Genomic DNA, 71,730 nt, shown 5'->3' with positions numbered 1-71,730 from the left:
TGCACACACACACATTTATATTTACACACGTGTATGTATATAACATACATATACGTGTATATGTAAAATGTGATCAGTCTGTACCTTTAAGATTTGTCTATGTTATTGTTCATAAATTATAACTGAATAAAGAAAATTCAGTAGAGAAAAAGAGTTAATGTTAAGAAAATAAAAATAACTGCCCTTCCTGAGGGCTGTTAATCCCAGAGGTGCGCTTCACTTGACCTAGCAGTGAAATCATTCCCTAAAGAGGAAGGGGAACAAGCACTGAGAACCAGGATGAAATTTGTTTCTGAGAAGAAATTTGGATCAAGCTCAAGTGTCAAGGTCTCAAGGTCTTCTCTAGAGAGAAGACCCTTCTCTATATCATGCAATTGACTTGGCTGTGAAATAGTAAGCTTCCTTCAGAAACTTATTCCTTCACTTTCTTGGAGGCTTACAATACAGGCCTGGAATGGGCTGCTGAGTGTGAACGATGAAAAAACAAACTCCTACAGGAAGCTGAGAGTACTGAAGTGCTTCAAAAGAGCTAGGTTCCCTTTAATTTTGGAACAACCTAATCCAGATTTCTTGGTTGTATAGGATATGCCTATTGCCTGCTTGTGTTCATAGCTCCTTCTGGAGATTCTGTTTTACCCACAACCTCTGGAAAGGTCGGTCCTACATATCCTTGGCTATGGCTGATTGGCCTGCTGATAGACACTCAGCTCATTCATTGGCTGACCAGTACCAATCAGATTCTCATTTGAGAATTTCAACAAAGAGACTCAGTTGGTAGAAGATGTTAGTAGAAAGTGCAGGGCAGGGACTGGAGTATTAGGTTTTGGCTAGTTGAATGCTGAGTAAGTAGAGAAGCCAGTCTTTCCAAAGAAGCTATAACATGGGAAGGCCCGAAAAAGAGAGACAAGAGACTATGTGGTAACAGAGTGGTGATGAGAGAAACATTGGTTCTTGACTTTCCAGGGCTGATCCCTCTGAAGCCTGGATGTGCTCAAGGTTCATGGAGATATCCTTTTAGTAATCATTCTACCTCCAGCTCTACTCTACTCTTTTCTTAAGTTAGTTGAATGGGTGTCTACTCTGAATGAAATACTGACCCTTTCTTCCATACCCACCCAGGCTACTGAGTATTGAAATCCTATGATTAAAACTAGATTAAGACGTTTCAAACCACAGAAGATGATTAAATCCCACATCACTCATTCTTTACTCCTACACAGATCAGTTCTGAACCTTTGTAACATGAAAACTTTCTGTAAGATGAGAATCCAGTCCTTAGCGGAGAAGCTAGCTTTATTCTTAAGCTCCATCTTGACATTTTTGTTATCAGATCAGACTTAGCTAGGCCTGAGCTCTGCTACTCAGGCTGTATTCCAGATGTTAAAAACAAACCAACTACCCACCCCTTGTGCTCATCTCATTTCTTAAACCTGAGGCTACTCACCAAATCCTCCTACTGACTACGGGGTGTTAGAACCTGCTAGGCAGCTTTTCTCTAATTCTGGGATGTCCTGCAGTGTTCAGCGCTCTCTTCTGGGAATTTCCAAGGTCTCCAGATCAAGATACAAGCTTGTCCCAGTAACCAACCCAAGAATGTGGGCAGGACCACATAAAACTACATTCTTCCGGTGAACTAGACACATGATGACTATTTCAGGTCACTGATTGGCCAGCACAAGTGTTGTAAAATGTGGGAACCACAGGGATTGATTTGGGAAACTGTCACAGGGTAAGGCCACACATTTGGGTAAGGAGGTTGATGCCATTCATGGTCTCCAACTCTGGCTGAGTTGACACTGCTCATCCATTCTTTGTTTCTCCTTGTTCTCCAGTCCCGCTGTCTTCTAAACCTTTGACATTCTCCTCAAAGCCTCTTCAAAATTCTCATTCTTCTTCATTCATTTGAAGAATTCTCTTCAGAAGTCTCTCTACCTTTCTAAGTAGACTACCTAGCTTCATATTTCAGAAAGAAAACTTCAGTGATCTGCTAATGAACTTCCTTGGTTCCTATGTCTCTCCAGAGAGAAGTCTACACAGTTCCAGCTCGATTCTCACGCCTCCCCCCCACATTTAATCTACTGGAATCTGACTGTGCTTTCTCTACTCCACAAAAACTACTTTGGCAAAGTCATCAATGGTCCTGAGCTTTTACCAAGTTGGTTCCAGAAGCCTAAGGACCATTTCCTGTCTTTTTTGCCTGGCTAACTCCTACACAGATTTCATGCCTCATTTCCTCAGGGAGCCTTTCCTACCCTGAGGCTGGCTTAAGGCCCTTGGCAGTATATTTCCATACCACCCTGGGGGTCCACTTTTGGAATACTCATCAGTCATGTCATTACTATTCGTGGTTATATTCCTCCTCCACTGAAACATCCACATGACCATCCTGTAGACCGCTGTCTCCTCATCTCTAGGGCCTGCAGCGGAATTGAACTGATTGAGAGAAATCTCTGTTTCTGTAATTGCAAAAGTTACCATCTTTCCACCTCTCAGGGATAATCTGATCATTATAAATAAATGTTTTTCAGTATGTAGCATACTGACATGCCACCAAAGGCACGGAAGGCCAAAGATGAGAACACTTCTGCGACCTTGATCAGACCAAAGTAGGTCAAATATTTCCACGCAGATTGAAAACACTTTGAGCGGCAGAAGAGCATAGTGTTTAAAAGCATGGACTCTAGAACTGGGTTCCCTGAGCTCTGCCGTTTAGTAACTGTGACCATTGACAGGTTCCTCAACTTTTCTGAGTTTCCTTATCCTTATTTATAAAATGAAGAAAATAATACTACCTATCTCATTGGCTTTTTGTGTTATCTGAAATAAGATATGTAAAGTGCTCAGAACATGTCTGACTCACGGTATGCATTTAGTAGGTGTTTCCTAGTGTTATTATTCATCTTGAATGTTATGGAAAGATTCTATCAATACAAGCCCCATTTTCTTGGGCCCATCTTGTTACACTTTATATATAAAATCTGTACACTACTGATAGGACTAAAGCCTACAGATGTTATTAGAACAGGACCTGCATGAGAGCAGAGACTGTTGATCCTGTTGGTCACGGCTCTGTCCCTAGCACCCACAGCGGTCCCTGGCTTAGAGTGGTGCTCAGGACATAGTCAAGAAATTGAATGAATGGGCAGGCAGATGTTGAGGGTTCCTCTCTGTAGATTTTTGTGAAGCTCAGTGAGTACTTAATTCCAGTCCCAGAAAATTTTCAATAATAACTTACATTTAAACTTAGAGTGTAATAAAAAATCAAGCCAAAATATTGCTTGAAGTTTGGAAATCAATTTTAAGTGGGTTTATTATAGTCTAGACATGAAATGCATAGCATACCAATAGCTAATACTTTTTTTTTTTTAAGTAAGGATGAGAAGTTCCTTTTCTTTAAAAAAAAACACAATTACCTGTAGTCTGTGGTTATTTGGGCAGACAATAAATGGTTTATAATGAACAGTACTGATTTTTAAGAGAAGTAATCTTTATACATGATGTTCGAGTATGCAGTTCTTCCTTTATATGGCTCATGGAATCATAGAAAAATTCTAATGGGCTTTCAGAGTTGAACCAGAAAGGAATATAGGTCCTATGATGAATTTACTCACAATAACTGTAACTGAGTTCATTTTGTAGACTCACAGAATGATTGGCTATTTTGGTCAAATCTCTAATTCTACAGAGAAAGAATCTGGAGCCCAGAAAGTGTCACCAAGTCCTATTTCAATTCCGTGCTCACATCTCATTTCTCCAGCGCGCAGGCTACTGTGCTAGGTGCTATGGCAAATGCAGAGATGGTAAGACCCAGGGCGGCACTCGAGAGGCGCGCAGACGCGCGGATACACGGGTCTGTGATACAGAGCAGAATGCGGTACGGGTCACGGGTGATGTACAAACGGCTGTAAGAATTCCCAGATGTCACAGAGAGAGGGAGAGAGATTGCAAGTTTTCATTTATGTGTCTTAAGAAAGTCTTTGCGAGGGCAACACCATGGTGACGTTTAAACGCCAGCACACGAAGCCGAATTGCAATGAACAGGTGAGAGCGGCAAGAGGGAGCGGCCACAGCCGCCGTGGAGGAGGGAGAGGACGACAGGGCGAGTCTGGACACCCGCACACGGCCCGACGGGGCGGCGCCGCAGCCCGGGTAAGCGAGCGGCGAACTGGCACCGAGGCTGCTTGGGTAGAGCGAAGCTACATTTGAAGGATTCCCATGCCAGTCTGCCGGACGGTGGGGAAGCATGAGCCAAATCCAGAAGTCAAATCTCACCTTTTAATTGGTGCTTTTTAGATGTGAACAAACCTATAATCCCATTAGAACTTGTTCAGCTGTATATTTACAAAGGTTCCTGAAGAGTGCTTCACTTTCTGGAAAGATGTCAGGTGGCTAGTGCTATTTTACGAAGCCTCTTTTAGATGTCACATTCCGCAGGTGGTGCTTGGGGGTCTGGTCTTGGGAGCAGGGCGGTGTGATCGCCCTCTGATCGCCAGAGTTCGGGCAGAGGTTGGGCAAGGTGATCTCTGGTGGTCTCACCCCCAGCCTTGGGGGAGGAGAGCAAAGAACGTGTTGGGGGATGAGCAGGGTGTGGCTGAGCCCCTGCAGAGCCCTCAGGGACTTGGGTTGATCCTGGGTCTCGCCTCCCTGAACAGTATCTAGTTCTGGAACTAAGGTGAGCTGTGAAACAACATTAGACCCAGGTCCCCCAGCATTTTTCCCCCTCCTTCCTCCTTATCCTCTCCTCCCTAGCCTTTTCTCTCCTTCCCCCAGGGGTTTGCAGACCAATTTTAAAGTTCAGGACACCTGGGAATTTTCGTCATGGGGGAAAGGAAAGAGAATAGGAGCAGTGAAGAGATAGAATCTAATATAATCTTAGAGAAAGAAATCTATGCTCACTTTAGTAGCACCAAGATTCAGCTGACTAGTTGCGATTAATTAAATCACTTAACAAACAGAGACTGAACAGCCACCATATGCAAATTACTGTGCTGCTGGGGATAACACGAAGGATGTTGCTGTAATTCAGGGTGGAAATTGTTACCTCTACAACAGTAATAACTAGTATAGTGTTTTAAGCTTGAAGAGCTTTTCTGGCATGACAGCTCATTTGGTCCTCATAACCCCCATAATGATTATCCTTATCCGTCACTTCACATACAAGGGGACTGATACCAGAAAGGTTTAGTACGTCTAACGCCACATAGTTAGGGCTGAGAGTAGGATCAAGGTCTTCAGATGATAAATTTTAGCTTCTTTCTCCTTTAATCACACAAGCTAATGGAAGCTGACAAAATGATTTCCAATTTATGGATATGGATATAGTCACGGAGCCAAATCTTGTCTTTTCACACAACTTATTAATTAGGGACCCACAGGATCATAAACACAAAACCCTTACCTTCTGCCACAGTTACCACCACCCAGCAGACCAACAGCAAGTAGGAGAAGCAGAGTCTGCGAGCCATGACTTCCACCCTGCACAGTCTCTGCCCCGGACCCAAGGTTGCTTTAAAGGGGGGTCGGTGAGTCACCCGCAGCCTGATTCAGGTAATTTGCATTTGCATAGTGGACCACAGGGATCGGGGCCTGCGGTGTGAGGGTGAGAAATCAGCAAGGAAATTCCAGACAGTATTTATCAACCAGAAGCTTCTTGCAATGACAGCCAAACATCATTCCTCTGTCCTTGGAGTCAGATTGTGGAGAACCGCGCCCTCACTATCCTTTTAATCCCCTCAAATCTTCTCTCCCGTTAGCGTCTTCTCTTTACTTGTTCTATGGGCCTCCCTCTGCAAGAGAAAGAGTCTCTCTAGGAAATACTCAACAATGCTTCCCTCTGTGTAGTTTACTTACTCAAAAAAAGCCGAACAGGATGGGGAGGACATTATCCAAAGGCTTCCGGCCCCGGGTGGCTTGAAGACGCTGTTCTCAGGCTTCGGATCAGAGCTTACGGCTGTTTCTTCTCTTCTCTGCTTTTGTCGAGGAACCAAGGGCAGCGGTGTCAGAAAGCTATCTTGTCGAGTAGCCGCCATGGTCGCTGTCTACACAAACAGGAATCATTTGGGAGATTAACTGAGTTGTCCTTCCAGGGCTCCTTCTGATTCATCATATTGCCCCTATGATGGACGTGATACATCTGTGCCTGGTTTGTTTCTTGAGGGAAGAACTCTTGTCTGTCTGGAGGGAATGGGAGGGGATGGCCACAGGTGAGTAAGAGCATGGATCTTGGAGTTGGAAAAATTGGCTCCAGTCTTTTTTTTTTTTTAAGAAGTCTTTTTTCTTTTTTCTTTTTTTTAAAGATTTTATTTATTTATTTGACAGAGAGAGACACAGCGAGGGAGGGAACACAAGCAGGGGGAGTGGGAGAGGGAGAAGCAGGCCTCCCGCGGAGCAGGGAGCCCGATGTGGGGCTCCATCCCAGGACCCTGGGATCATGACCTGAGCTGAAGGCAGACGCTTAACGACTGAGCCACCTGGGCGCCCCATAACTGGCTCCAATCTGGATGCCTTTTCTTCCTGTGGCGTGACCAAGAGTGAGTCTCTGAGACTTGAAGCCGCAGGTGCCTCATCTGTAAAATGGGTATTTCCCTCAGAGGATTGTTGTGCTGAATAAAAGAAGTGATTGACCTACAGCTCCAACCACAGTGCCTGGCCCATGGAAGGGAGAGGTTATGGCTGTGATTAAATTATAGTGACTCCAATTCTTAATTTGCTCTCTTAGGAGGTTAGACTTGTCCAATCATTCAGTCACTCAAAAGGCCTCACTTTGAGCAGAACATTTTCCTGGGCATTGCAGGAAGCACAAAACAGAAGCCAGTCCCTGGCTCCGAAGGGCTAACAATCTAACGGGGGAGAAATAAAATGCAAACTGAGGACCAAAATGAGTAAGAATGCAAAGAATCACAAACTAGAAAGTGGTAAATCGTACAGGCCTGATGATGATCCTAGGCAAAATTCTAGGACAGATGGACCGTTCGTCAGCAGTTTGGAAAGGAAGCAGGGATCATGGAGAACAAGCTCAGTTCCTTAGCTCAAGGCATTCATCACATCCCAGACACTGGTCTCGGTGCCAGGGCTAAAAGATGGGGTTCTGCTCTCATGGAGCTTATGGTCTGGCAGGGACATCAAATATTAACTAGGGAATAACAATAAGGGGTTTTGAGGATTAAGGGAGAGGAAGTACTGGAGGTTATGAAGCAGAGAAACATCTATAATTTTACGTGAGTGAGTATTACATATATTGATGAGGGACAGAGGCAGAAAAATGTTCATCTTTAGCCCAGAAAGCTGACCTATAGCCTGCATCGTTCTGATAAGGATCAAATATTGCTGGTTGCTACATTCTTAAAGGGTCTCATGACTGTCTGTACATCTCACTGATAGCTAATACGCAGCTGAATGATAAACTCCAGAGAAATCTTGCGAAAGTAGTTTTACAAGTAGAAACTCGAAGAAGACATCTATGATCTAATACTCCCTGCATGTCCCCTCCCCCTTGAGCATGAAGCATATAACCACCAGCTTCACACAGCAAAAGTGCACCTCTTCCTGCCCACGGGTCCTGTCCCCGTGCTATGATAAAACCACCTTTTTGCACCAAAAACGTCTCAAGAAATCTTTTTTGGCGTTTGCTCATAGCCCCATGTCATATGCTACTTTGCCCCCTGCACTGGAAACACATTGCCTTGCCAATCAAATTAGATCCATGTAATCTCTTTACCTACTGCCTAGTGTTCCGTTTTATGGATTTATTGTAAATTATTTAATCAAACTTTTATTTATTTTAAAAAATATTTATTTATTTGAGAGAGAGAGAGAGACAGAGTGAGAGAGAGCATGAACATGGTTTGGGGAGCAGAGGGAGAGGGAGAAGCAGGGAGCCCGATGTGGGGCTTGATCCAGGGCCCTGGGATCATGACCTGAGTTGAAGGCAGACGTTTAACTGACTGAGCCTCCCAGGTGCCACTAACCAAACTTTTAGTTGATGGAGATTTGTGTTATTTCTTCCGATCCTCTTTCTTTTCTGTATTGGATATCTGATGAGCTTTCCATTTAAATGTTCATGAAAATAAATAACAAAAGCAAAATGGTGTAATTTTTCCCCCTGTTTGCATCTATTGTCCTAAAATTTATGAAGTAATGAAGCTTCAAAAGGAACAAATTTTTTTTCAAGTATATAACAAAACCTTTGTTCTGTTGATAATATCAAAAGGAACGAGAGAGAAGTGGAGTGAGAGAAGAGCCAACAGGTAGATTTATCTATCACATAATCACCCAGTGTCTCAGGTAGTGCTCTACACTATAGATTATTCTTCTGTTTGGATGAATTTCCTGCCCACCGGGAACAAGCTATGGAGAGGTGGACCTAGGCTGCTGACTCTGCCCCCTTCTCTTTGAGAAAATATTAATTCCGAATGCATGGCATCTAACCACCAGACCCTAAATTTGTTCTATTATTTTTCTGGGAGACTTAAAAGATACTCGTGCAAATGGGGCTAAGCTCCCCTGCTAGGTCTGCCCTGGAGCTGGCGGATCAGATTCCCTGATGTTCCTTTGAACGCGTAAACCCGTGTGAAGAGGAAACAGGCAAAGAAAGGTGTGGTGTGTGCTAGAGCCGGTGGCAAATAAGACTAAAAACCAAACAAACTCAGGATATATAAAGTGAAAATACCCTGAAAAGGTAACCTGCAAAGGAAGCCACACATGGTGATGTTGATATGGAAACCAAAGAACTACTCAAAGCATACAGAAGAGGTGGGCATGACGCGTCCTGAGAGCCTCCCTGTCAGCTCCATCAGCAGGCGGGGCTGTCACTTCCTTTCCACCTCCGAGGCTGGATTTCACATGGTTACCATGTCAGAGTTTTGTGATAGCCATTGTCGTTTCAATCCTCTCTCATTCTAAGATCAAGAAAATGTTCTTTACACAAAAATCCGATGATACCACTCTCTTTCTAAAAATCCTTTCATGATACTCTGTTGCCTAAAAAACAAAATCCAAATTCCTTAGGTGAATATCCAAAATTGTATTACTGATTTATTTTCATCAATGGCTTTACTCTATCTTCCATCAGTCTCTAACTTAGATCCCAACCACAACCATATCTCTCTGCTTCTAATCCTCAACCTTGTCTTGCTCTTCCAAGGAATGAATGAAAATATCTGTATAGGTCAGTGGTTCTCAGCTGGAGGGGATTTTGCTCCCTCCTCTCGCGGAGGACATCGGGCAATGTTTAGAGATATTTTTTTGTTGTCACAGTGCCCCACGACAAAGTCATCTCTGGCCCCAAGAGCCAAGAGTGTTGCTGTTAAAAAAAATAACGTATAGTGCAACCTCATCTGAAGCGGGTTGATCATTTCTTTGAGCCTTTAGAAAACTGCTACAGAGGAGGACCAAGTTTCAGTTTAAAAAGAACACCACAATGGAAACAGATTTATTAAGAGAAAGACTTTTTGCCCGCCATGGGTGATCAAATCAGTTTCAAAATCTTGCCAACCTGCAAAGCCAATTTTCTCCCTTCGGTCAAAGTGAGTTCGAGAAGTAGGAATGAGTATATTCACAAGGAGCCGGGTCCCACCCTCTGCTCGACACAAGTAAGACCGCTCTCATCCTGAAGCACAGGTAGCTGAAGTAGGGTTGAAAGGCATCTGCTCTGCCTCTCCTCACCAGTTTAATTTTTCAAGCTTCTCGAGCCAGTACTAACATAGAAATGCTTTGATGGAGACCTAGGAGGATGGGCCAAACCTCCAGTCCTGTTGCTTCAAGACCAAAACTACAGGGTCAGGAGACCAAATTAGGGACCTTAAGATCTCCGGTAGCACCCAATAGCTGATAGATCAAAAGGAACAGAATTTAAAAAAAATTTCATAGTATTCTTATTTGACAGGAATTTTTTTAAAGATTTTATTTATTTGAGAGAGAGTGAGCGAGAGAGCACGAGCAGGGGGAGGGTCAGAGGGAGAAGCAGGGAGCCCCATGTGGGGCTCGACCCCAGGACCCTGAGATCATGACCTGAGCCGAAGGCAGACGCTTAACCGACTGAGCCACCCAGGTGTCCCATGACAAAATTCTAACTTACTTCTTTATTGGTGATGTATATAGTTACTAAGTCTTGCCATATTTTATTTGGATGCTATATACTGAGTGGAACCAAGTGTTCAACAACACGTAAAATCAGTGAAGCTGTTGTGAGGTTAGCTTAATTTGCAAAAAGTCTTTATTTACCTTAAAAAAAGGAAATATTTCTGAAAACTTATTTCAAACGCGGTGATTTTGGTAAAAATCTTTGCAGTCATATACTTCAAAAAATCTACAAATCATCACTTTTTCATTTAGTTGAAGGCTAATCAGTGAGATTCTAATGTCCATATTCTCAACATCAGGAAAGCTCTCAGGGCTCTGGGTCACTGCTCTTGATCCATTTGCACCCAGGTATGTTTTTCTCGCTTGAGCCTGTACTAGTTTCTCCCTCCATAGTAAGTTCACATGCTGCACGTTGGCACATTCCTTGGCCACCTTGCAAGAATTATTAATCTCATCCTTTTGTTCTTTTTTTTTTTTTAAAGATTTTATTTATTTATTTGACAGAGAGATAGAGAGAGAGCACAGATAGGCAGAGTGGCAGGCAGAGGGAGAAGCAGGCTCTCCGCTGAGCAGAGAGCCTGATGCGGGGCTCGATCCCAGGGCCCTGGGATCATGACCTGAGCTGAAGGCAGACACTTAACTGACTGAGCCACTCAGGCGCCCCATTTTTGTTCTTTTTTCTGAAGTAAATTACAAGGACCAGGGGAGGGATGCAGGTTGATAACGTCCGTCTTGCAGAACCGATATCAGACATGAGGTTAACAGGTAAGGAACTAGGACCCCTGGATGGTGCCAGGATGTGGAGGGGCATGTAACCTGGAGAAGTTTCAACCACCTCCTCAAGAAGTTTCCAGGCCCATTTGGTTCCTGCCCTAACCACTGCATACTTTGCTAATCATACATAAACTGTTCCTAGGCCCAACAGGGCACGGCAGACTTAGGACTGATTCCCTGCCTTCCCGTTGGGCTGCCCTTCTGGTAATAAAGCTTTCTGTGGATCAGACCTGCTGACTCAGAGATTGGCTCACTGTGTTTTGGGAACATGAGTCTGATTTCAGGGTTCCATAATACACTGACTTAAGGGGAAGGGCCCATGTAGCTGGTTTGTGTTAGTTGTTGTTCCCCCCCCCCAATAATTTTATGAGGAGGTGATGTAGGACTCAAGAGGAGTTACATTTCTTTCTCATAGACTCAAAAATATTAAGTGGTAAGGTAGAGATTCAGAACTGGGACTTTCCCGACTTCAAAATTCATGTTCTTTCTTCTAATTCAGTGTATTTACATTGCTTCAGAAATTCATTCGTTTACTCAGTAACTCATTAGTGCATTTATGTTCTTCTTTTAATGGCATCTTTTGTTTTATATCCTTCTGGTTTAACAGTCTGTGAGGAAAGAGGCTCTTCCCTGATAGCCCCACTTAGAAACAACCCAGGGAAGAACTCTGGGTGGCCCAGCCTGTGGGTCAGGTGGCTGGGGAAGGGCAGGTGGGCACAGTTACTAGAAGAAGAGAGGTGGGGGTCATGGGGCCTGGGCCACTGGAGATGTTACTACCTTCATTTGTGTCTATTACTCCTGTGGTGCCACATGACCTTCCCGCCCCACAGTCAGTCTCCCGTATGTGTCACTTAAACAGAATGTCTGTTAACAGACGGAGGTTTGGGGGTGCCTGGGTCTCAGTCGTTAAGCGTCTGCCTTCGGCTCAGGTCATGGTCCCAGGGTCCTGGGATCGAGCCCCGCATCGGGCTCCCTGCTCCGCGGGAAGCCTGCTTCTCCCTCTCCCACTCCCCCTGCTTGTGTTCCCTCTCTCGCTGTGCCTCTCTCTGTCAAATAAATAAATAAAATCTTAAAAAAAAAAAACAAAAACAAACCAGACGGAAGCTAATCAATGTTCCTGTGAAAAATAAGAGAACAACTTTCTATTACTAAATGCCTGAGACTACGACAAAGATAGTAATATTTATAATGCCTTTTTTTTTTTTTTTGTCAGGAAATAGTTGTTGGTGCCTGAAGGGTCGTATGGTTCAGTTGCATCTTGGCACGTGAACTTGTCCCCACCACATGTCAACCAAGATGGAATTACTTGCATGTCTCATTCTGTCCACTGTCTGGGTTCAGGTTGCCCTGATAAAAAATTTCCAATATACAGTAGTGACATGTGTTGTCACAGAAGGAGCACTAGTCTAAGAAGGCTTTGTGACGTTTTTAGAGGGAAGTTCCTCATGTCTTCCCCCTCCCTGGTTTGGAGCCCAGAGAAGCAGGGCATTTGGGACTGGGGAGTGTTGCTTTGGGAGGTGCACTTTGCCCTCATCATTCACTCGACAACTATGTCTTGGGCGCCCAGTATGTGGCAGATACCATTCCAGGGGCTTGGGGTACATCTGTGAGCAGAACAGACAAAAATACCTGCCCTACTTGAGTTAACATTCTACTAGGATGGAGACAGAGCATAAACAACAAACAAAAAAAAGGAGTAAATTATATAACATGTTAGAATATGTTAGAATGTTAAAAGATTCTGTAATACGTGGTATAGAAAAATAAAAAGATAATCAGGGTAAGAAATGTTGGACGGTGTTGCATTTTTAAGTAGAAGATGATGTTTGACCAAGGGCTTGAGGGAGCTAGGGAAGTTATCCATGTAGCTATCTGGAGAAGAGTGTATCAGGCAGAGGGTACAGCCAGTGCAAAGGCCCTGAGACAGAAGTAGGCATGGTGTGTAACCTACAACAGCAAGGAGGCCATGATTGCCGGAGCAGACTAGGGGATGAGGTCAAGTAGAAATGGAGGCCAGATCATTACCCTGAGGGAAATGGGAAGCCATTGGAAGATTGTACGGAGGGGCATGACACGATCTTACGTACATTTTGAAAGGATGACTCTGACCACTCTGTAGAGAATAGACTGTTGGGGGAAAAGGGGAGAACTTAAAATACCAGTAGTATAGGGAGGAGATGATGGTGACATGGGTTGGGGAGGCAGCAGTGGAGGTGAACAAAATAGGGAGATTCTGGACATATTTTGAAGGTAGACTTGATAGGATTTCCTGGTGAATTGGAAGGAGGTTATGAGTGACGCGGGAGTCCTGGACAACACCACACCTTTGGTCTGAGCGTTTGACTGCTGAGATTGGGGATGATCAGCTGGTGAGATTGTAGTGAGTTTTAAAAAGTTATTATACTATTGCTTCTTCCATAAAGAAAAATTGGGACAGTAAAAATACATTGGTACCAAGTTATTAGTCTGTGGAGTGCTACCTCGAAGCTGCAGGACTGGAGAAGTGAGCTTTTCATATTTAGGTAGTAAGAAGGATCTGCTTGGAGCCCGATTGGTGGTGGTGGCCAGGAGATAATCATGTCCAGAGCAGCTCCGCCCAAAGTGGAGGGGAAGGACAGGATGAGCAGAAGGGAGGGGCAGTTTCTGTACCGATGTGGGTCTGGGTCTCTGGATGCTTTCTCTCACCATGGGTAACGCCTACACTGAAACTGTGCTTTCTGTCTGTCCTCTCTCTCCGGACTTTGAGACCCTTGATGGCAAGGACTCCGTCTTTTTTTTTTTTTTAATTATGATAAAATGGACAACATAAAGATTACCATTTTAATTATTTTTAAGGATACAGAAGACCTGAGCCGTGATTACACTTGGAGCCACAGTGCCTGGCACATAGTGAGCACTCAGTAAACCGTTCCAGAATCAGCCTCAGACAGATGCCTGGGAGGGAGCGGGACAAGGCGGTCTGCTGGTGTACAGGTGCTCGGGCACCTCGTTGGCTGGTGAGTCCTGGTCAGGGAAGGGGGTGCGAGGGCAGGAAGCTGGCTTTGCCCAGGGTCTCAGCTCTCTGCCATGCCCTGCTTTTCGGATCTGAGCTCAGGGGGTATTTAATCTCCTTTTTCTTCCCACTTGCACCCTGTGAGGCTTACTTTTACCTGCCAACCTGGCCGGGACGTGGTGCCTGGATGTTTAGTCAAATAATGATTCTGTGAGGATGTTTTTTGGATGAGATGAACACTTAAATTGGTGGATGTTGAGTAAAGCAGGTTGCCGGGCATACTGGGAGTGGGCCTCTGCCAATCGGCTGGAGGCCTGAAGAGCATAAAAGACTGACTTCCCGTGAGCGGGAGCAAGAGCGGATCCTGCAGCAGATGGCCTGGGGACTTGAGCGGCAATATGGGCTCTTCCCTAGGGGTCCAGCCTGCCCGCCCAGCCTGCAGATTCTGGTCTTGCCTCTGTAATTACCTGAGCCGGTTCCTCAAAATACATCTTCCCCTCTCTACATACACATCCTATTCTGTTTCTTCAGAGGACCCTGATGAATACACACCGTATTCTCTCTCTCTCTCACGTTCACATGTATTCCTGCTGCCCTGAGGGTTGAGGGGACAAGTACAGGTGAAGAGACTGAAGCCAAATGCTTCTAAAGCAGAACCTTAGTGTTGGTGGATAATGAAAGGCACGGCCAAGTGCTCCTTGACCAGACATGTGTGGGATGACTTGAGGAATTTCTGGCTGGTTTGTGAGCATTGCACTGCTTCTAACGCGTATCCTTCAGCAAGATGCCCGTGAGGAGAGCAGCCCCTCCTGGGCTCAGGGCAGCCTGTCTTTTAACTTAGGTCGAACCTCTTTATTTTGGGGAGACTCTCAGAGTGGGGACCTCCCTGCTTTGCCACCCCCCACCCCCCCGACCGCGGTCTCCTTTGCCCTTCTTCTTGGTGGTTTAAAAATGTGTTTAGAATTTCAAGGAGCTCAAACTCTGAAGATACTGGGTTTGGCTACAATGAAAATGGTTTTTGGTTTTAGAGTTCAAACGGAGACAATATCAACCAGCCTTCTATATTAATTGAAATGGAAGTCTGAGAGGGAAAACAAACAAACCACCACCACCATCAGCAGCAGTTTGGACCAGCGATGTTCAGAAGGCCGGACTGTTCTGGTCCACCTGTGGCTTTGTGGGCTGCTCTGCGGAACCCGTTCACACTGCCAAGGACCCAGCAGGATGCCTGCCTGAGGGACGGGCCGGCGGCCCCTGGTCTCCCTCATCTTTGCAGTCCCGTCGGGCTAAAGGCCCTGTCTGTTGCACAGACTGGGAGAAGCAAAGGCAAGCTACAGTTATGCCCAGTGAGGCTGGTCTCCCGCAGCAGGAACTGCCGACGCTGTGTGGGGAGCCATTCCCCTCACACGGCCCGTGAGGGATCCGGGAGGCCGCCATTAGGGGTGCGGTGCCGCGGGCTCATGCGTGTCAGGCAGCCTGAGGGGTGCTGGCGGAGTCAGGCTGAGGGCCTAGCTGTGAGGACTATCTCCCGGAGGCCTGGGGGTGGCTCAGGGTTCTCTGTCAGGAGCGGGGCAGATGCTCCTGTGGGGAATCGAAAGCTTCTGTGCTTGGCACTGATTTGAAGATGCTGCTCCGTGGGGCCTGCCTGGCTGCCCTGCACGCCTGCCTAGGGTGTCTTCTGCTGGGATTTCTCCTAAAAGGAGTTTCAGGCACATCTCCAGTTCCTCCATTTTTGCAGAGTAGGAGACTGAGGCCTGGAGAAGGTTCCTAAAGTCATCCTAGTGATTTGACAACAGAATAGCAGTAACATCCTGATCAAGGGCAGAGAGCGCCTATTCGTCAATAGTTTGAAACAGTGTTAGAGCAGTGGGATAAATCTGTGTTCTAGCCCCTGCCCTGCCACCAATTAGCAGCCACAGCTAGGACCACTCTGCCTCACGGACCCTCAGTTTCCTCATCTATCATTTGCCGTATTCTAAGCATCACTGTTCTAATCATTGCACATACATCAAGCCGTTGAATCTTCAAAACAATTTATCCCCCCATTTTATTTTTTTTAGAGAGAGAGAGGGCATGAGTGGGTGGGAGGGTGGGAAGGAGCAGAGGGAGAGGGAGAGAGAGAATCCTAAGCAGACTCCATGCCCAGCGTGGAGCCTGATGCGGGGCTTGATCTCACGACCCTGAGATCATGACCTGAGCTGAAATCAAGAGTCAGACACTTAACTGACTGAGCCACCCAGGTGCCTCTCACCCCCATTTTAAAGATGAGAAAACTGAGGCACAGAGAGGTGGTCCTGTGGCTAATAAGTGGTAGAGCCAAGATAGAAACCCAGGCAGTTCAGCTCCAGAACTCTTATTCTTAATCACTGGGCTAGGTGTGCCCTGAGACCCTGGTTGTCAACTTATTGATGGGAAAGCTGTGTGACAGTATCCTTAAAATTCATCCAGGTAGTGTAGGACAAAAGACTTATTTGTTAAAACAATTGTTTTTTTTTTTCTTTTTCAAGTTTTTATTTAAATTCCAGTTAGTTAACATCTAGTGTAATATTAGTTTCAGGTGTAGAATTTTGTGATTCATCACTTCCATACAACACCCGGTGCTGATCACAAGTGCCTTCCTTAATCCCCATCACCCATTTAACCCACTTCCCCTCTGGTAACCATCAGTTTGTTCTGTGTAGTTAAGAGTCTGATTTCTGGTTTGCCCCTCTTTAAAACAACTGTTTTTCAAGGCAAAATAAATAAAGAGGAAGAGGAGAATCAACAGGTTAAAAGATTAAAGTCAATTATAATGTTTGGACTTTGAGTCCTATTTCAAATAAACTAAAAAAAAGACAATTAGGAAAATGTGAACTGCATTTTTTTCTAATATTAAGGGATTATTGTAGGTGTAATAATGATACATGGCCTTGTCCAAAAGAAAAAAAAATAGAATGCTTACCTTTTAGAGAGATAGATGCTGATATATTTACAGATTATATGCTGTCTGAGATTTGCTTCAAAATAATCAAGAGGATGGGAAGTGAGTGGGGTTATAAATAGAACAAGATCACCCATGTTTAATAATAGTTGAAGCTGGATGACGACTGCATTTGAGTTCATTATACTCTCCACTTTTGTTTGGAACTTCCCATTATAAAAAGTTAAAACAATCACCCTGTTTGAATGTTTGTTATATTCTCTCAGAAATGTTGAAAGCACCTACTTCACAGGACTAGTGGGAAGAATACCAGTCCATAGGGAGAGAATGGGTGGAACGCTGCTTAGAAGAGTGTCATTTATTTGAAGATGACCCCCAGTGCTGTCCATGTGGCAGATACTTAGTAGATTCTTCCAGACTGCATGAATGCATGAGCATATGAATGAATGAATGGGAATGACTGGTGTACAGTGAGTTAGAGGATGATTCTGTCCTGAGATCAGGAAGAGGATCTAACTTCAGGGCCAAATATAATGATAAAATGATTCTGTATGCTTCCCATTTAATGAAATTGTGTACTTAAGGGCAGCTTTATCTACTACAATCATAATAAGGACTAAAAATACTCCTCCACCGTTCCCCTTTATCCTGGTAGACAAACACACACGAAGAGATTTACTAACACAAAAATCTTCACTCTGGAGTGATGTCCCCATCACCACACCTCTCAGAGCCCATGCTCTGCTCTGAGCTCTAGTGCCATGTTTTGCTTGCCCCATCCCAGAATCATCCCAATTCTTCTGATTATCTAACCTTGAGTTCCCTCTGAGGAACCAACATCATTACTCGCCTGGCTCCGGGATTATTTGTAACCTGTGCCTGCCAGTCCTAACATAGCATTCCTGTGGCCACAGCAATTGTTTCAGGATGGGCATTTGACGCCAAGTCAATCAGGCCCAGTAAAAATGAATCCTGGGACTTTCGTTATGAGTGACTGGAAAAGAGGCACATACCTTGCCTTTGAACTTGAAGTTGGGAAGAGATATGCCTACCTGAAGGGAGGGCCTCCCTGATAAAGCAGAGTGGAGAGATACCAGATTATGAGGACAGCAATTTGAACCCCTGGGTCCAGCTGTACCTGAAGCCATACAGTGGACTGCATGTGGTTTGCTAAAACTCTGAAATATAACCTACACAATCTCATAGTAGCAAAGCACATATGGAATGAAGATTCTATTTTAAGCCTAGTGTTGCTAGGAAAGAACCATTAACTTTTATTCTCTTGTATTTATTTATAAACTATAGGTGTAGACAGAGTAGAAAATTGTCTCCATTCCAGTGGTTAGATAAGGCACTGACAGAGATGAGGATCAATGTATTTATCATCCCATGCGTTCTTCCCAAGCGCTGAGGGCAACCAGGTGACTAGACAGACTCCTGAGCAGGTGAAACCCAAGGATGCTTGAACGTCTTGCCCCTGTGTGTGGGAAGGTGACTTCACCCTGAGTGCTCGGCTGCCTGGTTTATGCTTGGTGGTGGCATCAGACAGATCCACATTGTGGTGATGAGTAACTCTGGGCTTTCCCCAGCTTCAGACACAGGATGAGGTCACATTTTATCCTTCAGCCTCTAAATGCCCCAAGCAGAGCATCTGAATGGAATGCTTGAAGCCTAGCCTGTGGGTCCTGGGAATGTTCAATAGTAATTCACATTTAGTGAATCCAAATCTCTGGGCTTGGTGTTATAGATCACGGTTGACAACGTGTCTCTTTGTATAATGATGAGAATATGTATCATTATACCAGCTGTGAGACCTTGGGCAAGTTACTGAACTTTTCTGTTTAATTCCCTCACCCTTTTATAAAATGAGAATAATAATAGTACCTACCTCATAGGGTTGTTGTGAGGTTAAATAAGTTATTACCTTTAAGGACTTTGAATAGAAAGTGGCACCTTGTAAATGTTAACTATCATTATTACTGAAAAATAATAATTTTCTGCCTCAGACAGATATTTCCTCTAGAACCTGGATATCTGAAACAAGACAAAGAAAAGGCAAAAATATGAGGATTTATGAAAATTGTGAAATACTCTGTGAGAGTGTGCAACACTTCCCAGGTATAAGACTTTGAAGTCATGTGTTTTAGTTTTCTGAGGTATTGAGTCAGTTGGAAAGCTTGACTGGAAGTTTCTTTTTTTTTTAAAGATTTTATTTATTTGAAAAGACAGAGAGCGAGCACAGAGGGAGAATGAGACGGAGAAGCAGACTCCCTGCTAAGCAGAGAGCCTGACGTGGGGCTTGATCCCAGGACCCTGAGATCATGACCTGAGCCGAGGACAGACGCTTAACTGACTGAGCCACCCAGGCGCCCCTTCATTGGAAGTTTCTTAACAGGGGATGAAGACATTTTTTTTGTTTTTTTTGTTTTCCCCTAGGGTTCTGCTAGGTGACCAATCACAGGCAAGCTAACTACGATCTTGTAACCACACCTACCCAGACAGTGGTTTCTGTACATCTCAATAGTTAAGCTGGTAGGGGTTTGAGAGAGTTCTTTGAAATATCCAGGTGGCACAGGAAGTGGTAGTAATTCAAGACTTGGATCCAACATTAGCCAATGTCTCAAGGAGATGATGAGGGCTGATAGCAAGCCTTAGGTTTTCAGAGATGAAACGGTTTTGATTTACATTTGTAGAATGCTGTTAGAATTTTTTCCCCTCCCTTTTTTCCTTCGTCTTCTCCCTTTCTCTCTGTGTGTCACAGAAGTATATGCTCCCCTCTCCAGAAATAACCACTTTTACCAGTTTGACATATATTGATTCCTTTTTCTGTATGTTTGCACACACACTTAGAAACTGTAAAGGGTTTTTAAAAATTTTTTATAAATGGGCTATTTTGAGTTGCCATCTAAATTATTTCTCTTTAAAGATTATTTATTTGAGAGAGAGAGTGAGAGTGAGAGAGAGAGCGCACAAGGAGGAGCAGAGAGGGAGGGAGAGGGACAAGCAGGCTCCCCGCTGAGCGCAGAGCCCAACGTGGGGCTCCATCGCAGGACCATGAGACCATGACCTGAGCTGAAACCAAGAGTTGGACACTCAACCGACTGAGTCATTCAGGTCCCCCTAAATTATTTCTTTCCACTTAAAATGCCTTTTCATTCCATGCCAATACATATAGATTGATCTCTTTCTTTTCAATTATTGCTTATTATTGCATTATCTGGGTGCACCATAGTTTATCATCACTTGATAGAATTTGAGCTGCTTTCCATTTTTTGCTCTTGCAGTCCTTCAGTAGCCCTCTCTGGGCACACGCAGAGCTTTTTTGCCATAGGGCACATTTAAAAATAACTTGCTGAAACTGTTTTTAGATTTATAGAATGCATTTTCATTTCACTCTAAAATTTCCCAGTAGCTATGGGGGCCTTGGTGGGTTTGAGCCTTTGGATAGCCTTATTTTATTGCTGGTTAAAACTGTTCCCCATTTTTTCAACAAAATATGGCCAGATCACGTTGATGGCCACAGAAAGGTGAAATGTACATCTTAGTAAGACATTCTCTACTCTTAAGACCCATCTACCAGTGCGTGATAGTGAGAGTGGCAACCAAAACGTTTGTTGAAATCCTCAGGATTTCAGAGGTAATTTCCTTCAACTGTGTGTAGCCTGGCAACATTTTGGACCATTATAAAATCAACCTCTTTTATAAGCACCAGGACCATCCATTTTAACTTGTCTGCTGAGTACACTTTGCTGGCAGGTCTGTAGCTGAATGCCCGTCTCCACAAGGTGCTCATCTGTGTTTGTGGTCAGCGGCCGGCCCCGCCTGGACACTTCACTAGCGTTGTTTAATAAAACCTTTCTGTTTTAAAAAACCCCAGGTCAGATCCGCTGAGTCAGATGCGATATCTTTCAACTGCACAAGCTCCACCACAGGGATTTGGGAAGTTTATCATCGGACACAAATCTGTCGGGACTCCTCGGCTGCTGACTACCACAAAGGAGCGAAGGTTAGTTCAAAGACTATTTGGGGACTTGATACTCTGACGCAGTGCTCCTCCAAGCTGCTAGCCTTGGAACTCTTTTTTACTGGTCCAGAATGAGATAATGCACTTGGTCCAGAACGTAAAGCATTATACTGTTTCATTCATGGGAAAAGGTCTTGGTATGAAAATGTTAACTGAAGGGGCACCTGGGTGGCTCAGTCGGTTAAGTGTCTGCCTTTGGCTCAGGTCATGGTCTCAGGGTCCTGGGATCGAACCCAGTGTCGGGCTCCCTGCTCAGTGGGGAGTCTGCTTCTCCCTCTGTACTCTCTCTTTCAAATAAATATATGAAAATCTTTAAAACAAATGTTAACTGAACTGAACTGTGCTTCGTGACATAGTTGATTTATATTCTGGTGCGCGCTCCTTACTTTGTACGCTGGTCCGTGAACCACATTTTGAGCAGCACTAAGATGCTATATGAAACTGAAGGAACAAATGAACAAATGAGACATTTAATCTGGATTGAATGGCTTTTTCAGGGCTGAGGTGGGAGGATGGAGAGGAGAATGGTGATGACAGTTTTCTCTTTCAGAGGGACTGCTTTTGAGCTACCCTACAGAGAGAAGCTTATTTAAGGCCGTCGCCTGTACCATCATCAGTTCACTATGAAATGCATTTCCCCTCTTGCTTCTGCCCTTCTCCTTGTTCTAATCTTCTTTTTCCATGCGTTTGGCATGGGATTTAAAGAAAGAAAAACAATATATGAAAGCTCATTGTATGTTTTATATTTTGCACACAATTAAATACAATTCTCACCACAACTGGGTGTATTACTACTTTGTAAATGCTCAGAGAGTTTCAGTAACTTGGTCCTACATGTAATAAAGTGGCAGGCTTGGGCCTTGAACCTAGGTCTGTTTGGTTCTCTCCCAGGTGGTTTGGCCTTCTACTCTCATATCCGAAGAGGTACAAAGAGAATCCAGGTCCAGGACACCTGGGTGGCTCAATCGGTTAAGCGTCTGCCTTCGGCTCAGGTCATGATCCCAGGGTCCTGGGACTGAGCCCCGCATCGGGCTCCCTGCTCGGCGGGGAGCCTGCTTCTCCTCCTGCCTGCCGCTGCCCCTGCTTGTGCTCTCGCTCTCTATTAAAAAAAAAAAAAGAGAGAGAGAATCCAGGTCCTGGGACAGAATTGAAAAACGCCCACATTGACACACTAATGTTCCATTTTGGAACTTGGAGGTTCCATTAGTCTCCCAGTCCTGGCACCTTAATTGCCACAGTCCTGCCACACTGGCCACTTCTCTGCATTTGTTAGATACTTTGTGTCCCTGTAGGTTGTGAATAGCTTCATCTTATCATTTTTGTATCCCTCACGATAGGGTATGGGGCTTTAAAAGCCATACATGTGATGGGTTTTTGCACTGAATGTTATTAGTCTATAAACTTCTCTATGTGCCAAAGACAAATATTAGACGACTGAGAATGAGACTCCTGGACTGATGCTTTAAGAAGTTGTGATGTGAATCCGAGCGTGTGTGTGGTCCTACAAAGTAGTGCACAGCGGTTCGGAGAAAGGCCTCAGACAGCCCATTCTTCTCCTGACACGCCCTCCTTGCTGTCCCCGGATTACGGGGTCTGGAACTTGTTACTAGTCTGTAACCTCCTTGAGGACAGGAACTGGGTCTTTGTTGTTTCTGCAGTGCCCAGCACACTCCCTGACACACAGTTCCTGGCACTTGAGAAATGCGTAGAATTACTGAATGTGCTCAGTTCAGCACTTGCTCTTAAACTGCTGTTGCTAGTGCTACTAATTCCCATGTGGTTCTTTGATTACAAAGTGTATCTTCTTCTGCTCCTGGATCTCCTGGTCTTGATCTGACCTTTTTTTCTTCCTTTTCTGCCTCTGCCAGCTCCTGTCTTGCGTCAGGCCCAATTCCACGACCAGAAGCACAGCGGGGAGGAAGGTGAGAGATGCTGCAACAATGGTTAGAACTGTGCTGAAGGGTGAGGAAGCGATATGAAAGGAAGGCCGTGAGGCCTATGAGAAGGCAGGCAATGGGTGCAGACAGCCCACGCCCCACCCAGGCTTGCCTCCAGGAGCTGGAACCTGGCTCCGCTCAGCTACTGCCTAGCACATTCCCCCCATTGCTCCAATGGAGGAGCCAATTACACCTTTGATCTTCCTACGGATAGAGCAGTTCTTCCTTTGGACGCAGACTCAGGCCCTCAACAAGCACTGAATTGGACAACAGGTATGACATGTTGTCCACCAGGGAAGCTCATTAAAGATTCAGTGTCTAAGGTTTTATTGGTGGCTCGTCATACAGGCAGGGGCCCTGCTTGACACATTCCCGAATTCCAGACTCCCAGAAGGAAAGCAGGTGTTCACTATAAACCATACTGTTTCTACAAACAGTTTAGGCACAGTGAGCTTCTTCTCAGTTTGGAAGGGTGGGAATCATCTCGAAATTGAAGCCACCAGATGCCGGCCAAGAGCCAACCCTGTAGGCAGGCCTTTCTAAGGACAGCAGTCTCGGGTCTGCTATGTCAACTCCTTCTCCTCACCAGCTCAGCTTCAGATTTTTCTGTGGAGTTGGCTAAGGTGCCACCCTGACAGCCCTACATACCGGATGCAGGAGTGGTAGTCTTCATCATAGCTCTATTTATTCCGCAAAATTTAGACAGAGCCTGCAAGGTGACAGCGGACTAAGGCAAATTCAATGGAGGAGGAGCCCCGACTACAGATGCTGCGCCAGATGTGACATCCTGCTAGAGCAGGTTAACATGGCTATGGGTACGTCGTACGTAACTACCTATCTGGCGGGCACATGTTTTTCCATCCCTGTAAAACAGGATCACGAACAGTTCACACTCACATGGAATGAACAACAAGGCCATGTAACTCTCTGGCTTCTATTAATATAATAGAAAGAGACCCAGACCAGGTAGACATTCTACAGAGAGTCACTGAGGTCACCAAACTGATGGATTATATTAATCCAATGGCACGAGCAAGATGTGACTTGTAAATCTGAGGCTTTGATAAAGTACATGTGCTCTAGAGGGTGAGATAAAAACCATGCACTCGGGGCACCTGGGTGGCTCAGTCGGTTAAGTGGCTGCCTGCAGCTCAGGTCATGATCCCGGGGTCCTGGGATCGAGCCCCACGTCCAGCTTCCTGCTCAGCGGAGAGCCTGCTTCTCCCTCTCCCTCTGCCTGCCACTCTGCCTACCTGTGCTCTCTCTCTATCTCTCTGTCAAATAAATAAATAAAATCTTAAAAAAAAAAAAAACCCATGCATTCCAAAGCCTACCGTATCAGTAAAATTTGGGGGGAGGAGTGTCCAGGGAGCAGGGGCATGCTAAAATATCCCCTCCGAAGTAAAAGACAAATTATTATGACCTACATCTCCCACTATAAAGAAGGGAGCACATTTCACACCTAAAAATACTGCTCTCAGCTGTTACACTGGGTGACACGAAAGGCTGCCAGTTTTGAGTGAAACCCAAGCAGGAAAGGGCTCTAATATGGCACATCCATATTGTGGTAAAAGCAGGTCTGCCACTTGGGTCATCTAACGTAGGAGACCCTACGATATTAGAGGTATTGGTGCAGGGAAAAAGTACAGAAGAAATGAAAGCAAAACCACAGTATATATACTCTTTATTTTTCTCTGCTCATTTTATTGGGTAACTGTATAAAACCCACATACATTACGGGAGAAAATATTTTATTTTTCAAATGAATAATGCATTCTTCACTCCTCAATTATTTCTGTAATATTTTACCCTTTTTAAAAACTAAATATGTATTTTAATACACTTCACCTTTTCTCAAAGACTGTGGTATAATTGTGATTATCTTTAGCAACCAAAGTCTATTTCTAGCTATTTAAACTTGATATGGAGAAAAATGCCATGTCAAGTCCTTTGTACCTGATCTGGTGCTGAGGTTTAACTGGTGTATTGGTTTGTTCCAGGATCCAGAGGCTACTCTAAGCTTTAAAGCAAAGTGAAACCCTTAGGCTGGCCTCAGCTGCTCGAGGCATCTCTGGATGGGGTGACTGGTTTGCCCTGCACAGGACCGTTTCTCCCTGGGCTAGGCTGGAATATCTGGAACAGAGGACTGAGGTATTTACTGTGTCTAGGCTAGGCATTTGTTTGGGGTGGCGGGTGAGGAGAACCCTATTTCTTATGTCCGATTTTTATTGGTAATCATTTCTCCATAAGAATAAAGAGCAAATGGGTAGCTCCGGGTCTTTGATGATACCAATATTTTGTTCTCAGTCACCTATCTCTAGTGATACTAAGCCCAATGACAAAGAAGACAAGGGCTGAGTTCACTGTGAACACAAGTGGTAAAAGTGACTGTGGCGACTGTGACCGAGGCTCAAACTGGGCTTTGACTCTTGGAAAGGTCTCTCAGGCTGGAGTCATTCTAAGCAGCCAGTAGAGAGCCAGAATTTGGATGTACTGTGTTTGGATCGATCCTACTTTTCTTCACTGTCCACTGACTTTAATTGTTTATACTCAAAAATAGTCTCCATCTCTATCACAGTATCTCTATAAAACCTAAGATCATACCCAAACTTCCCCTTCGAATGTCCGTTATTAATTCAAAGTTAAATAACTAAAATAAATAATGGGTAGCTAATGAGATTTTTTTTCTAGGTAGTGAAAAGATATGACCTCAGTGTTTCTTCTTAATATAATTCTGACCTCTGAAATGTGGGAAGGTTCCCATTTAGAGGGAAGGTTTGGAATCCTACATAAAAATATAACATGCATTAACACGTAGAAAATTCTTGAATACAAAGAAAATTCAAGTGACCATATCCTTACTGATATTAATATAACACAACATTTCCATGAACATTTTAGCACAAAATGCAATTCATTTCTAGTTGACACAATGAAACAATTGATACTCAAATTCTAACTACTATAGCATAGACATCTGAACGAGGTTTGAATATGTACATGCGTTTCAAAGTAGAATTTGGCTGTGGGCTGGTAATTTTTATTCTAATCCACAGTATTTTTGACTCTTAATTTCAGTTGTTCTTAATAAGAAATTAGAAGAAAAGCTAAATTTCTGACACTTAGATCAAAAATTAGCTAAGGGTTCTTCTTTTGTATATTCAGTTAGAAGCTATTCTAAAGCTGCTGCTTTACCTTCTTTCTTTAAATAAAAGTCTTTGGATAGTATACTCTCCTAACTACAGGAAAATATTCTAACCCTTTCTCCAAATCCCATCGCAATTGGAAGAGCCGTAATCATTATTTTTTAATGATTTCACCTATATTTTGTATTTTAGAAATGTCAGCAATATTACTTTATGTAAAATAAAAAGGAGCATTAAAAATATTCAGCTAGTACTAGCGTGTAGATTTTGAAGACATTCCTTTATAATGAAACAAAATGTTCAGAACAACTGTCCACAACCAACCTTTAAAAATCAGATTTAGTACCCTTTTTCACTTTTTAAACCGATGTGGGCTTATATCAAAGTGTTCCTAGAGGGGAGGAATGATGTACCGTACTGAAAAACTGAGACCTTGTCAGAGGTCTTCTCAACCTGGTTCTGAACAACTTTAAAAGCCAACAGATCTGTACCATATGCTCTTCTCAGGGTCAGGACTATGGGATGCTATGTAAAAAAAATCTTTTGGTATTACAAATAACAAAAGCACCTTGGATTGGATCCAAGATAGACATGTGTTATAAATGAATTCTACTTTATAGTAAAATACATTTAAAGTATAATTCAACATACTTACCATAAAGCATACATAAGTAAAGGTACTCCTTTGAAGCCAAAAATCTGATGCTGCTGAAGCAGAGTCCAGTTCCTACTACCATTGCTGAATGTGACTAATTTGATATCATTTCCTAAGTCCTGTGGAATCTTCTTGATCTTTTAACATCTTACGATAGTGACCTGGCACTAGTTTAGGTCTATAAAAACATAATTGTCACAAATCACACAAAAACATGATAACTAGCACACATTTCTGTACATCTTCAAAAAAAAATCTTTGGGTAACAACTAAATGCATAATGCTATGGGAGATCCAAAGAAGCACTCTAAATGATGGATAATATTTAATGATGGCAAATGAGAATTATTTTCTAAAAAGCTGTACCAATGTTAATTTTAGGTAGAACATAACATGGAATTATTTCATGAAATATAGTCTCTTTCTATGCTCTCCTGACAACACTCCCAACAGAAAGCTTCCAGTCTATTTGCTGTTTCTTGGCTGATGAGACATTCATCTTTTAATTCCCTGATTGTCTTCCTCAATGATTTTTGGAAACGTTTTTCTCGGTCTAAAACATTCCGCAGGCTTTTCTTGGTATCCTCTAGCTCGCTGATCACATGATCTAATTTATGCTTAAGTTTCTTTGGACTGTCCATTACACTGTAGCTATGTTCCTAAAAACATAAACACCAAGTTATTAAACCAGAGAGACAAGTAGTTAACATAAAAGTTTATAGCTAGGCCTCAGCTGTTCTTCCATTCACAATGCTTAGATATCTTTAAGTTGGCGATACTTAGAGGTTTAAAGAACACAGGAAGAAGATGCAGGTAAAAGCAGTATTTTGGGTGCCTAGCGCCTCCCTCCTTTATCTAAGGCTAGGCGTAACATGAGGGGTACAGAATCTACGGAGGGGAGGCACTGCTCCTTGGGGGGTAAGTATCTGCTATGAACATGACACTTGTAATGACTATCCAGCTTTCATTCCCTAGGTGTGGGGCTGCTAAGTTTATGTTTTACCTACCAACAAATCTTCAGTCATTACACTTTCAACTATTTTATTTTATATTGATGAATATTCATGTTAAAGGAGATGACAGAAAAGGAGCACTTGAGCAGGTCCTCAGGCTGAGTGTTATATATTTAGAGAGGACTCTGGTTTGCGGTTTTTAGAGAGAGAATTTAAGCTCTCTTGATATTTATTATGGCTATGCTTAAGTTTGCCGGGTATACTTTTTTTTCATTTGAATATAGGGAAAGTAACAGTGACATATCTTAAAAAGGCACTATAAAATAATCTTGAAAAATTGTTACTTAATATTAAAATTAGCAAAGAGGACTTTTGCTTGTAGCCAACATGAAATAACAGAGACTGGATGGATTCCTATCTAAAAAACCCAACACGTGGCTAAAAGGCATAAAAAAAGGTTACGAAGATAACTGATATCAGGCAAGGAAGGCAGCAATCCTGGAGGGATGGGAAACTAAGAGGTGAGCCCTATGGCCGACTGCCCCAGCTTACTGCCTTGGGAGAGTGCGTATGCTGCAGAGCTCGGGAGACTGAGAAGATTGTGCAGAGCGTCCAGGAAGACCAAAGTGGCTACCATTCACAGGAGAAAATACTAGAGAGGAGAGAGAACTCTGAAGATCCTGACAGGCTCCCCTTCTAGTATTCAGTGCACACAGGTAGGGAACTGCTCAAGGCTGAGGAAAGAATGACCAGAAAGGACCAGCAGTGCTCTGTGTTCAGAGGGCGTGGCCACTATTCCCACTCCTGCCAGATTAGAAAATTCCAGGATTCATGGGGCATTGAGTAGAGTATACAGAACGGTCTCGCCGCAGTGGTGGAGAACAAATAGCCCTAGACAGAACACTCTTCTAGTCCTGCCTAACAAACAAAACCTGAAAGGATCAAACTGTTTCCAAATAATTTTGTGGTATCCCAGAACAAAGCTCAAGAATACAGGGTACAAAAATATCCAGCATCCAGCAAAGTAAAATCCACAATGTGCAGCACACAACATTTATCAGGTATGCAAAGAAATAGGACAACGTGAGCCATAATAAGAAATAAACCAGTCAATGAAAACTAACCCAGAACTGCCACAAATGTTGGAATTAGCACGTAAGGGAATTAAGAAGGTTATTAAAATTGTATTCTATATATTCAAAAAGTTAGGCAGAGACATGAAAGATATAAAAAAGAAACAAATAGAACATCTAGAGATAAAATCTACAGTGTGTGAGGTGAAAAATACATTGGAGGGAATTAATGGCAGATTAGTGAAGGTGAAGGCTCAGCAATATGAACTATCCAGAATAGACTACAGAGAGAAAATGGAATATTGAAAAACAAAACTAGAAAAAACCAAAAAATTAGGAGAGCATCAGTGAGTGGTAGTGTGACTCACATAGCCTAATATACATGCAATCAGAATCCCTGAAGGAATGGAAAGAAATGTTGAGGTAGAATGAAATATCTGAAGAAACCTTGGCCAAAATTTGTCCAAGTTTGATGAAAACTATAAACCCACAGATAAAGAAGCTCAAAAATCCCAAGCATGAGAAATATGAAGAAAACTAAACTAAGGTAAATCATAATCAAATTATTCAAGCCACTGGGAAAGAAAAATTCTTAAAAGCAAGGAAAACAAGAAACATTAGATATATAGAGGATAAAGATGACAGATTTTGCATTAGAAACAATGCCTGTGAGGATACAGTGGAGCAACATCTTTGAAGAACTAAAAACAATCTCCAAAACTATCAACCTAGGATTTGATACCTAATGAAAAAAATCTTTCAAAAACAGAGACTAAGTAATGATTTTTCTCCAGAAATATAAAAGCTGAAAGAATTCATCACCAGCATAGCTGCACTGTAAGAAATTAAAGTCCTTCAGACAGAATGAAACCAGAGGGAAATACAGACTTACCCCAAGGAATGAAAAGCCCTGGCAATGGCCACTACATGGGTAAGGTATAAGACTTTTTTTCTTATTATTTATATCTCTTTAAAAGATAATTTATTGTTAAAACAAAAATTCTAACAATGTAGTGTGGGGTTTATAGCATATGTAAAAGTGAAATGTATGATAGCAGTAACACAAAAATTGGGAGAAGGGAAATGAAAGTAGACTATTTCAAGATTCTTATAATATGTGTTAAGTAGAATAATATCACTTGGGTATAGCCTTTGATAATTTAAAGATGAATGCTATAGACTCAAAAGCAACCACTAAAATGAAACAAAAAGTTACAGCCAATGAGTCAAAAAAAGGATATAAAATGGAACCAAAAAAATTCAATTAATCCAAAAAAAGGCAGAAAAAGAAGAAAATGGGAACAAAGAACAAATGGAACAAGTAGGAGACAAATATGATGACAGATTTAACTAAACCGAACAATATCAATAAACACATTAAGTGTAAATGGTCTGAATAACCCAAGTAAAAGGCTGAAATTATCAGATTAGATTAAAAAAATCAAGACCCAAAAGTATAAGCTACCTAAAAAAAATGCACTTCAAACAAACCAAATAGGTTGAAAGTAAAAAGCGGCAAAAGATACAGACCTTCCTCCACCTATGATGGGTTTCACAAGGCCTATTTTATAATAAAGTGTTTAATATCTCATGTAATTAATTGAAAACTATTATTGGGAGTGAAAAACACAATGGTTGTATGGCCACAGAATGGTTCTAAGTGTACTGATTGTTCACCCTTGTGATCGTGTGGCTGACTGGCTTGCTGCCACTGCCCAGCATCATAAAAGAGTATAGTGACACATATCACTGGCCCAGGAAAAGATGAAAATTAAAAACATGAAATACGGTTTCTATTGAAAGTCCATTGATTTTGCACCATCGTAAAGTTGAAAAATCATGAGTCGAATCACCATAAGTTGGGAACGATTACCAATATATAACACTAATGAAAAAGAAAAAAAGTGGGTATACTGCTATCAGAGAAAATAGATTTCAGAGCAAAAGAACATTACCAGGGATAAAGCAGGCCAGAAAGGACTGGCATGATATATTCAGAGCACTAAACGAGAAAAATATGCAGCCAAGAATACTATAACCAGCTAGGCTGTCATTGAAAATAGAAGGAGAGATAAAAAGCTTCCAGGACAAACAAAAACTAAAAGAATCTGCGAACACCAAACAGCCCTACACGAAATATTTAAAGGAGTCCTCTAAGCAAAGAGAGAGCCTAAAAGTAACATTGACCAGAAAGGTACACAGACAATATACAGAAACAGCCACCTTACAGGAATACAATGGCACTAAATTCATGTCTTTCAATAGTTACCCTGAATGTAAATGGGCTAAATGCCCCAATCAAAAGACACAGGCTATCAGATTGGATAAAAAAACAAGACCCATTGATATGCTGACTACAAGAGACTCATTTTAGACCCAAAGACACCTCCAGATTGAAAGTGAGGGGGTGGAAAACCATTTACCATGCTAATGGACATCAAAAGAAAGGTGGGGTGGCAATCCTTATATCAGACAAATTAGATTTTAAACCAAAGACTATAATAAGAGATGAGGAAGGACACTATATCATACTTAAAGGGTCTATCCAACAAGAAGATCTAATAATTGTAAATGTCTATGCCCCTAACATGGGAGCAGCCAATTATATAAGCCAATTAATAACAAAATCAAAGAAACACATCGACAACAATACAATAATAATAGGGGACTTTAACACCCCCCTTCACTGAAATGGACAGATCATCTAAGCAAAAGATCAATAAGGAAATAAAGGCTTTAAATGACACACTGGACCAAATGGACTTCACAGATATATTCAGAACATTCTATCCCAAAACAACAGAATACACATTCTTCTCTAGTGCCCATGGAACATTCTCCAGAACAGATCACAACCTAGGTCACAAATCAGGTCTCAACTGGTACCAAAAGACTGGGATCATTCCTTGCATATTTTCGGACCACAATGCTTTGAAACTAAAACTCGATCACAAGAGGAAAGTTGGAAAGAACTCAAATACAGGGAGGCTAAAGAGCATCCTACTAAAGAATGAATGGGTCAACCAGAAAATTAAAGAAAAATTCTAAAAATTCATGGAAACAAATGAAAATGAAAACACAACTATTCAAAATCTTTGGGATGCAGCAAAGGTGGTCCTAAGAGGAAAGTATATAGCAATACAAGCCTTTCTCAAGAAACAAGAAAGGTCTCAAATACACAACCTAACCCTACACCTAAAGGAGCTGGAGAAAGAACAGCAAATAAAGCCTAAACCCAACAGAAAAGAAATAGTAAAGATCAGAGCAGAAATCAATGAAATAGAAATCAAAAGAACAGTAGAACAGATCAGCGAAACTAGGAGGTGGTTCTTTGAAAGAATTAACAAGATTGATAAACCCCTGGCCAGACTTATCAAAAAGAAAAGAGAAAGGACCCAAATAAATAAAATCATGAATGAAAGAGGAGAGATCACAACAAGAACATATTATGAGCAACTATATGCCAGCAAATTAGATAATCTGGAAGAAATGGATGCATTCCTAGAGATGTATCAACTACCAAAACTGAACCAGGAAGAAACAGAAAACCTGAAGAGGCCGATAACCACTAAGGAAACTGAAGCAGTAATCAAAAATCTCCCAACAAACAAGAGCCCAGGGCCAGATGGCTTCCCAGGCGAATTCTACAAACATTTAAAGAAGAATTAATACCTTTTCTTCTGAAGCTGTTTCAAAGAACAGAAATGGAAGGAAAACTTCCAAACTCATTTTATGAGGCCAGCATTACCTTGATCCCAAAACCAGACAAAGACCCCATCAAAAAGGAGAACTACAGACTAATATCCCTAATGAACATGGATGCAAAAATTCTCACCAAAATACTAGCCAATAGGATCCAACAGTACATTAAAAGGATTATTCACCACGACCAAGTGGGATTTATTCCTGGGCTGCAAGGTTGGTTCAACATCTGCAAATCAATCAACGTGATACAATGCATTAATAAAAGAAAGAACAAGAACCATATGATCCTCTCAATAGATGCAGAAAAAGCATTTGACAAAGTACAGCATCCTTTCTTGATTAAAACTCTTCAGAGTGTAGGGATAGAGGGTACGTACCTCAATATCATAAAAACCATCTATGAAAAACCCACAGTGAATATCATTCTCAATGGGGAAAAACTGAGAGCTTTTCCCCTAAGGTCAGGAACATGGCAGGGATGTCCACTATCACCACTGCTATTCAACATAGTACTAGAAGTCCTAGCCACAGCAATCAGATAACAAAAAGAAAAGGCATCCGAATCAGCAAAGAAGAAGTCAAACTCACTCTTTGCAGATGGTATGATACTTTATGTGGAAAACCCAAAAGACTCCACCCCAAAACTGCTAGAACTCATACAGGAATTCAGTAAAGTGGCAGGATATAAAATCAATACACAGAAATCAGTGGCATTTCTCTACACCAACAACAAGACAGAAAAAAGAGAAATTAAGGAGTTGATCCCATTTACAATTGCACCCAAAACCGTAAGATACCTAGGAATAAATCTAACTAAAGAGGCAAACAATCTGTACTCAGAAAACTATAAAATACTCATGAAAGAAATTGAGGAAGACACAAAGAAGTGGAAAAACGGTCCATGCTCATGGATTGGAAGAACTAATATTGTGAAGATGTCAATGCTACCTAGAGCAATCTAGACATTTAATGCAATCCCTATCAAAATACCATCCACTTTTTTCAAAGAAATGGAACAAATAATCCTAAAATTTGTATGGAACCAGAAAAGACCCCAAATAGCCAGAGGGATGTTGAAAAAGCAAAGCAAAGCTGGTGGCATCACAATTCCGGACTTCCAGCTCCATTACAAAGCTGTCATCATCAAGACAGTATGGGACTGGCACAAAAACAGACACAAAAATCAATGGAACAGAATGGAGAGCCCAGAAATGGACTCTCAACTCTATGGTCAACTAATCTTCAACAAAGCAGGAAAGAATGTCCAATGGAAAAAAGACAGTCTCTGCAACAAATGGTGTTGGGAAAAGTGGATAGCCACATGCAGAATGAAACTGGACCATTTCCTTACACCACACACAAAAATAGATTCAAAATGGATGAAAGACCTAAATGTGAGACAGGAGTTCATCAAAATCCTGGAGAAGAACACAGGCAGCACCTCTTCGACCTCAGCCGCAGCAACTTCTTCCTAGAAACATCACGAAAGGCAAGGGAAACAAAGGCAAAAATGAACTATTGGGACTTCATCAAGATAAAAAGCTTTTGCACAGCAAAGGTAACAGTCAACGAAACCAAAAGGCAACCAACAGAATAGGAGAAGATATTTGCAAATGACATATCAGATAAAGGGCTAGTACCCAAAATCTATAAAGAACTTATTAAACTCAACACCCAAAGAACAAATGATCCAATCAAGAAATGGGCAGAAGACATGAACAGACATTTTTCCAAAGAAGACATCCAAATGGCCAACAGAATCATGAAAAAGTGCTCAACATCGCTCGGCATCAGGGAAATCCAAATCAAAACCTCAATGAGATACCACCTCACACCAGTCAGAATGGCTAAAATTAACAAGTCAGGAAACGACAGATATTGGTGGGGATGTGGAGAAAAGGGAACCCTCCTACACTGTTGGTGGGAATGCAAGCTGGTGCAGCCACTCTGGAAAACAGTATTGAGCTTCCTCAAAAAGTTGAAAATAGAGCTACCATACGACCCAGCAATTGCACTACTGGGTATTTACCCCAAGGATACAAGTGTAGTGATCCGAAGGGGTACGTGCCGCCAATGTTTATAGCAGCAGTGTCCACAATAGCCAAACTATGGAAAGAGCCAAGATGTCCATCAACAGATGAATGGACAAAGAAGATGTGGTATATATACACACACACACACACACACACACACACAAACATATATACACACAATGGAATATTACGCAGCTATCAAAAAACCCAAAATCTTGCCATTTGCAATGATGTGGATGGAACTAGAGGGTATTATGCTAAGTGAAATAAGTCAATCAGAAAAAGACAAGTATCATACGATCTCACTGATATGTGGCATTCTTAATCTCAGGAAACAAACTGAGGGTTGCTGGAGTGGTGGGGGGTGGGAGGGATGGGGTGGCTGGGTGATAGACACTGGGGAGGGTATGTGCTATGGCGAGTGCTGTGAATTGTGTAAGACTGATTAATCACAGACCTGTACCTCTGAAACAAATACTACATTATATGTTAAAAAAAAAAAAAAAAGAAGATAGTAGGAAGGGAAAAATGAAGGGGGCAGAAATCGGAGGGGGAGACGAACCATGAGAGACTATGGACTCTGAGAAACAAACTGAGGGTTCTAGAGGGGAGGGGGTGGGGGGGTGGGTTAGCCTGATGATGGGTATTAAAGAGGGCACGTATTGAATGGAGCACTGGGTGTTATACGCAAACAATGAATCAGGGAACCCTATATCAGAAACTAATGATGTAATGTATGGTGATTAACATAACATAATAAAATTAAATTAAAAAAAAAAAAGAAGGCCATTTCCTAATAATAATAGGATTAAATTATCAAGGCATAACAATCCTAAATATTTAGTACCCAATAACAGTGCTGTAAAACATAAGTAAAAACTGACAACTTCAAGGAGAATTAGAAGATTACCAGAAGATTAAATTCCTCTCTCAATAATAGAGCAAGCAGACAGAAGTTTAGTAAGGATGAAAAGTTGAACAACACTATAAACAATTTGACTTAATGGATATTTCTAAGACATTCTAGCCAACATCAGCAGAATGTACATTCTTTGCAAATGCACACAGAACATTTGCCAAGATAGACCATATTCTAGACTACAAGTCTCAATAAATTTAAAAATATTTCAAGCCATACAACCTATATTCTCTGACTACAATAGAATTAAATTAGAAATTAATAGAAAGATAACTGGAAAATTCCCCAATATTTGAAAACTATATGGCACACACTTCTAAATAATTCATGGGTCAAAGAACAAATCCAAATGGAATTTGGAAATATCCTGAACTAATGAAAATGAAAACATTTATGGAGGGTTATTAAAGCAATACTTAGGAAGCAATTAATATCACTAAATGCCTATATTAGAAAGGAAGAAGCCTCAAGTCAATGACCTTAGCTTTCATTTTAAGAAACTAGAAAAAGATGAGCAAATTTTACTGAAGTAGAAAAAATAAAATAATAAAGATGAATGGAAATCTAGTCAAGTAGAAAACAAAAACAAAAAAGCAAGAAAATCAATGAGAGCTAGTTCTTTGACAAGATCAGTAAAATTGAGAAATCTCTAGGCAGACTGATCAGCAATAAAAGAGAACAGAAACAAACTGCCAATATCAGAAATGGGAGAGATAATATCCCTACAGATTCTATATATGTTAAAAGGATAATAAGCAAATATTATGAACAATTTTAAACTAATAAACTTGACAACTGAGATAAAATGGACAAATCCCTTGGAAGATACAAGCTACCAAAAAAACTTTTCCCACCACATGCTCAGATAGTTTTACTGGGGTATTCTATCAAATACTTATGGAAGAAATAATAACGAATCTATACAAACTCTTCCAGAAAATCAAAAAAGGAGGCAATATTTTCTAACTTATTCATTGAGGTCAGCATTATTTTGATTCTAAAACCAGACAAAGACATTACAAGGAAAGAAAACTACAGCCCAATATCCTGACTGAACATACAAGGAAAGATTCTAAACAAAATTTTAACAAATCTAATCCAACAATATATAAAAATGATAACACACCATGAAGTAGAGTTTATTATGAGGCTGGTTTAATATTCAAACATCAATTGATATAACTAATCATATTAACAAACTACAAAAGAAAACCACATGATCTCAATAGATACAGAAAAAGCATTTGACAAAACTAACATTCACTTCTGATAAAAACTCTCACCAAACTAGAACAGAAAGGCACTTCCTTAACCTGATAAAAGGCATTTATGGCTCTTTCCACAGATCGGAGGGGGAGAAGAACCATGAGAGACGATGGACTCTGAAAGCAAACTGAGGGTTCTAGAGGGGAGGGGGTTGGGAGGATGGGTTGGCCTGGTGATGGGTATTGAGGAGGGCACGTTCTGCATGGAGCACTGGGTGTTGTGCACAAACAATGAATCATGGAACACTGTATCTAAAACTAATGATGTAATGTATGGGGATTAACATAACAATAAAAAAAATTAAAAAAAAAAAAGGCATTTATGAAAAACCTACAGTTAACATCATATTTGGTGGTGAAAGACTGAATGCCTGCTTTCTAAAATCAGGAACAAAGCCTGATTTTAGGAGAAAGCCTGGAGATCAGCTCTAAATACTTCTATTCAGCATAGCCCTGGAAGTTCAAAGCAGTACAATAAAGCAAGAAAAAAATAAAAGGCCTTGTATTGGAAGGGAAGAATTAAAACTGTCTTTAAAGACAGACAATATGATTATGTAGAAAATCTATTAGCCTCTATAAAAAGCTTTTATAATTAATATGTGAGTTTAGCAAGTTTGCCAAATACAAGATCAGCATACAAAAATCAACTTCCATATACTATCAGTAAAAACAAAACAAAACAACACCATTTATAATAGCATCCAACCACATACAATACTTAGGGATAAATCTGACAAAGTGAAAGACTGGTACGTTGAAAACTACAAAATGTTGCTGAGAGAAGTTCAAAACATAAATAAATGTAGAGATACAATTGAGTTCACATGTTCAAAGACTTAAAACAGTTTCATTAAGATGTCAATTCTTCCCAAATGGAATCTGTAGATTCAACACAATCCCAGTTAAAATTCCAGCAGGAATGTTTGTAGAAATCCTTATAAAGTGATTCTAAAATTCACATGAAAATGCAAAAGATCTAGAATATTCAAAACAACTTTGAAAAGTAACAAAGTTGGAAGACAAACACTGCCTGATTTCAAGAATTATTATAAAGCTATAGTAATCAAGAAAGTAAAACAGATCTGGATTCCAGGTATGGCTCTAACAGGAATACACAATGAGATGAATAATAATGCAAGCTTGAAAACTCTGTATCTGTATGACTGTTCTTTAAGAAAACCTAAAAAGGTAACTATATTTTTTATTAGATATTTTCATGTAGAATATACAGTACCTAAAGGGAGGAATTAATTATTGCATTTTTCTTGGTAAACATATCTGTGTGAAAGCATTCTTTCAACTAAATATGTAACCAAAGGATTAACTACTTCTATATTATTACTGCATATATAAAAATTATAATGGCCCTGGGAAGCAATATTATTTTTGGACATGATATCTATATCTATATCTATATCTCAAACACCTAAACCTCTACTCTAATCCTAATGGAGAAGACATATTATCTTAAAAACATCAGCATTAGGTCATTAAGTAATTTTACTTACAAAAATGAACTGGGATTGGAATTCTTCAGTACATGAGGAAGCACCAACAAGCTGATGATTGTGGTTTGTGACTGGAAGGGTTTTGAGGGTGAAGTTTTTTCTACAATGAAGTTTTTCTCTTTTCCCCTGTTAAGAAGAGTTAATAACAATCATTGTAGATACTTCTGTCCTTTTAAAAATTTTTATTCCTTCTTAAATTTGTGTAGTGGAATACAGTATTTCTTTTCATGGAAACTGCTTGAAAAACTCAGTAAATTTTAAATTCCTTTGAGATTATTTTTTTAATACAAACTAGTATTTATTAAAAAATAATTTGCCATTCATACAATCCTCCAAATAACCTAGATATCCCCTTTCCCCATCCCCAGCCCCAGGTCAAGAGAGGCCCCCATAGAGAGGCAGATTTGGTCTGAAGTGCTTACATCCACTCTCAAATTTTACTTTAAATTGTTTTCTGGTGGTATGCACTCAGCTTGTAAAAGAGACAGCATTTTTAATACGAAATTGGCTGTCATGTTTACTTTAAGGATGTTACTGAGGTCTTGTCCACTACATTAGGCAATGTCTCCTTTAAGAGGCCTCAAGAGAAACATTCTTTTCATAGCTATTGCTGAAAAATGTTTTGCTTCTCCTTAACAGAGAGCATGAGTTTTAAGAAAATGTATTGACCGTGCAATCCAGGTAACCCAATGTATTCTATTCTTTTTATTGGCCACTAGGAGATTAGAGCTGATGTTCTAGCATATGAACTAGTATGTATTATATGGTATTCTGTAGTGTATAGACCAATATTGCCCTTTTTTATATATAAAATCTTTTTACAGGCAATATTGGTCCACATATAACATAGCAACAACAGTACGAGTTTAATCTCTGAGATTAGTTTAAAGGAATTTCCTGAAAATAACTCTAAAGTTCATTTAGAAACACAAATTTTCCTAAAAAAAATAAGAGTGCTATTGAGAAAGAATATGTCCTACCACTTATTAAAGATACATTACTCAATAACAATAGTTAATAGAATGTGCTATCCTCTTAAAGATGAGACAGGAAAATCTAGAAATAGATCAAGTAGATAAAAGGCTTTAGGAAAAAAAATTGCAGTCTAAATAAGTGGAGAAAGGCTGGGGTGCCTGGGTGGCTCAGTTGGTTAAGCATCTGACTTTTGGTTTCAGCTCAGGTCATGATCTCAGGGTTTTGAGATCAAGCCCTGCCTCTGGCTCTGCGCTCAGTGGGGAGCCTGCTTCTGTCTCTCTGCCCCTCCCCCCACCTCAGACGCACATGCGCGTGCGCCCATTCTCTCTCTCTCTCTCTCTCTCTCAAATAAAATCTTTAAAAAAAATAAGTGAAGAAAGGCTATAGGGGCGCCTGGGTAGCTCAGTCGGTTAAGCGTCTGCCTTGGCTCAGGTCATGATCTCGGGGTCCTGGGATTGAGTCCTGCATCAGGCTCTCTGCTTGGCAGGGAGTCCGCTTCTCCCTCTCAGTCTCTCTCTGTGCTCTCCCTCTTGCTCTCTCTCGAATAAATAAATAAAATCTTAAAAAAAATACTTAAAAAAAGAGAAAGGCTATAAATCATGTAAAAATGAATTAAGAAAAAGTTATATCCTTAATATGTAATAAATCATGTTGAAATTCTAGCACTGAAAATTTATGGAAAAATGAAAATCCTTAGGAAGTAGAAAAAATAGGGAATATTTATATTATCTTAAGGTGGGGAAGGCTAAAGGCAGATAATTCAATAGAAAATATAGAACTGACTATTTAAAAGAGACATGTGAATTTCAAACAAAACAGAAAACTGAAACCAACCTGATAATTAGTACTAAAAACAACAAAAAGTAATTGCAACACAGATGTCAGTTAAATAATCCGTAACTTCAATATGTAGTGTTTTTACATGTAGTTTAGAAAAAGATGAAGACAGAAAAGGACCTCAATAACCCACAAAAGAAAAAATATAAATGTCTAATAAATGCATAAAAAATGTAGAGATCAATATTCAAAAATAAATTAAAAATAAATTAAAATGCCATTTTTGCCTATCAATTTTAACAAAGGTTAAAAACACAACTTACTCTGAGGACTAGGGTGGATGGATACTTTCATGCAAAGGTAATAGGGGAGTAGATTGGTATAAGCTTTCTGGTGGGCCTTTGGGGATCTGTATCAAAAGCAAAGGCTTTAAAAATGTGTGTAATCTTTGATGCAACAATTTTATTTCCAGGAATTTAGTTTGAGACAATAAGGATATGTACAAAGATTCGGCTAGAATAATGTTCATCACAGCACTGTTTAAAATAGTAAGTGATGATAACCTATATACAATAGTAATTGGTTACATAAACTGTTGTTCCTACATCAAATCAATTGCTACATGGTCACTAAATATGTTTTGTAAAACTGATACCACCAGGTACTGACAAGGATATGGAACCAGAGGAACATTTATATGTGGATGGTGAGACTACAAATTGGCAAAACCACTTTGGAAAATGATGGCAATATCTGCTCGAGCTGGACATACACAACCCTAGGACCCAGCAGTTCCACTTCAGAAGAAGTTTCATTTCAGCAGAAATGTGAACCTATGTGCACCCAAAGGCACATGGACAAAAACACTCAGAGTTGCATCATTCATAATAGACCTGAAGTGAAAACCCAAATGTTTATCAACAGTAGAAAGGCAAAATTATAGTTTATTTAGATAATAGAATACTATATTGCAAAGAAAGTAAATGGACTATTATCACATACTACAACACTGGGTGCCTGGGTGGCTCAGTTGGTTAAGCATCTGCCTTCCACTCAGGTCATAATCCTGGAGTCCCAGGATCGAGTCCCGCACTGGGCTCCCTGCTCAGCGGGGAGTCTGCTTCTCCCTCTGACCCTGCCCCCTCTCGTGCTCTCTCAAATAAATAAAATCTTGAAAAAAAAAAAAAAATGGGCGAATCACACATACAAAATGTTGAGCTAAAGAAGAGTACATACTGACTCGATTTATATGAGAGACAGTGATAGTGATAAAAGTCAGGATAGTATTTACCTTTGGGGGTAGAGCGACTAGAAAAGAGCATGAAGGAGGTTTCTGGGGTGCTGGTAATATTTTATATCTTGGTTTAAAGGGAGTTAATTCATTTTATGACAATTTATTGCCAGGTACATTTATGATGTGTGCACTTTCCCATATGTACATTTTAGTATAAAGTTTAGTTTAAAAAATTCATGTCTATATAGGTTTCTCTTAAAAATATTGTCTGTAGATCTGCAATACAATTGTGTGGGATGCTTGTTAAAATGTGCAGCTTTCTGGACTCTAGCCCAAACTTAGTGAATCAAATTCTCTGGGGCACAGGATTCTCCATTTTATTTTATTTTTTAAAATTAGAGAGAGAGAGAGAGTGTGAGCAGGGGGAGGGGCAGAGGGAGAGAATCTTCAAGTAAACTCCCTGCTGAGCATGGAGCCCTATGCAGGGCTTCATCTCATGACCTAGAGATCATGACCTGAGCCAAACCAGGAGTAGGTTGCTCAACCGACTGAGCCACCCAGGTGTCCTGGATTCTCCATTTTAAACAAGCTCCTTGGATAATTCTTATATAGACTAAAGTTTGAAAGCCATTGTTATGGAAAAACATTTAACATCCTGGAAAGTAGTAGTTAACAGTGGACTCTGGAGCCAAAATGACTGGGTTCAAATTCAGCCTCCACCATTTAATAGCTGTGCCACCCTGGGGAAGGTATTCCAGCTCTCTGGACCTAAGTTTCCTCAAGTAGTAAAATGAGAGTAATAATAGTATTTATTTCACATGGCTGTTAAGAAGACTAAATGAGTTTACATATAAGGTGCTTAGAATAGTGCCTGGCACATAGTAAACACTATATAAATGTTGAGATGAGAGCGAGAGAGAGAGAGAGAGCGGGGGGGAGAGATATGGAAGCAAATTAAGAAAGGATATACAGTTAATTCTTGAACAATGCAGGGTTAAAGGCACCAACTCCCCTGCACAGTTGAAAATCCGTGTATAACTTTTGACTCTCCCAAAACTTAATTACCTATTGTTTGTAGACTGGAAGCTTTACTGACAACACAAATAGTTGATTAACACATATTTTGTATATGTATTCTATACTGTATTCTTACAATAAAGTAAACTAGAGAAAATGTTATTAAAATCCTAAGGAAGAAAAAATATGTTTATAGTACTATACTGTTATTTATTGAAAAAAATCTGTGTATAAAGGGACCCATGCATTCAAACTCTGTTGCTGCAGGTTCAAATCTACAGTGTACTTATATTTTTGTAAGAATATTTATAGATGAATTTATATACAAACATACACAAACAAATGACTGGAAAGATACACACTGAAGTGTTAAAAATATTATCTTCGGATGTGATTATTGTTAATTTTTTAATATATATATATATTTTAAAAGATTTTACTTATTTATTTGACAGAGAGATACATAGTGAGAGAGGGAACACAAGCAGGGGGAGTGGGAGAGGGAGAAGCAGGCTTCCTGCTCGATACGGGGCTCGATCCCTGGACCCTGGGATCATGACCTGAGCCAACGGCAGACGCTTAATGACTGAGCCACCCAGGCGCCCACTTTTTTTTTTTTTAACAGTAGGCTCCATGCCCAATATGGGGCTTAAACAGAGGACCCTGAGATTTAAGAGTTGCATGCTCCACCAACTAAGCCAGCCAGGCGCCCCTGATGATTGTTAATTTTTATTTTCTTTTTGCTTACATCATCTAATTTCCTATAATGAAAAACTTCTTTTGTTACAAGGATATAAATAGTTTTTGAAAGTCAGTAACTTATGGTTTATTTAATTATGCCCACATTTCTTAAGGTTCTCAACATTAAAGCTAGATGACACTTGCTATAAGGGAAAAAAAACCTTCACAACAAATTGCACAAGATATTGTACATTTATTAATATGGGAGAGAGTGAGGCAGTCTCTACTTGATCACTCAGGCATTGGAATATGACCAAGTAAAGACAGTGGTATAGTGGCCAAGACCATACAGGAGCAGGTACACTTGTGGATTACAGATCTTCCTTGACTTATGATGGGGTTATGTAAATGTAAAATACTGTAAATTGAAAAAGCATTTGATATACCTAACCTACTAAACAGAATAGTTAGCCTAGCCTACTGTAAACATGCTCAGAACACTTACATTAGCCTACAGTTGAGCAAAGTTATCTAACACAAAGCCTCTTTTATTTTTTTAGAGAGAGAGGGAGCAAGAGTGAGAGCAAGGAGAGGGAGGGGGAGAATCTTAAGCAGGCTCCACGCCCAGCATGGAGTCCAACACACGGCTCGATCTCACAACCCTGAGATCATGACCTGAGCATAAATCAGGAGTTGGGCAGGGGGGAATCGGAGGGGGGAGATGAACCATGAGAGACTATGGACTCCAAGAAACAAACTGAGGGTTTTAGAGGGGAGGGGGGTGGGGGGATGGGTTAGCCCGGTGATGGATATTAAGGAGGGCACGTATTGCATGGAGCACTGGGTGTTATATGCAAACAATGAATCATGGAACACTACTAATCATAAACTATTGATGTACTATATGGTGACTAACATAACATCATAAAATAAAATAAAATTAAAAAATATGTATATAATTGACATGAAACGTATAAGTTTAAGGTGTACAGTGTGATGATTTGACATGTTTATACTGTAAATGATTACCACAATAAACTTAGTTAACACATTAAAAAAAAAAGAAAAAAAAAATCAAGAGTTGGATGCTTAACCAACTGAGCCCCTAGGTGCCCCAAGCCTATTTTATAATGAAGTATTGATATCTCATGTGATTTACTGAATATTGTACTGAAACTGAAAAACAGACTGGTTGTATGGGTACAGAATAGTTGTTAGTGTATTGGTTGTTTATCCTTGTGACCAAGGTCACCTTGTGACCACGTGGCTGCAGCTCATTCCCACTGCCTAGCACCATAGGAGTATGGTATTGCATACTGCGTATCACTAGCCCAGAAAAAGATGAAAATTAAAAATTCAAAGTATGGTTTCTATTGAATGCATATTGCTTTCGCACCATCATAAAGTTGAAAAGTCATTAAGTCAAAGACCTTCTATACTTCCCTTGTTTTCAGCTGTTGGGAAGGAGGTACCTTTCAGTGGAGGTTCATTACTGTTGTTCTGGGAACTCACAGGCTCTCCCTGAATTTTCTACACTGGAATCAGTTACTCTATGGTTACTAGAAACACTTTACCATATATTAAGAGAGATACTAAAGGCAAGGCAGTCAATCTATAACACTAATACCACTGAGAAAAAACACAAAATTCAATTAGATTTTACTTATACAATCCTTTTATTTTCTTTTTCTCACCTTTTCTCTCCTTTCATTCTCCTGTTCTCATCTGTTTTGCTTTTCTTCCTTTTAGTTCTACCTAGGCTTTAAGCTTGAATCTATGTAGCTCTAAAGTATGCTTTGGTCCTGTTAGTGGCTCTGCTCTTGACTTTTGCTCCAGTATGAGGAGGACTGGCAACTTGGAACTTCAGTTCAACCCTCTTATTTTCCTCCATTGTTTAGATACAAATCCTGAGTTATGTTAACTCCTAAAGTCAGTCTCCTTCAACAAATCTTAGTAACATACAAATATTTCTGAGTGGTTACTGGTAAAATACTCCTACTACATATTACGAAAGCTGAAGCAGTAGCTTACAAATACAAAAACTCAAAAAATGGATTTCAGAGGAATAAGCAAACAATAAAATGTTAGCCTGAGTGGTAAAGGTTCTTCAACAGTACCATAAAAAATGAGTAATGATGGTAAGCAGTGTCTCATAAACAAACCTGTAAGTGAGATGGGGAATCAAAGATAGAAGGTATGACTCCAGGTTTCAGTTTAATATTTGGAGCACTTCTGTCAAAATCTGTCTTCTTAAAGTGCCTTGAACACAACACGTCTCCTTTTTTAGGCTCCCAAATGCCTGCAGCATTCACATCAAGTCTTTTCATTGCTAATACCCATTTTCTTTTGACGTTTTCATCTGTGGGGAATCTAGAAAAAAAATACAAAAAGTATTTTAAAATTGAACACTATTGATAGATACTTAAGGCTGGACTAAACTGGTTCATTGATGAGTTTGTTATTACTCTTGGGAAATGGAATATTCAGGAAGCCATCATGAAGCATGCTTTCAGAACTTTCAGTTTTAATAGATTTTTCTACCAATCATGCTGCAGAAATACAGCCCTCATTTCAATTTTCTTCATATTATAAAGAAGAAAAGTTTCAATGGATATTTCAACCTTATAAGAAGACCCACAACTGGAGATTTTTCTTCATCTATACGTGATAATATCACTTCGGCCTTTTCCTACATGATGCGATATCCAGAATTTATCCCAGATGAATAGAGTACCTTGTACTTTCATTCTTCTGTCAGCATCAGAAAGTTGTTTAGTAGAGCATTTAATACACAACAGGCCTTTAAATGCTTAGTGAATGAGGCAAAGAACTGCTGCAGAGTTTGAAGTTCTAGAGATAAGAACTATTTTGAGAGATCTGGAAACCAATAACCGTATCTTTTCAATTTTCCAAGCTGATTCAAATCTTTTTTGGAAAAGGTAGGGTACACGTACTCATTTTTTGTTTCCTCATACCTAGCAAAGTAGTTAACAGATCTTTCTCTAGCACGTAGCACAGTGCCTGGCGCAAAAGCAGCAAAATAAACCTTTAGCAAATGAATAATTATTAAATCTTATTACTCCTTTCCTTTGCTGTCAGAAGAATGGCTAAAATAGAAAATTTGGAACATCTTGATTTATTGGTAATACTGCTAAAGAACCCTTGGTCTGAGCTTGTAATTTATATTTTTTTCTCTACAACATAAGTTTGATCTATTTCTAAATGGAAAGGACAGGACATATTTGGGCAAAGATCCTTTCTTGCTTCAGGTTATAAACTCCCATGTAAACAAAACTGAATTTCTTTGAAGGTATGTTAAAATGCAAAGTAATAATATTAGCAAAAATGAGCTTGATATTTTTGTTTACTAGCCTCTGATACCTTGGCAGGTATCTTAAACTTTTAAACTAAATTATAAAAATGTAAATTATCACTGTCACTTCAAATTTAGCTAAAAAAGCTATTTACAGATTTGGGAACTAAAGATCAAAACTGAAGATTTAAGTGGAACTGTCTTTGGCTTTTTATAACAATCAGAAGTACTTGGCTTAACTACAGCAAAATCTTACACATGAAATGTCAGTCCTTTTAACTTGGAATTTGGCAAACAGCGGGAAGCACATCCAATGGCCGAGCAACATTTCACCATGATTTTAGCAACTCATAACAGAACTGAAAGAAAATTAAAACGGTAAGAGTTAGTAACTTCAAAGCTAAGGGTAACATATTTACTTTTCCCAGCATGTTTTTAGGTACTGTGAAACCGTGCTAGAAAGCCAAAGGCAAATATTTTCTTCAACACCGGCAGCTTTAAAAATTTTCCAGGGGCTTGGCTCTTTATAAGGCAAATCGTATTTCACTACGCATTCTGAGGTGTCTGAGTCAATCCTGCAGTCTTGTACATTGCCCTTCCGCGGCTTCTTACAGGCACCGTGCCACAAGGCCTTTGCATACTAACTTCTACTCATCTTTTAGCTACGTGTTGCTTCCCCAGGGAAACCTTCCTTGACACTCAGATTCAATCAGATCCCATCTAGCATTAGCTCTCATAGAACACACACTTCTACCTAGCACTTCTCAAAGTTGTAATCTTATTTCAGTGATTCTCTGATTAATGTCTTTCTCCCTTACTAGTGTGGGAGTTCCAAGAGGGCATGGTGGGGCTTGTGTTTTTTCTCGCTTTTTGTCCCCATGCTTAATTGGTGACTGGCACATAGTAAACGTCAATGCATATTTGGAAGGAATGAAGAACGAGTAAAAGCAGCAGCTCGAACGGTCGGCGAGGACCCTGGCGCCTAGCAGCTGCAGGAGCAGCGCGCGCAGGTAACCGGCTCAGATCCCAGGGGCCCGCGGAGCTCCGCCCCTTTCTCGAGGCTCCGGGCCGCCGCAGGGAGAAAAGGAGGGGCCGCCCTGTCACAGGTGCGGATGCGGCCGGAGAACGTCCCTTCCTCGGGGTGGGGGGGCCCACCGGGCGTCTCCGCGCCGCTAAGGTCCACCTCGCCCCGAACCACGCCCAGAGTTTGGGCGAGTAGCGATGGGGGTGGGGGGGGGGAAGAAGCAACCTAAGAGTTATTACCGTTAGCAGCGAAGTCAGCGACTAACGTCGAAGACAGAGATTGCATTTCCCTTCACTTCCGCCCCGTAGCCCCGGGAACCGGAAATCCGGCTGCCCCGGGTCACGTGCTCAGCCGCCATATCAGCTCGGCTGGCTGCTGTGGCCGGGAGGGGGTGTGCTAGTGACGCTACTCTGGGCGTGGTTTTCATTCTGGGGGAAGGGTCCGTGGAGTTTGAGGGGAGGTGGAGGAGATGGCGGCCTCGGCGTGGGAAGATGGCGCCCGCGGCCAAAAGCAAGGGCGACGGGGCTGCGAGCACTATGACAGAGGATGTCTCCTGAAGGTGACGACTTCAATGGGCTCTTCCTTTACAGGCTTCCGCCGGGCTGGGCGGGGGCGGAATGGGCAAGGCGGTTAGGTTTGGGCTTAAGTTAGAGGCTAAGCCGTTTGTCAGGGTACCTTCTCCATCTCGAATTGGGTTCCTGCCGTGGAGAACGTTTTGGCAGGGCCACCACAGGCCCCACCTTTTCTCCTGCTTAACACTTTGTAAGCAAAGCTCTCTGCTTGGGAAGGGCCTGGGCGTGCACATCAGTCACTTTATCAATGGGTTTATTTAGTCTTTTGCTACTGTAAGTAGACTGAGGCAGCCCCGGGCCTGAGCTGGCTTTTCGCCAGGGTGACTTCCAGGTGTGTAGTGAAATAATGGAAGAGGGATAAGTAAGTGGAGAATCGGAATACGATTTCAGCTCCTGTAGTAAACTTTTACAGCTTGCCAGCTTCATTTTAGAGTCGGTGAATATGCCTAAGCCTGCCAAGAAAATGTTTCTGTGAAATAGAAAGACAGCCGTGTAATTGCCATTAAATAGATTATGTGTAGGAAAGTGCCCAGTATGCATATGTTTTATTTGTTGTTTACTTTGAGGAAAATTGCTAGTCAATCTAGAACTTTTAAAATTGGCACCCATTCAATTAAAGTTGCCTGATTTTTGTTGTTGTTGCTGCAAGCAGCAGTTTAAAGATTTTACTTAGAAAGTTTGAGCTTTGGCGTTCCACAGCCCTACCCCCAAATCTAGCTCTGACCCTTGATAGATCCGTGCTTTTGAGCAAGTGCTCCATTTGTAAAATAGAGGTGATAGAAGTTCCTGTTTCATTAAAAAAAAAAAAAAAGAAGTATGAGGCTTGTAAGGACAATTTAGAGCCTTCTTGTAGGCCAGGCTTGGTGAACATTCCTTCAGTGCACTGGGTGAAGCTCTTTCAAAGTTAGTTGTTCACCCAGTGTTGTGTAAGCAAATCGAATGCTATCCTTCTGATTCCATTTCCGCGGATATGTACTGTTACTCTTTGAAACTTGATGACTAGAACTGAATTCAGCATGTTGGCCCTTTCCCCCAAGAAACCACATAAATATGTCTGTGTTTCATAGCGCTGAGATGCTTGACCCTGAGTATCAAATACTTTTTTTTCCCCCTCCTTCTTCCTTAAATACCAGAAGCCAAGTGAAGAATTTTAAGGAGGAAGTAATCAACTAAATCAAATGCTGCTGTTTGAGTAAGATAAGAACTGAAAATTGACTTTTAAATTTGGTGAGGAGGTCACTTGTGATCTTGACAAGAGAAGTTTCAGTGGAGAGATTGGGACAGAGCCTGATTGGAGTGGATTTGAGAGAGAATGAGAGTAGTGAAACTGGAAATAGCCTTCATGGACAATTCTTGGAGTTATGTTGTGAAAGAGAGCAAAAAAAAAAAGTCTGTGGTTGCTGAGCGATGTGGGATCATGAGATTTTTTTTCCCTTTAAAATGGGAGGTATTGCAGCATGTTTGCATATTGGAAATGACCCAGTGAAGTGAGAACATTTTATTTATTTATTTGTCAGAGAGAGAGAGTGTGAGTGCACAAGCAGCGGGAGCTGCAGGCAGAGGGAGAAGCAGGCTCCCCGCTCAGCAAGGAGCCGGATGTGGGGCTTGATCCCAGGACCCTGGGATCATGACCTGAGCTGAAGGCAGATGCTTAACTGACTGAGCCACCCAGGCATCCCATGAAGTGATAACATTTTTTATAATGCAGGAGGGAAAGGAAAAACTGTAGGAGCATTTACTGCTCTTGAATAATCAAAGATGGGATCCAGTGCACAAGTGGAGCAGTTGGCCTTAGAGAAAAACATAACAGAAGGGAAGACCAAGTATTAGGTACATTTGCAAGTAGGTTGATAGAGTTTGTGAGAAAATGTTTTCTTTGATTATTTCTATTTTTTTTTTTAAGATTTTATTTATTTGACAGACAGCGAGAGAAGGAACACAAGCAGGGGGAGTGGGAGAGGGAGAAGCAGGCTCCCTGCTCAGCTCCCTGCTCAAATGGATTTTGATGTAACAGAGGGAGAATGCTCAGCGGGAGCAGGGAGCCTGATGTGGGGCTCGATCCTAGGACCCAGGGATCTTGATCTGAGCCGAAGGCAGACGCTTAACAACTGAGCCACCCAGGCGCCCCTCTTTGATTATTTCTGTTTTAATAATCAAGATTATGAGTGGAGTGTAAGGGTGGAGGAAACGGTTTAAAGGTTTAAAGAGAGAATATGTGAAGTAATGTGAAATAATCATCTAGATTTTAGGCCCTAGACTGTAGAAGAGTGAGGGAATCGACTAGGGAAATGAATAAAAACCCACTTTTTATTAGTGATCATGACTTAGAAGTGAGACCAGTGTGTTTTTCTTCAGCTATATCTGGATATTCCTTATATAGGAGAAAATTGGATTTAACCAGATTTGGGGTTTTGGTTAGGAGAGTATGTAGAGGAAGAGAGAAGGAAGGAACTAGAGTATGTGCAAGGGAAACATTGAAGTGAGTTGGAAAGAGGAGGTAGTGGTTAGAGAATTTCATGCTTGAAATTATGATATAAACAGGATTCAGTTCTTGTTTTAGAGCAGTGGTTCTCAAAGTGTGGTGAATGGACCCCCTTGGTGATTCCTGAGGCCCTTTCGGGGGATCCTTGGGGTCAAAACTACTTTCTGATACTAAGATGTTGTCTTTTTCAGTGTGTGCAAAAGCAGTTATTAAAACTGCTGGCATCTGACCTGTACTACACCTATAGTTTTTTTTTAAAAAAAGTCTCACTTAAGAATGTCATTGATAAAATTAAAGCAATAAAATACTAATTTTATAAAATCTCAACTCTTGAATACGTGTCTTTTTACATGTTTGATGAAATGGGATGTTTTCCCCAAGCACTTTTGCATACTAAAATTAAACGGTCATTGTGAGGAAAGTTCTTATGCAGTTGGATTGTGAACTGAACTAGTTTCTCGTATAACAGTTTTTACTTGAAATCTGATTATTCAGACTTGTGTATTTGGTGGACACTTCCTTGAAAAGTGAACTGTTGAAAAGACACTGTCATTACAAGGAAAACAATCGACAGTGGTAAATTCAAGCTTTCACATAAAAATTAGAATTTTGAGGGGCGCCTGGGTGGCTCAGTCGTTAAGCGTCTGCCTTAGGCTCAGGTCATGAACTCAGGGTCCTGGGATCGAGCCCCACATCGGGCTCCCTGCTCGACAGGGAGCTCCCCCCTGCTTGTGTTCCCTCTCTCGCTGTGTCTCTCTCTGTCAAATAAATAAAATCTTAAAAAAAAAAATTAGAATTTTGAAACACTTATATAAGCCTCTGTGAGTTTAAAAGGGTCCCAGTACCTAAAGACTTTGCTGATGAGATCAGTAGTGATGTTAACAAATAGGATTTTTTTATATTGCTTGGAAAATGTGTGAACATTTGGAAGAGCTATAGAACTCAGTGAACTGATATTTTCCAAATGACTAATGTGTGGGTAAAAGATTGATTCAAAGTGCAAGATAGAGCAATGGATTTTGATGTAACAGAGGGAGAAAAGTTCACCGATACAATTTCAGAGCCCATGTTACAACTAGAGTTGTTGAGTTTTGGTGTAGTATCAGAGAAGAGTATCCATAATTCTCTGTAAAGTCTATTAAAATACTCCTCCCTTTTCCAACTATATATTTGTGGGAGTACAGAGTTTCTTCATATACTTCAACTAAAATGATTGAATACAGAATTTGAAGCAGAAATGAGAATCCAGCTATTTTGGGGGAAACTAGTTATTTTTCGTTAATATATGTCATTTACGTTAACGTAATGGGTTCGTTACTGTTATTTTTAAAAGAAGTAATATTTTTAAAAACTTAGTTTTATTTTATAGTATGGTGTCAGTAGAGATAATTCACATAATCAAAAGCTCTTTGAGATCCTCAACAATTTTTAAGAGTGTAAAGGGGTCCTGAGACCAAAACATTTGAGAACTACTGTTCTGTGGTATGACTGTGAGAATATGTGGCTGAGGAGGGTTGGAGGACAAGACCATTGGAAGAAAGAAAGAAAGTCAAGGAATTGAGAGTTCAGAGTTCAGAGTATCCATCATGATGGATGTGCAGATCACTAAGATTTAGGACAAGAGTAGTATTGGGAGAGAAAGGGTACCAGTTGAGCATTAAAATCTTTAAGGAATGAACTGTGTTGTGGTAAATCATCAGAAATTTTCAGAAATGAGTGGATCTGGAAGGTCACAGTATACTGGAAAGTACTGGGTTAACTTACTGGCTTGGAAACTTCTTGATGTACAAGTTAGGATAAGGCTAAGTTACTAAGGGTAACAGAAAAGCCAACAGTAATGTGGGTTAAAGAATTAAGAGTTTATTTTTTCCCACCTAACAATTTCAAGGTGAATTACCCAGTTTGGCGATGAGGCTGACCCACATGATCACTCCAGGGACAAATTTTTCCCATTGTATTATTTTGCCATGTTTTAGGGAATTCAGTCATCAGCTGGGTTGCTGCCATGTCCAGGTTTCGTCTGATGGAAAGGGGAAAGGGAGCGTGGAGGAGGAGGCATGCCCAGTTTCTTAATACTCAGGCCCAGGAGTGGCACTGATTTCTTCTGAACTTAGTCACAATTGAGGTAATTTTGGTAAGAACTTAGTCATTTGGCCACAGCTGAAATGAAAGAAGGCTGGGAACTGTAGTATAGCTGGGCAATCATGTGTCCAGGAAGGAGAGAAAAGATTTTGGTAGTCTGCCACTCTTGAAAACAAGGACTCTCTCTTCTTACACTTATTGTATCCTCTAAAATATCAAGGATATAGTTGATGATTAATAAATACGAGTGAATTAAAATATAATCTTTATTATAGTTAATGTTTAAGTGTTGAAGTAGGTAAATGAATTTATCTGGAAATGTCTCAGAAGAAGTTGCCTGCCTGCCATTTAGGCTGAGGATGAGTTTAGGGTGTTGTGGGATTAGTTCTTCTGTCTGAGGATGTCCATTTTTCATAATTCTTTAGTCTTTAAGGACTAGATTATGTTCAGCTTGATAAAGACATAGATATTGAGGGGGAATAGTTAAAATATGCTAAGAAACAGTGAAAAGTTATGTTTAGGATCAGTTTACAAACTCATCCATTGGTTGTATTCTTTGACTTTGTTCCAGAAGGAGGAGGAAGAAAATTTTTTTTTGCATTGTAAACTTGTAAACTTGTTTTTCTCTTCTTATACCTCTTTTTCCCCCTGGGCATTAGGCACCTTGCTGTGACAAACTTTATACTTGTCGGTTGTGTCATGATAACAATGAAGATCATCAGCTAGATCGCTTTAAAGTAAAGGAAGTGCAGTGCATAAACTGTGAAAAAATTCAACACGTAAGATTTTATCACATTTCTATTTTCTTTTTAAAAAATGTTTGTTAAGGTGGTTTACAAAATTTAATCGAGTATTGCAAATAAGACTTCTTTAACTCTAAGCAATATCTTTGATTTAAATGTTTAAAACCTTGTAAAAATCTGCATATATTGTAACATAAATTGTGGATATTCAAATAATAATACAAAATGTTTTGGTAAATTTTTTTTTTTTTTATTTTTATTTTTTTTAAAGATTTTATTTATTTATTTGAGAGAGAGAATGAGAGAGAGAGAGCATGAGAGGGGGGAGGGTCAGAGGGAGAAGCAGACTCCCTGCTGAGCAGGGAGCCCGATGCGGGACTCGATCCCGGGACTCCAGGATCATGACCTGAGCTGAAGGCAGTCGCTTAACCAACTGAGCCACCCAGGCGCCCTGTTTTGGTAAATTTAATCTAATTTTTAATTACATGTGTCTGTTTTAGGCCCAACAGACTTGCGAGGAATGTAGCACATTGTTTGGGGAATATTATTGCAGTATATGCCATCTCTTTGACAAAGACAAGAAGCAGTATCATTGTGAAAACTGTGGAATTTGTAGGTACTGTATGTAAAATGTTCTTTTCTAATTACTTTTAATTTACCTGGGCAATAATAGTTTTTAAAATCAACTTTGTTGGGATATAATTTGTATCTAATAAAATGCATTCATTTTAAGTGTCCAGTTTAGTGTGACAAATATATATAACTGTGTTACTACCAACCTGATCAAGATAAACATTTCCGCTACTCTAAAAAAAATTTTCATGCCTCTTTTGTAGTAATAATTTAATTAGCCCATCACTTATTGTGTAGCTATTTAAAATTCTAACGTTTGGATATAAAATATGCTTTTGAAGTGTTTTGTTGGCAACTGAAGTGGAAAATTAAGGTGGACTTTTCTTTTTTAAAAATTAGTTTTTAAAAAAAATTCTCAAAGTATAGGCTGATTTTGTAAAAATTGGAAAAAGAAAGAATAAAAATAACCTACAGTCCAGTCTCTCACTGATAAGCTGTTCTCGACATGCCATATATAGGAATTTTTTCTTTCTAAAAATTCTGAAGTAATATATATTCAAAAGCACATATGTAACATATGTTATAAAGTATACTGATACAATAAGTCACTTAGTTTAAGAAATAGAATGTTACCAATACTGTTGAAGCTCCAAGTGTTCCACCTTAGTCTTTTCTCCTCTTTCCCATTGGAGATAACCAGTCTTGAATATTTTAAATCACTTTCTAGCTTTTATGTAGTTTGTTTTTAAGGAAGGATAACAAACATTCCAAAAGATGCAGAAATCATAAACTATCTTATGAATTTACTTAGGAAAACATTCTTTTAATCACCACCCAGATCAAAGAGTGGAATGTTTGTATCAATGTGGTAGCCTCTCTTATGCCCCCTTCAAGTCAATAAACTAGTCCAAAGGTAACCACTCTCCTGAACTTTTGTAAATGGGATCATATAGTATATGCTTTTTTGTGTTTTTATATATTTTGTGTTTTTATATATTTTAAGGCAATATCATTAGGTGTTTACATAGAATTGTTCTGTATTCCTTTATGATTGACCCATTTATCATTATAAAATGTCTCTTTTTATCTTTAGCAGTATTTCCTGTCTTAAGAGCTACTATATCTAGATCAGCTTTCATTTGATTAGTTTTTGCATGTGTATCCCTTTTTTTTATTCCAAACATTCTGTATACTTATATTTAAGGCATTTATCTTGTAAGTAGAATATAGTTGATTTTTTTTTTAATGGAGTTTGATGAAAACTCTTGTCTTTTAATTAGCATATTTAGTGTACTTATTAATATAATTTTATAAATATACATATATAACTCTACAATGTACAATTTTCCAACTCAATCTACAATTTTAGTATTTTCTGTTTCCTTAGTATTTGTCTATTTGTCCTTTTTTTCTCCTTGCTTGCCTTCTTTTGGATTAATCAGCAATTTTTCTGTTTTTATTCTCTATAAACTTGTTAGAGATACATTCTTCTATTATTCTCTTAGCAGTTATCTTAGAAATTATAACATACATCCTTGGTTTACTAGAGTAATGTATTTATTATTTCTGGGCAGTGCAAGAACCTTAACTAAGAGGATTTACATGCAATTGTTGTCATGTTTTTTAATCTGTATATTTTAAACTCTACAGACATTGTTTTGAACAGCCAATATTCTCTTAGATTTACCCACATATTTACCATTTCTGTTGCTCTTGCCTTTCTGCATCTCCTTTGTCTTCAGGATTATTTTCCTTCAGTTTCAAGAATTCTTTCCATTAAGAAGATGGCAGGAGGGGAAGAATGAAGGGGGGAAATTGGAGGGGGAGACGAACCATGAGAGACTCTGGACTCTGAAAAACAAACTGAGGGTTCTAGATGGGAGGAGAGTGGGGGGTTGGGTTAGCCTGGTGATGGGTATTAAAGAGGGCACGTTTTGCATGGAGCACTGGGTGTTATACACAAACAATCATGGAACACTACATCAAAAACTAATGATGTAATGTATGGTGATTAACATAACATAATTAAAAAAAGTTATTTTCATTATTTTAGTGAGGCTCTGCTGGTGACAAATTCTGTCAGTTTTTTTGTCTCTTGAAAATGTCTTTATTTGCCTTCATTTTTAAGATTTTTATCTTTGTTAGGTATAGAAATACTTTTAGCATTTTAAAGATACTCTGGTGCCATGGTTTCTGTTTTAGAGTCACCTAACAGGATTATTATTGCTTCTTTGAAGATATTCTGTCTTTTATCCCTCTCTTGATGTTTTCAAGTCATTGGTTTTTAGCAGTTTTTCCATGATGTGTACAGGTTTGTGAAATACTTACCCAGCTTGCAGTTTGTAGAATTTCTTGAATCCGTGGCTTGATGTTTTCTGTCAGTTTTGAAATATTCTTGGCCAGTATCTCTTCAGACAGTATTTCTGCCCCCTGCTTTTGCCTCTTCTGAGACTTTAGGTATAGACCTTTTCACTGTGTCCCATATGTCTCTTTTTTTTTCTGTATTTATCTTCCCCCCCACCCCTTCATGCTTAAATTGCGTAGTTCCTACTGATTTATCTTCCAGGTCTCTCGTACTGTGTTGAATCTTCTATTTAATCTATTGAGTTTTTCATTTTAGGTTTTTTTTTTTTTTTCTTAAAATTATAGAGTTTACATTTAATCCTCCCCCACTCTCTGTACCTTCCATTTTTTAGGTGAAATTCTTCACCTTTTTTTTTTTTTCCTTCAACATATTAATCACTGGTAATTTAAAGGCAGTGTCTGAGAAATCCACTATCTTGATTATCTGTGGGTCAGTTCTGATTTCTGTATTTTTTTTCCTTTGGTGTTTGGTTCTTTAGTCTTGCCTTTTGGCATGCTTCATATTTTTTTTTAGTTGGTTGTTGGACAAAATTGTATAAGCTCTGGATGCTAATTTTTTCCAAAGAGATTTTCTTTTGGCAAGCAGTTAATTAGAGACAGATCCCATTGATCCAATTAAAGATTGAGATGATTAGAGGCCAAGTTTCATTTATTACGTCCTGTTCTATTTTGTTTTCCCTAACACTCAGGCTCCTAGCACATGGTTCCTCAGGGGGCTTGACTTAAAGCCAGGGGTGTTTACCAGGGCATCTCTTGTGGTGGGACCTGGCCTTCAGTTTTTTGCCTCCCTAGCAGAGAAATTGCCAGAGGGTTTACTTGGTTTCCTATCCTCTTACCTACTGCTTACTGCTTAGCTTCTTAGCTTCTAATAGAATAGTGTAGGGACTGCAAGTTCCCTAAGGAGGAAGAAGCAGGGAATGTTGGCTTTGCCTCAGGGTATTTCCCTTCTCTCTGGGGTATTGACCCTTTAAGCCCTTAGTTGTTCTTTACTGCTATTAAATAGCTTGTTTGTTTTTTTTGAATCTAGCCTCTGTAGTTGTCAGTGGGAGCTTTGGTCCTATACAAGCTACTTTATCTTTGTGGAGTGGAAGTTTACAATACATGTTTAGGTTTGCTTATTTTTAAACTCATGTTCTATATATTTGTCTATTTTTTTTTAACGGAACTTCGTTTCTAGGGTTCATCCTATTTGATTCATGAGCTCCAATTCATTTTCACTGTTATATTGAGTTATTTTGTATGTCAGATCTGCACACAGTTTTTAATTACCACTATTATAACAAAGGAATCAATACATTTTATGTTTAATTTATTGACTTTCAAGTTGTTGAGACTTCAGAATAGACATTTCATCTTACCCTGTATATATTAAGCTTCATGAAATTAAGATGTTTTCAAATTTTAAATTCCTCTACCTGGTAAATATTAAGCTTCGTGAGATCAAGGTATTTTCAAACTTTAAATTTGTATACCTGGGAGTGCCATGTATACAGTAGGTACTTAGTAATGTGTAGGTTGTGTATCTTTAGCACAATGTTTTTGGTGTTATGATTTCTGTTTGTATATGAAGAAAATTTGTCATCAACATTTAACGTCTATTTTTAAATCCTTTTACAAATAACAATATTTTTTATTATTTATATAATTTATATATTTATTGTGAATGACAGAAGAATAAAGGCAGTGAAAAACAACTTCATTAGAAATTTTAATAAGAATTTAAGAATTTAATAAGAAGCAAATCTAAATTTTGATTCCATATTTTTCTAGTTCTAAAGGGATATGTACGACATTTGACAATATCCTTTGAATGTCTGGCACATGTCCATCTTGTTAATAACTGATTCCAGGTTTTAGATACAATTCTAGTAGGTTCTAGCTTGTAATTAATTTACAGTCCTGTAAATTTATTCAGTTCCTGCACTCATACCATCAAAATATAATATTGATTCCAGATCTCAAATACATCACTAATAGATTCTGGCTTATCACTACTTCTGTCTATGCATTGTCAAATTCAATGTTTTTGAAACCTTTAGAGCTCATAATTGTATTTAAAGGTGACTTTTTAGTTTCAATATAACAAAATATTTTTTATTTTTAGATTTATAAACACCTTATTTAGGATGATCAATCCTGTAAATTTTTTCAATTTTTACATCATCTGTTTTCTTCAAGATACTTTTTTTTTTTTAAGATTTTTATTTATTTGAGAGGGAGAGTGAGCAAGAGAGAGAACACAAGTGGGAGGAGGGGCAAAGGGAGAGGGAGAAGCAGATTCCTTGCTGAGCTGGGAGCCCGATGAGGGGCTTGATCCCAGGACCCCGGTACCATGACCTGAGCTGAAGGCAGGCGCTTAATGGACTGAGCCACCCACATGCCCCTCTTCCACATACTTTATACACATACTTCCCTTTCAACATTTCTCCATTTAGGAACCATACCAAGTAAATTTTGGTGTATAAACATCATAAAAGATGGAAGAATGCTGTTAGATCCTTTGAGCAAAATGGGATGGTCTGGTTTCATGTAACAAAATACTGTGAATTGAAGTCCCTCCTATTAAATAACTAGGTGAGGAATCCATTTTTTTTTTCCTTAGAAATACATTGTTCAGGGGCACCTGGGTGGCTCAGTTGGTTGAACATCCAACTCTTGATTTTGGCTCAGGTCATGATCTCAGGGTCAGGAGATCGAGTCCTGCGTCAGGCTCCATGCTCAGCGGGAGTCTGCTGGATATTCTCTCTCTCCCTCTCCCTCTGCACCTCCCCCCACACTCGCTCTCTCGCTCTCTCGCTCTCTCTCAAATAAAAATAAGTAAATCTTAAAAAAAATACATTGTTCATTCATTTTCTTGTGGGGCCATTCATCTAGGGTATGTGTTATAGACAGATGATTATGATCACTTCAGGTAGGTATTTTAGGTGGCGTTATGTCTGTTGTCATTGTTCAAAAATCTTTGGAATGTCTTTTTACAGTTCTTCAGAGTGCCTATGGCACACTGAAAATTCACTCCCCTTGGGGATTTTCAGAGGTATTCATTTTTATTTTTTTAAAACTTGCTAAAAGATGTTGGGAGTAGGGGTGCCTGGGTGGCTCAGTCGGTTAAGCATCCAGCTCTTTTTTTTTTTTTTTTTTTAAGATTTTATTTATTTGACAGCGAGGGAGCACAAGCAGGGGGAGCAGTAGAGGGAGAGGGAGAAGCAGGCTCCCTGCCAAGCAGGGAGCCCGATGTGGGGCTCGATTTCAGGACCCTGGGATCATGACCTGAGCCGAAGGCGGACGCTCAACCATCTGAGCCACCCAGGCGCCCCAGGCATCCACCTCTGGATTTCAGCTCAGGGCTGTGAGATCAAGCCTTGAGTCAGTCTCCATGCTGGGTGTGGAGCTGTCTTAAGATTCTCTCTCTCCCTCTGCCACTCTCCAGTTCCCCCTCCCACTCCAAAAAAGAAAAAGATATTGGGAGCAAAATCTTTTATTAAATAAGATTGGCAAATACTGTGTTTAGTCAGAGATGACATGGCCAGGGGCGCCTGGGTGGCTCAGTCGGTTAAGCGGCTGCCTTTGGCTCAGGTCATGATCCTGGGGTCTTGGGATCGAGCCCCACATCCAGCTTCCTGCTCAGCAGAGAGCCTGCTTCTCCCTTTCCCTCTGCCTGCCACTCTGCCTACTTGTGTTCTCTCTCTCTCTGTCAAATAAATAAAATCTTAAAAAAAAAAAAAAGAAATGACATGGCCATCAGGTAATGACAATTTTTTTAAACAATAAAAATATCAAAAGAGTTAAAAAATGTTTTTGCAATAGCAGTGTTGTTGGAAACTCTACCCTGTCATGATGACATTTTAAAAAATCATGTCATTTGAATGCATGAATTATTATATTTTTGCTAAAATATCAGTCTTCTTATTTTGTAGTTGAACCTTCTTTGATACTCTTTTACAGTGAGTCCTTTTTTGGATATTAAAGACAGGTTTTTTGTCTTAAGTATATTATGAAACTTAGTTATTGCTTTTAGTCCATTAAACATCTGCAAGGTAAAGGTGATCAGATTTCTCCTACTGGTGCTTGGTACTTAAAATACCTCTAAGCTTGACTCTGGTCTCTGGGCTTGAAAATTGTTATCTTTAGGCAATAATCACTATAAGGAAATCAGTGCTTCTTAACGGAGTTTAGTAATATGTTATTCCTGATTTTATATTTTAAAATAGCTCCATGATAGATAATCTTTTGACTATGGCAGTAAGTCTCTCCAAGTGTGATGTGCCCTAAAGATAGGATTTCAGTTTTTCTTTAATTAGAGGCAGACAGTGTTCAGGCAGACACTGAATTTTTTGGCAGTGGGTGTATATATCCTTACTGAAATGTACTGGAATGAGCTTTTTTCTTTTTTTTTAAATGGGGAAATACAATTTCTTATTGTTATAAAATAAGCACCAGGATACTTATGAGAGTATGCTATGGCAGATGTGGTTTTGGTGTTCTGATTTCTGATCTTAAAAAGTGTTTCAGCCCTTTGTATAATTCCATTTTTAGATTATCCCAAGGAAGTTGAGATATGTACCAAGAATTGTGTGTAGAATATATCGTGTTAATGTCTTGTACCAATAGAACAAAAATATAATAATGAAAAATGAGAACCAGCCTGTATCTTGGAAGATTGTTAAATTTACAAACCCATATTAAAAGTAAGTTCTTAAATAATATTTAGGAATCGAGAGAATGATTGGTACAAAATGTCTGTCAGGATATCATACATACCAAAATAGTAGCAGTAGTTACCCATGAGTGGTGGGATCATGATTAAATTTGGTATTTGTTGGTATATTTGTTGGTTCATGTTCTTCTGGGTTTTACACATTTTTTTTTTTTTAAAGGTCTTATTTGAGAGAGAGAGAGAGAGCGTGCATGCTGCACGAGTGGTGGGGAGGGAGAAGCAGACTCTTCTCTGAGCAGGGAGCCCCATGTGGGGCTTGATCCCAGGATTCTGGGATCATCGCCTGAGCTGAAGGCAGACACTTAACTGAGTCACCCTGGTGCCCTGGTTTTACACATTTTAAATAATGAATGAGTATTACTTTTAAAATTGAAAAAGTTATATAAATTTGTAACTACAGTGGGGAAATAAAACATCTGATAAAATGATACTTTAAGGGAAGGATGTGTTTTCACATTTCTGCAGGTTATTAAATAAGCATCAGACAAATCTTTGTTATGTATTGAGCACGACTGGATAGAAGGCATGATTCTGGTTCTTAAATTTATATTCTGTTTGTGAAAGAATAGGCTTAATAAGCAGTCATTACTATAGTGTTTGTCAGATTATACGGATTAGAGTGGTCTTAATTTGAGGAAAGTTTGAGTAAAGTTTTAACAGAGATAGGCCAAGGCTGAATAGATCAGAATGGTCCCGGGTGTAAATAAATAACCAAGCCTGAGAGAAGGCAGTAAAAGAACGGAGTGAGGGACAGTGGAGGTGGAGGTAGAGACTGGAATTGAGGATGGAAGTAAAGAGGATGTATTATATAGAGTAGTGAATTTTAAACTGAAGCGGATCTAGTGAGTCCTGCCACCATTAAAAAAATACTAAAAAATAGATAAATACATGGTAAGGATAAGTATTGTTCCGTGGAACTTTTATTAGCATTTTGAGTATGTGTATATATGTGTGAGAGGGGAAGGGAGAACTGGGTTAGGATGTAAAAGGATTTACTGTGTGTTGGGGTGAAGTTTGAGAGCTGCAGAGCCTGCCAGATCACCTCTAACTGTGACTTCCAAGTACTGATGCCAAATTGACTGATTTGTTTAAACAGCATCTCCTGCTAATGAATCGTTCTAGCTTTTGTATGTTAGAAACATCTTTATTTTGCTTTCATTTTTGAAAGATATTTTGTTGGATACAGAATTCTAAGCTGACAGTTTTTTCTTTCAATACTTTAAAGATGTTCCGCTACTGTATTCTGTACAATATATTATGCATTGTTTGCAGTAAGGAGTCTGGTGTCATCCTTATCTTTGTTCCTCTGTACAGACCTTTTTTTTTTTTCTGGCTGCTTTTAAGATTTTATCTTTGGTTTTGAGCAGTTTGATTATGATGTTCCATGATAGGGTTTTTTTCATATTGCTTGTGTTTAGGGTTTGTTGAGCTTTCCTTTTTAAGGGCACGACACAAAAATTTCACTATCTCTTTTGTTCACAACTTCCAGAGAAGTTGCAAATAGTCTTTATTCAGGACACCCTTGTGCCTAGCTAAGTGTTTTGTTGTGGTGAAAGAAAGGAATAATAAAAATTTGGGAACAACTAGCTATCTTATCTTTATCATGCATAATACATTTGAAATGGATGAAAGAAAAATATAAAAATTAAAAATCATAAGTCTTAGAGGTATACATATATTTATAACCTATAGGTTTCAAAAGTCTTTCCTAAACAAGAGGCAGAAGCATAAGCCATAAAGGAAAATATCAATGGCTTTTAGTACATAGGAATTAAAATGGCTGTATGACAAAATATATAAATCAAGAAAGATGTGACATACCAGGATATGGTAAATATACAAATGGAAAAGATTAATATTCAGGATATATAAACAGTTGTTTTAAAATGGTAAAAGATACCCTAGAGTGAACAGAGCATACATGAACAATCCACAGTAGAAATCCATATAGTTCATAAACATTAAAATATATTTCCTGTCTCATAACCTGAGAAATGCAAATTAAAATGACGCCTTTTATTTGTCTATCATCTAGGTAACCAGTGTTCACTGCGGTGTGGGGAACATAGGTGTTGTCACACATTGTTAGTGGGAGCATAATTTAGTATTGTCTTTTTGGAGGTCAGTTTGTCAGTATCAAAACCAGTGATGTGTAATACCCTCTGATCCCATAGTTTCAGTTTTAGGCATCTTACAAAAATTATCAACAGATGGGCTAAGTGATGTCTGTATAAGCATATTGATTGATTGATTTTGTTTTTATTTGTCAGAGAGAGAGAGTGCGCACAAGCAGGGGCAGAGGGAGAGGGAGAAGCAGGCTCCCCGCTGAGCAGGGAGCCCTGTGTGGGGCTCGATCCCAGGACCCTGGGATCATGACCTGAGCTGAAGGCAGACAGACACTTAACGACTGAGCCACCCAGGTGTCCCTGTATAAGCATATTTATTTTATATCATTGTATTAACTCAAGGTAGTAAATTATATATGGGAATACTTTTAAAAATTATGATCTGTCCATACCATGTAATATTATGTAATTATGAAGAGGAATGAAGTGTGGTTCTATATAGACAGAATAATCTTCAGGATATGTTGTTCAGTGAAAAAAAGTCACAGAACAGGATATATAGAAAGAATCCATTTATGTAAAAAATAAAACCCAAAAGGTGTGTATGTGTTGTGTATATACTTTTATAGAAAAAACGTGGATAGATACCATTCTGTTCATAGTGCTTACATTTGGGGAGTGACATTGGGGAGGTGGGGGTTTACCCCATGTTAGTCATTGTGATTTGAACTAACTTTACGGTGAAACTAAACTTAACATAAAAATGAGTAAATTGCCATTGTAGTAAAAATGAACCTAATTTTTTGGCTTTCACATATATTTTTAGGATTGGTCCAAAGGAAGACTTTTTCCATTGTTTGAAATGTAACTTATGCCTAGCTATGAATCTCCAAGGAAAGCACAAGGTATATAATTAAGTTTGCATAATTTAAGAAGTATTAATATTGTGTTTGAAAACCAGATTAAATCATAATATGTTTGGAAGCATGCTAATTTTCAGATATTACCAAGTACAACTATGTTGCTTTTTATTTTTGAGCATTATTAAGTAGGTGTTCTAAGACCTATGCCTCAGAATATCTGATCTACAATTCTTTTTCTTCTGTATAGTGTATATGAACACTTTTTTTTTTTTTAAGATTTAAAGAGCACACAAGCAGGGGGAGGGGTAAAAGGAGGGGGAAGAATTTCAAGTAGACTCTATGCTGAGCACAGGGCTTGACATGGGGCTCGATGCGGGGCTTGATGCCAGGACCCTGAGATCATGACCTGAGCCGAAATCAAGAGTTGGCTGCTTAATTGACTGAGCCACCCAGGTGCCCCATAGGGTGTAAGAATCCTTATATCAGTTATTAGCATAATGTTGACAACTTCTAAGTAAGTTTATGGATTCATTTCATTGGTACTGGTTTTAAGAATAACTAAAAATGAGGGGTGCCTGGGTGGCTCAGTCAGTTAAGCATCTGCCTTTGGCTCAGGTCATGATCCCAGGATACTGGGATCGAGCCCCGCATGGGGCTCCTTGCTCATTGGGGAGCCTGCTTCTCCCTCTCCTGCCACTCCCCCTGCTTGTGCTCTCTCACTCTCTGTCAAATAAATAAATAAGAAATCATAAAAAAAAAAGAATAACTAAAATAGCATAATAAAGAAGCAATAGCAATGTAACAGCACTTCAAGAAAATTCAGAAAATATTTTTATATTTCCTTTCATAGTTAGAAATATTTTAAATTTTGGATCTATTAATTATAACATGATACCAGGCCCTTTAAAATTATTTTTCATTATTTAGAAAAAATCTAAAAAACATCAGAGATTAGAGAGAGTAATGAGGATTTTTTTCAGTTAAATTTTTTATTTTAATTTGATATAGGTAACATTAATGAGGATTTTTAAATAGATGCTGGCCTAAAATAGTCAAGTGTTAAGAGAAATTGAATAATGAGCATTTGGGATATGGTGACAAGGTAGAAGGGAAAAAGAATGGGGCTGAGTAAAGATGATTCTTAAGGTTTTTAGCCCTTGCTTTAAGTACTTGATTAATGGATGGTGAATTTGCTGGAATTAAAAGATTGAGTTTGGTTTTATAGACTTGAGTTTGGGGGGTGATAGCTGTGTGGTCTTTCAAAAACTATATGCACATTTTCTCTTATGGTATCTTTGTCAGTTATTTTTTTATTGTCTGTATTTTAGTAAATTGTCCTATCATATACTCAGGTGCTCACTTAAAAAACCTGGGCATCATTTATAGCTTGGTGCTTCCCCTTACCTTCCCGCATTTAATCACCCTGTCTTATCAAGTTAAGAGCTCTGGCACTGGAGGCAGCCTATTGGAGCTCAAATGCAGTTCTACTGCATTTGAAGTTATTGAGCTTCTCTAGGCCTCAAATACCTCATCTGTAAAATGGGGTAATAATTGTCCCTGCATTTATAGTTTGGGACTTGATTGAGCTAATGCAGGTAATGTACTTAATATATGGCATGTAGTAAACTTCAGTAACATGAACCGTTATCATTGTCGATATCCTTAAGTAGCTTTGGAACAAAACACATATAAGCTGAAAAGATTCCAAACGTTATTACCTCTGCATCTTTGGTAAATCTCGATTCACTGATTTTCCTTACTTGTAAAATGAAGATAATTTCTTGAGTAATTTCATTGTTTCAGGTAATATGAAAAGCCTGAAATAGTTGTGTGAGTTAACTGTTCAGTTCCTATCTGACATATAAGAGACATGTGTTAATGTTAATTATTATCTTTAGTAAGTTAGCATCATTGTTTTCGTTATCATTGGTTTTTATTAATATGTACTGTCATTTCCATCTAGTTAAGCTTTTAGTAACTTGAGTTTCTCTTTTAAACAGTGTATTGAAAATGTTTCCCGGCAGAATTGTCCCATATGTTTGGAGGTAAGCTTAAAATGTTATTTGCTTTGGAAATATTCCCTCTCTCTCTCTCTTTTTTTTTTTTAAATTACATTCCATTTATTCTCCAGAAAACCTGAGGACATCTAAAGAGAGAGAAATAATATTTTCTTAGCAAAAGTCATGTTGAAATTGCAATAAAGGGGTGCCTGGCTGGCTCAGTCTGTGGAGATGCAAGTCTTGATATCAGGGTCGTGAGTTTAAGCCCCATGTTGGGCGTGGAGCCTACTTAAAAAATTAAAATAAATTCGGGAGTAGCAAATTTGTGAGGCCTTACTAACTTAAAACATATTCCATCTTTTAAGATTAAATTTTTTAAAAATTTAAATTCAATTAATTAACATATAATGTATTATTTGTTTCAGGGGTACAGGTCTGTGATTCATCTTGTATAATACCCAGTGCTCATTAAATCACATACCCTCCCCAATGTCCATCACCCAGTTACCCCGTCCCTCCACCCTTCTCCCCTCCAGTTTGTTTCCTGTGATTGAAGAGTCTCTTATGGTTTGTCTCCCTCTCTGGTTTCGTCTTGTTTCATTTTTTCTTCTCTTCGCCTATGATCCTCTGCCTTGTTTCTCAAATTCCACATATCAGTGAGATCATATGATAATTGTCTTTCTCTGATTGACTTATTTCACTTAGCATAATACCCTCTAGTTCCATCCACATCGTTGCAAATGGCAAGATTTCATTTTTTTGGAAATATTCCCTCTTGAATTTAAAGTACTTGGATGTTTATATTGTCTTCATGCAAACACTAACATTTATTTCCTTTATAGGACATTCACACATCCCGTGTTGTTGCTCATGTCTTGCCATGTGGACATCTTTTACATAGGTAAAGTAATTCTTTTTTCCTCAGAAGTGTTTGAAAATAGTGCAGATGCTTTTTGCTTTACTAAAATAGTGTCATATATTTTTTTCAGAACGTGTTATGAAGAAATGTTGAAAGAGTGAGTGTTTGATGGGATTTTTAGAAGTTATAATTGTAAGATGTCTGATTTTTTTTTTTTTTTGGCGCGGGGATGTGGAAGTGGGCTAACACTGCTGATACATCTTATTGGCATGGCAGATATTTATCTTGAGATGGGTAGGGTAAATGAATAGTGTTAAATTGGGCAAAGTGTCTTGTGGATATAGGACTGCATCTTTGTCCCCATGCTTATATTATGCCTTATTTCATCCCACAACTCACAAGAGCTACCTCTTCTTCTCTGGCTGTGCTTACCAGGGGCGCAGGTGCTGCCAAAGGCAATCCGTAGCGCTGTAAAGATGCTGAGGCATGGTGCTCAAAATTCTCTTAAAGCATTACATTGGCCCAGGATAATCATCTGCAAAGAAAGCTGGTAACAAGATTATCTAAAGCAGAGACTTTATTGTGGGGGAAGGATGTTAAAATGAAATGAAAATAGGAGAGAAGAGACTGTGTAAATGTATTTTGGTCCTGCAAATTCGTAAGCAGAACTTTTAATTTAAGAGCCAGATAGAAGGGAATTCTTCAGAATTTTTAGAAAGAAAATGATACAATCTGAATTGCCTGAATATATTAAGAAATTGAAGTTATTTAGCTAAAAAAAAGGAGCTGAACAGGTGTTTTTTTTTTAATTAATTTTATTTTATTATGTTAGTCACCATACATTATGTCATTAGTTTTTGATGTAGTGTTCCATGATGAACAGGTTTTTAAAATATATTAAATATAGGGGTGCCTGGCTCACTCAGTTGGAAGAACGTGTGACTCTTGGTCTTGGGTTGTGAGTTTGAGCCCCATGTTGGGTGTGAGATTACTTAAAATAAAAAACTTCATATAAGGGGCGCCTGGGTGGCTCAGTCGTTAAGCGTCTGCCTTCAGCTCAGGTCATGATCCCAGGGTCCTGGGATCGAGTCCCACATTGGGCTCCCGGCTTGCCGGAAAGCCTGCTTCTCCCTCTCCCACTTCCCCTGCTTGTGTTCCTGCTCTTGCTCTCTCTCTCTGTCAAATAAATAAATAAAATCTTTAAAGAAAAACTTCATATAAAAAATATATTAAATATATTCTACAAAGAATACGAATTCCTTCCCACTTTAGAGAACTGAGGAAAAAGAAGAAGGTGTAAAAAATACCATAGGTTACAGGATTTAATTAGAAACTATAGTGTAAAAGTTCCCAGGTTCGTAACAGGTCATCTTGAAATACAGAATAATGCTCTGTTTTGGATGGTTTATGTACCAGTTAGCATGCATCATCTTGTATACCTGAGTTGATATACTCCTTGTTTAATGTTTGGAAAATAACCTTTCTATCTCTTCTAGAGGCTACAGATGTCCATTATGTATGCACTCTGCTCTAGATATGACTCGGTACTGGAGACAGCTGGATGATGAGGTAGCACAGACTCCTATGCCATCAGAGTATCAGAACATGACTGTGGATGTGAGTATAATTCGTGCTTAGAACTTTTTAGGTTCCTGGTTGATGTTCTTGTTTATTTTTGCCTTTTTGCTCAAATCTGTCTAAAAATTACTGCTTTGGCATAGACACCAATGTGATGATTAATGGAAAGGACCAAAAATTGATTTTAGTTACTTTGAATTCAGGAGCAGACCAAAAAAATACTAAGAATTCCTTTATGCAATTCTTCCCAACACTAGATGGCAGGCAAAAACTTTATTCTGAATTATTTACACCTTTCTCGTCAGAGCCAGTCAGTAATGTAACTGAGTGGAGGTGAATTACTGGTCTGATGTTTTATTTTAATTATGTTTTATTTGTAATTATTTTAAATTTTATTTCAGGCATACGTATTTGTTGATTAAAAAAACATTTGTTTTTTTAATGTTCATTACCCTTTTTATTCATGTGGATAATTGAATTGCTAGTAAGGTCAATGAAGGATCACTTTTAGAATACTAATTGATAATTATGTGATGTTTTACTATGGGCTTCAGTGTGCTATGTTCCATGTAGATAATTTTTTCAAATAACAGCTTTATTGAGATAAAATTTATATGCCATGTTAACTTGTCCTTTTAAAGTGTACAATTTAGTGCTATTTAGTATATTCTTGGAGTTGTGCAGACATCACCACCGTCAATTTTAGGATATTTTTATTGGCCCCAAAAGAAATCCCATACCCATTAGCAGCCATTCCCCAATTCCCTAGCTCTAGGCAATCACTAATCTTTCTACATTCAGATTGTATTCTTAATTTTCCAGATTATAATTTTGAGCAAATTTGGAAGTTTTCTATTTATTATGGGTATGACTTCTCAAGCTAATGCTTTTCTCACATAGTAATGCATTGATTTATTTTCAGGTTAACCCCTTTTTTATTTTTCAGGACCTCAGTACTAGAAGAGATTAATTCCCAAGTGACGTCTTATTGTCATTTTGGGGATATGCCAAAAGCTTCTTTTTATTAAATTAGGAACTACTTTTTTGGACTTTGATTCATTCCTGAGGCATTAAGAACTTAGTATATTAAACTTAAAGAATAAGCAACAATATTAAAATTATGTAAAGATTTGTTTTATTAACTAAGATAATTTGCAGGTGTCAAGGAAAAATAAATCATGTATGTTATTTTGAATTCTAAGTATAGGTGTCAATCAGATTATGCCTATGTTAGATTTTATGCTCAGTACTATTTATACTATTTGGGAACAGTTTTAAAATAAGACTTCTTGACTCAAATCTACACTTTCATCTTCTAAATTCAAAGTTACCTTAATAGTCTCTGAGAGTTTTCAGAAAAGGCATTTCTATTTAGGGAAATGTTTAGATTTAGCTATATGTGTTTCAGTTCTTCGATATGATTTTTGAGGAATTGTTTTGAGCAGACAATGCCATTTTCCATCTATAAGGTTTAATATACTTAATTTGAATTCATCTCTTCACTTTTCAGATTCTCTGCAATGATTGCAATGGGAGATCTACAGTCCAGTTCCATATATTAGGCATGAAATGTAATATTTGTGAATCCTACAATACTGCTCAAGCTGGAGGATGTAGAATTTCACTAGATCAGCAATGACCTGTATACTACACTGGAAAACAGCATCTTCTGATCTAGAAAAAGGCTATCTTTAGTATTCTGTTGTCATAATGTGTCCGAAACTATGCATTAGAGTTGATGTGTTTTGTACTAGTGTCACAGCATAAAATCATATTACATGTACTTAAGGATTCAGGGTCTCTTTATAGAATTATCATAGCTTTATATTGGACGAAAGCCACTGTGCTTGTGTTTTGATTGGAAATTGCTTTAGTGTCGGTTGTTTGGAAGCCAATGATGTTTGCCACTGAAATTCACATCCATAGAAGTATATTGTACTTCCATGGGACTTTGCTTTAAGTGACACTATGCACGAAGAGTTCATTTCTAGTTCTTGATAGAACTGCACTTATTTCTCAGTATTATTCTTGACTTTTTAAGGGCTGTGCTATAATGAGAATATGTTCTGTCTTACTGTTGAAATCTTACTACACATACTTTAGAATTTTCTAAGACAGTCCTTTGGATCCTGTAAATGTGAATTTTGATGTAATAACTGTTAATAAAATTATATTGAAACAGTGTTTTATGGGAAGTTTTTTTCAGGGTTATCTATTTTTGGCTCAACTTGGGCAATATAGTCATATGTATTTCTCTATAAATACAAATAAGCATGCATGTATATGTGTGCATATATATTTCTATAGAACACCTTTTTTTTTTTTCTTTTGAAGTATTCTTCCGTTAGGGTAGTTGGGGAAAAAAATAATAGAACTCTTCCAAGCCTTAAGAAAAACAACACTGAAAATAATTTTGGTTTGGTTTCCCAAAGTTATTTCTTCAAGGAATAATTCATTCATTTGGTCAGCAAGTATTTAGTGAGCAACTACTATGTGCTGGGTAAGGTTCTAGATGGCTATGGAGACAACAGTGAACAATATAGACAAAAGTCCCTGCCCTCATGGTGTTGCCTCATTCCTCATATGCCTCATGACTAGCCTTTTCCTTGCCTTTTTTATGCATGAAGTGGTTGTCTTTGGTGTAAATGGGTGGATTCTTTCTTTCCGAAGTGCTTGAGAGTAGGTATGGATGAGTGAAACGGGCATGGAATATTCCTGGTAAGATCTCTGATTTTATAATACTTTTTTGGGCTCATGTAATGGAATTAAATATACCTCTTAATTCAGGAACAAAATACACAAAAATGCTTTGATGATCGTACAGCTTTTACAGTAGTATTCCAGTCTCCAACTTAGCCTGTTTTATAAAGAGCTTTAGGTTAGGAAGTAAAATGTGTACATATCAGTTGATGGGTATTTATTGAACACCAGTTTTGTAATTTTGAACTAGTTGAGTCCCCTGCAAATAAAGTTTGTCTTAAAACTAGAAATCCTAACATTTTTGGTACATTTATTTCTTCTGTTGAAGTCTGTTTACCTGGATAAAGGCAGTAGTACTGATTTCCAGTTTTGGGCCCAGATCTTTATTCTCTTCTGCCTTCCTGTCTTCTGTCTTCTACTCTTCTTGTGTTCTCTCCCTTTGTCGGTTTCCTTGGCCCAGGCAGAGCAGCAGTGCTGATCTTGATTTGGGGAAGGAATGTGTTCTCGTGCCAGGTGTTACCGGTCAGTATACAGATAAGGAAAGACTAATTTTCCAGACGTACTACTTTTTAGTTCTGTTATCTCACCATGTTAAACTAATTTAAATCCTGTTGCTTTTAATCACAGAATCATTGGATCTTGAGTAGGAGTGAGTGTATAAAAGTAACCAAGCTTCATGTTTTGAGCATCTGCTATGTGCCAGGCTTATGCATTAGTATTGATCATCATAATTCTGTAGGGTAAGTATTGTCTTCAATTTATAGATGAGAAAGCTGAGGTTCAGAGGTTAAATGACCTGCTTGAGTAAATGATAGTTATTAAATGCTGGGAGCTGGGAATCAGATTAGGTCTGTGACCCCAAACACCCTGTAGCACCCTGCCTTTCACTCAGACTTCCATTTTGTTCAACTACTTGTGTAATAGCTAAGTCCTCTACATGGAGGAGCTCATGATTTGATAGACTGTCCATTTTTAGATACTTTAATTCAAAATCTGATTACGTGAATCTTCAACTCAGGATCCATATTTGTCCAAAATAATGCAGGATTTATATGTAACCGCTTGTTTACATCCAGTCATGTGCTTGAAGCAGTTTTCAGATGCCCATGAAGTCTCTAGGCTGTAGTAC

General features: G+C 39.3%; 3 protein-coding genes across 9 annotated transcripts in view; 1 reads left to right on the top strand and 2 right to left on the bottom strand.

Moving 5' to 3' along the window:
• ODAPH (odontogenesis associated phosphoprotein) overlaps positions 1-5,465 on the bottom strand; it is a 7,077-nt gene extending 1,612 nt beyond the window's left edge. For both annotated transcript variants that reach the window (XM_032398419.1, XM_032398425.1), the window contains exon 1: positions 5,399-5,465. In XM_032398419.1, the coding sequence (XP_032254310.1) occupies positions 5,399-5,465 (67 nt within the window). The remainder of the gene's footprint in view (positions 1-5,398) is intronic.
• Positions 5,466-18,780: 13,315 nt separating this feature from the next.
• On the bottom strand, positions 18,781-47,342 carry THAP6 (THAP domain containing 6). Of its 3 annotated transcripts, XR_004298869.1 has the most exons (6): positions 47,245-47,342; positions 46,238-46,340; positions 44,831-45,038; positions 37,985-38,110; positions 26,529-27,187; positions 18,781-18,800 (listed from the first exon to the last, which is right to left on the bottom strand). XR_004298869.1 is itself a non-coding variant. In XM_032400538.1 (5 exons), the coding sequence occupies exons 2-5, from the start codon at positions 46,315-46,317 to the stop codon at positions 26,933-26,935; spliced, it is 669 nt and encodes a 222-aa protein (XP_032256429.1). In that variant the 5' UTR covers positions 46,318-46,340; positions 47,245-47,342; the 3' UTR covers positions 24,427-26,932. The 3 variants fall into 3 exon arrangements, 2 of the variants coding, with proteins under 2 accessions (XP_032256429.1, XP_032256430.1); XM_032400538.1 differs by lacking the exon at positions 18,781-18,800 and having other exon boundaries at positions 24,427-27,187; XM_032400539.1 differs by lacking the exons at positions 18,781-18,800; positions 46,238-46,340 and having other exon boundaries at positions 24,427-27,187; positions 47,245-47,335.
• Positions 46,569-70,091, top strand: RCHY1 (ring finger and CHY zinc finger domain containing 1). 4 transcript variants are annotated; one of them, XM_032400535.1, is made up of 9 exons: positions 46,569-46,991; positions 52,801-52,920; positions 53,385-53,500; positions 63,428-63,506; positions 65,465-65,509; positions 66,307-66,365; positions 66,454-66,480; positions 67,820-67,940; positions 69,412-70,091. In XM_032400535.1, the coding sequence occupies exons 4-9, from the start codon at positions 63,483-63,485 to the stop codon at positions 69,538-69,540; spliced, it is 405 nt and encodes a 134-aa protein (XP_032256426.1). In that variant the 5' UTR covers positions 46,569-46,991; positions 52,801-52,920; positions 53,385-53,500; positions 63,428-63,482; the 3' UTR covers positions 69,541-70,091. The 4 variants fall into 4 exon arrangements, with proteins under 4 accessions (XP_032256426.1, XP_032256425.1, XP_032256427.1 ...); XM_032400534.1 differs by lacking the exon at positions 46,569-46,991 and adding an exon at positions 47,375-47,564; XM_032400536.1 differs by lacking the exons at positions 46,569-46,991; positions 52,801-52,920; positions 53,385-53,500 and adding an exon at positions 47,476-47,564.
• Positions 70,092-71,730: the final 1,639 nt, after the last annotated feature.

This window comes from Phoca vitulina, unplaced genomic scaffold, assembly GCF_004348235.1.
Source record: "Phoca vitulina isolate PV1807 unplaced genomic scaffold, GSC_HSeal_1.0 scaffold3, whole genome shotgun sequence".
NCBI classification, from domain to species: domain Eukaryota; kingdom Metazoa; phylum Chordata; class Mammalia; order Carnivora; family Phocidae; genus Phoca; species Phoca vitulina.
The sequence above is the reverse complement of the archived record's forward strand: the minus strand, read 5'-3'. Positions and strand labels throughout refer to the sequence as shown.

Coding starts and splice junctions, on each gene's coding strand:
- RCHY1 (XM_032400534.1), top strand. CDS start 47,475: ATGGCGGCCTCGGCGTGGGAAGATGGCGCCCGCGGCCAAAAGCAAGGG. Junction 52,921..53,384: donor ACTGTGAAAAAATTCAACAC/GTAAGATTTTAT, acceptor TGTCTGTTTTAG/GCCCAACAGACTTGCGAGGA. Junction 63,507..65,464: donor ATCTCCAAGGAAAGCACAAG/GTATATAATTAA, acceptor TCTTTTAAACAG/TGTATTGAAAATGTTTCCCG.
- THAP6 (XM_032400538.1), bottom strand. CDS start 46,317: ATGGTGAAATGTTGCTCGGCCATTGGATGTGCTTCCCGCTGTTTGCCA. Junction 45,039..46,237: donor AAAGGACTGACATTTCATGT/GTAAGATTTTGC, acceptor TTTTTTTTCTAG/ATTCCCCACAGATGAAAACG. Junction 27,188..37,984: donor TCCAATCCCAGTTCATTTTT/GTAAGTAAAATT, acceptor TTATGTTTTTAG/GAACATAGCTACAGTGTAAT.